This window comes from Erigeron canadensis, chromosome 8 (assembly GCF_010389155.1).
Source record: "Erigeron canadensis isolate Cc75 chromosome 8, C_canadensis_v1, whole genome shotgun sequence".
Classification (NCBI taxonomy): domain Eukaryota; kingdom Viridiplantae; phylum Streptophyta; class Magnoliopsida; order Asterales; family Asteraceae; genus Erigeron; species Erigeron canadensis.
Window position 1 is genome coordinate 20,909,479 of NC_057768.1, and position 72,089 is coordinate 20,981,567.

At 33.9% G+C, this 72,089-nt stretch overlaps 4 protein-coding genes and 1 pseudogene across 4 annotated transcripts; 4 read left to right on the top strand and 1 right to left on the bottom strand.

Moving 5' to 3' along the window:
* The first annotated feature begins 4,162 nt into the window (after window positions 1-4,162).
* On the top strand, window positions 4,163-15,723 carry LOC122579724 (LMBR1 domain-containing protein 2 homolog). Its single transcript, XM_043751948.1, has 14 exons — window positions 4,163-4,570; window positions 6,691-6,767; window positions 6,938-7,096; window positions 7,359-7,572; window positions 7,656-7,742; window positions 7,817-7,956; window positions 9,320-9,400; window positions 10,483-10,547; window positions 10,635-10,810; window positions 10,948-11,078; window positions 11,172-11,259; window positions 11,351-11,564; window positions 11,654-11,760; window positions 14,952-15,723. The coding sequence occupies exons 1-14, from the start codon at window positions 4,394-4,396 to the stop codon at window positions 15,396-15,398; spliced, it is 2,163 nt and encodes a 720-aa protein (XP_043607883.1). The 5' UTR covers window positions 4,163-4,393; the 3' UTR covers window positions 15,399-15,723.
* Window positions 15,724-21,656: 5,933 nt separating this feature from the next.
* Window positions 21,657-22,256, top strand: LOC122610407. The gene has a single exon (XM_043783400.1). The coding sequence runs from the start codon at window positions 21,657-21,659 to the stop codon at window positions 22,254-22,256; it is 600 nt and encodes a 199-aa protein (XP_043639335.1).
* A 22,451-nt stretch (window positions 22,257-44,707) lies between these two features.
* LOC122579073 (homeobox-leucine zipper protein ATHB-16-like) lies at window positions 44,708-47,919 on the top strand. The gene is made up of 3 exons (XM_043751165.1): window positions 44,708-45,213; window positions 46,177-46,550; window positions 47,287-47,919. The coding sequence occupies exons 1-3, from the start codon at window positions 45,165-45,167 to the stop codon at window positions 47,674-47,676; spliced, it is 813 nt and encodes a 270-aa protein (XP_043607100.1). The 5' UTR covers window positions 44,708-45,164; the 3' UTR covers window positions 47,677-47,919.
* A 2,602-nt stretch (window positions 47,920-50,521) lies between these two features.
* Window positions 50,522-55,789, bottom strand: LOC122580257 (dicarboxylate transporter 2.1, chloroplastic-like). The gene is made up of 4 exons (XM_043752537.1): window positions 55,025-55,789; window positions 51,972-52,285; window positions 51,417-51,865; window positions 50,522-50,767 (listed from the first exon to the last, which is right to left on the bottom strand). The coding sequence occupies exons 1-4, from the start codon at window positions 55,670-55,672 to the stop codon at window positions 50,652-50,654; spliced, it is 1,527 nt and encodes a 508-aa protein (XP_043608472.1). The 5' UTR covers window positions 55,673-55,789; the 3' UTR covers window positions 50,522-50,651.
* Window positions 55,790-64,741: 8,952 nt separating this feature from the next.
* Window positions 64,742-72,089, top strand: part of LOC122610408 — a 9,010-nt pseudogene continuing 1,662 nt past the window's right edge.

The following is a 72,089-nucleotide window of genomic DNA, read 5'->3' on the forward strand; positions in this document are numbered from 1 at the left end:
CTGGACACATACCCAGCGCTGCTGGTGCTCACCAGCGAACGCTCTCCAGACTACAAGCGCCGCTCGAAGCTTCACCAGCGGCCGCTCGAAGTATCACCAGCGCCGCTAGCCCATTAGCCAGCGCCGCTGGCAGGCCCACCAACGCCGCTGGTCGGCCCAGATCAGTAACCGACTTAAACACCTATTTAAGTCAAACTAACCCTCAAAACCCTAGGAGAAAGCCGATTCAGCAACCCTAGCCGCCCAGGAATAACCCTAGATCGAAATTGCAGATTCCAAGAAGGTTTTGGAGCATCTAAACACCTTCCGATCTTCACTCTTGGTCTAGATCTTTCATCTTTATTTACTCTTTGTCTTTGAACTATGTCTTTTATATTCTCAGACTTTGTTATTCCTTTAATAATGCTAGGCTAGTAGGCTGAATACTTGTTTGGATCAATGTGATCATGTAGACGCTTATTGTTTTACTGTGTTTGTTTAGATTCTGTTGGAGTGTGCTTTACTGTTGATCATAGATCCATGTTTATTAGTAATTCATGTTGCTATTGGTTTTATATCTGAACATATTAGTTTAATTCTAATGGTTGTTTATGATCATGCACTAGGACTAATATGCTAGGACAGAAAACAACTAGTCGGTCTATAACTAGAAGTAAAAAGTGATTCACTTGTAACCGAGGGATCCAGAACCATAGTAACTAAGATGAATTGAACATGAAGCTTAACAATACCAGACGCGATCCTTTGACTTGGAAACGAGCACTGTGGTCACCGGAGGGAATTATATCTGGTCATGGCTTAAGAGCCAGGTAATTAAAAGATGAATTAGTAACACAAACTTTAGGTCATAATGCTTAAAACAATGAATCTAGCGAGAATTTGTTTTAATGGGTAGTGTGAGTCTAGCGACAGCACTACTAACTAGGTAAAGCGAATCTAACGAGAATCTGAATCGTGATTAAGTTTCCAACAGACTAACAAACCAGTAAGATAGTATTTGGTCATACCATGAGATCGGAGATGCCAAACAAGTATTTAAATTTAATTACTGATATTCATCCTTTCAAAACTATTTTCAGAGTAGCCTTTTGCTGCAAAGCATTTGGTTATATTTTCTTATTTAATTGCTAAAAATTAGTTTATTAGGGGTTAGTGACAAACCCCCAAACAAACTAGAATTACACGTACTACTAGATTAGGTAACGCAACGCGTCCCTGCGAACGATCCTGTAATTTACCACTAGGCTATACTCAACTGACCGGGTTCGCTGCTCGTTAAAGTGTGTTAGTTTAGATAGTTAGTTGTACAACATAAATTTTAAAGACTAGGAAATAAATAAAAAACATACACCCATCAGTTATGTAAATTTAATCAAGTTTATGATTTACATAATTTATTTATTAATTTATATATCTTTTAATTACCATTTAAATTCCTTATATCATAAAAATACTTAGAAATCACCATCTAATGCTTTGATCAAAAATACCAGGCCTTTTAGGCAACTTTTATCAAGGTAATTTCATATCAATTCACCCTCTCTTGTGTATAGCTCAATTTGAAGACTTTAAGATTAAAAATCGTTTACCGAAATAGTGATTTTAGCCTCATTTATTAAGCTATTAAGGTACTTCAAAATGAATTTTCATTATTATTTCAATATCCACAGTAAGTCCGTCATATTTTGGTGGTTCAAGTCGTGATATCGGTGGTGGTGTGATATGTGCAATTTTGTGCTTTCGGTTAGTGATTATTTGACCCGAAAAGATGATTTTTGAGCTTTTTAGTGCCATGAACCATACAAGTTGAGTTTCTATAATATTATATCACTTTTTCAAAGTAACTTTGTGATATTTTGAAGATCATTTGAATATGGTGCATGTGTGTGCTTAAAATGCATTTTTGCATGTTTTCGGTTTATGATTTCTAGCTCATTTTAACATATTTTGATCCAAGCTTTATATCCTTATTATTTTATGAATTTTTCCAGAATATTATGGTCCCTTTAAATGTATTTTCACTTAGAACAAGCCTATAATTATCTCACAATACAACAAAAGATCCAACCTTCTTAATTTCTAGCATGCATGTAATCATCTCATCATTTTAACAACAAATCTTTATCCATCTTTAATCCAACAACATAAAAACATATTTTTATGAAAAACTTCAGAAATATATTCATCAAAATATATAAAAATATAGTCATATTTCAAAGGAAAACTCACTTTACAAGCTATTTAATCTATATCAACACTTTTGGGTCTTAAGCTAGTTGAATCCTTGGATTTTCTTCATAGATTCGACATGCATGAGCATGGAAAGAAAGATCCTATCAACTTTGCCCTCATCAAGTGTATATTTGAAAGAAAACATGAAGAAAACATGTACTTTTGATAAAACCTTTGAATATAAACAACAACAAGATTAATCTAGTAAAGAGATGAAGTTGTATACCTTTGAAGAACACGTTTTTTTTATGATGAAAATATGCAGATTTTCGTAGCCTTTCTTGCTCCAAATAACCCTTATTCTAACCTCAAATTTTTTTTTTCCCCATAAAAGTGGAGTATATAAGTGTATGTATGTATAGGTTATGTATATATATTTGTAATGGTAATTGTATTTATAAGTGTAATATATGTATAAGTATAACTAATTGTTAGTTTCCAAGAGTATGCATATATGTACATGTGTCGTGTATGTATATATATGTATATATATTTTTGGTGTTTTAATTTGTTACATGGCTCATTGGTTGTAATTTGTATTTATTTTAGGCACATAAACATATACTTATTATTATTTAAACACTTCCATGTACATATTAGTTTATAATATATTTTGAGATGGAAATTTTTATTCCCATGTCATATTTACTTAAATTGGCTTGGTGGCTAGTTTGTTGGACAATTATAAGGATTATGATTGTTATCTCAACTTATGAGACTTGCTTTATTATCCATAACTTGATTAACCGTTAATAAAATTTTTGTTCAATTGTATTTCATTGAATTGAATTTAGAACTAATCAATAGCTTTAGATTGCTAGTTTAGGGGCATTATCTACTAGCTTCAAGTATAACTATGGCTTGCGGGATCATAGACAACATAACTAGCACATATATAATACTTAAAAAGTAGGGTTGTTACATTAGGGTATAGAGAAGACAGATATTAATGTTTAATGTGTCTGCTTTGATGAAAGATATTTGTATTTATTGGGAGAGGAAAGGCTAAAGGGGTGAGAAAGGACAAAAACGTAAAATCACATGTCCCAAAAATCTTGTAAACTTTCAACATGGGTGAATAATTTTTAATAAGGAGTATAGATAAGTTGAAAATCTTCTAACCTTTTAAAAAGTTTTTTCCAAACTAAAGAGAAAGAAAAAGTTTTTTCAATTAAGAAAGATTGCTTATCTATAAATTGAAGTTAATGAATCTTATCTTAATATATACTATAAGACAGTTGAACTAATGACTTATTAATTAATCACATCACTCAATTTCATCAAATTGACTTTTGATGATGTCATCATTTAGATAAGCTACAAATTAAAAATCTTGATGATCATTATCCAAATATATTATTATATTGATATTTATATTAATTTGTAGAAAAAGTCTCATTAATTTACACTTTTTTGTTTTCCATCAATAATTTACACTTTTTAGCCCTGAATACTTAATCTATATATATTTTTAGCCATCAACTTGAGAGAATTCTTTAAAATTTGCAATCATTTAATCAATTAAAAAAAGTTTAACATATGAAATATTGTCTACAAAAATTTATTTCAAAACTTAATGACTTATTAACAAATATTAGATTAGATTTTTATAAATTATAAATATTAATATTTAGTTTAATATTTAATATAAACATAAATTAAACTCTAGATACATATCTCAAACATAACATCATCATTTTAAACACAATAGAAATTTCAAATCAAGAGTCCTAATTGTTATCAAAGAATATAGAAACAATTCTAACTGTAATCAAATTATTATAGGACATGTGATTAAAAATAAACTTATGCGTGTTTTGGATCCGCATTGAATGTCAACTACATAATCATGTTTTATATTTTAATTCTTAAATATTTTTCATAAAAAAAAAAAAAGCCTTCAAAGACTTTGTTACTACCATTACAAATGCTTTTTTAATGAATTATTCATTAGCAGAACACACGAGATTTGGAGAATTTTTATATCCGTAATCATCATACTTATCTGGAAATTTCAAAAAGAGAGACTTGGAAAAGGTCCAAAATCTGTCACCGGTAGTCGGCAAACATTGTTTAATTGACTCCAGACCCACCACCATTACTCACTCAATTCGCCGATCATACTAATAGTTTCAGTAAGAATAATAAGAAACGAAGAGTAATGTGGGGATGGTGGTGGTTCTATCTAATTTCGTTTCCGTTGGCTTTGGGGATGGTTATGTTTACCCTCAACTATTTTGCTAGCCCTCATGTGAGTCGCTATGTCTTATTCACCGTTGGCTACACTTGGTTTTCTTCCATCTCCATCATCATTCTTGTTCCCGCTGATATCTCTTCTGTAATCTCTCCTCCCAGAGCTCTTTAATTTTTTCATTTTATATTTATATATATATATATGTATCAACTTAATAATTGTTTATCTTTATGCAAATGATGATGAGTATGTTTATATTGAAGCTTGATTTCTGCCAAAATCATGAAATTACTCTTGTTGGGTCGAATTGTTGTTTTTGTGTCAATTGAAATCCTTACTTTACACATAATTCCCCCCCCCCCCCCCCCCCAAGGCTACATAGAGGCACATTTAGTCCGGTATCTCGTATTGTTTATGTTTGGTAAAAGCCGTTGGAGCTATAGACTTTTTTTTTTTTTTTTTGGGGCTTTCTGGAGCGGGTTTTTTTATAGGGATAACTGCAGAAAATAGAAAGCATCTTTAGACCAATTCATGATATTAGCAGTGACCTTTAAAAGTTATTATTTTAGCAATGACCTTTCATTTATTGACGTAAATAGCAACATTTGACATGTGTCTCTGATGACGTGGAAAATTTTAATGACGTGGCAACTTTTTACAGACGTGGATTTTATTATTTATCTATTATTCTTATTTTTGTTATCGGTTCCCCCAAAATAAAAACTCCTAAATCGTAACATTGACATAGGTTTATAGAATTCATAAAACCGAAAATCGATTAATTAAATCATAAGGTAGATGGATGATGTCTTGTTACAAACTATTACATGGTCAGAATTTTTGGGGGAAAGGTGAATGGAATTTACAGAAGCATCACCTCCCTGCAAATCATAATCAAAAGAAACGCAAAATTACATGGGGAAGAAAACAAATTAAGGACCCATTGTGATTTATACGGTAGTAACTAGTAAACTAGCAATACCCTTAATGGAGGTGGTGGCTTGAATGTTTGTAGACAATCAGTAGTCTTCAAATCCCAAACCTATATAAAACAAATCACATTAATCAAAAGAATTAGTCATGACATATTCAACACATTTACAGATGAACGACACTGGGAATCATACTATATCTCTATGAGGCCGAATGAAACGGGTCAAATATTGTATTTTAATGTACAAAATCTCTTAATCATTATTATATTTAAATAGAAAAAAAAAATATAACCATCAGAACCCTCAATTGCTTCCCTATCGCCCGTAATCAATTTTGGGTTTTATGAACTCTGTAAACCCTAAATGTGTGTCACTGTTACGATGTGGGAGTTTTTATTTTGGGGGAAACTGACCTGGCAACGAAAATAAGAATAATAGATAAATAAGAAAATACACATCAATAAAATTTTGCCACGTCATCAAAGACACGTGTCAAATGTTGCTATTTACGCCAATAAATGAAAGGTCATTGCTAATAACTAAAACTTTTAAAGGTCACTGCTAATATTGTGAATTGGTCTAAAGGTGCTTTCTATTTTCTGCAGTTCTCCCTTTTTTATACCAATAACTAAACAAGGCGTTTTTTTCGCTACATTCTTGAGAAACTCTGCTAAACACACTCATGATATTTAGTAAGGATTCAGAGGTTGTTTAGTCTACTTTCATATTGTTAATGTTGTTTCAGAAGCATATATCATCCAAGTATATACACTACTAGAGGATGAGGTTTATAAAATCCGTTCTTTTAAAGTATTCATCGAAATTGGGATTTAAAATACATGCTTTAAGATTCTTTGACGTCCATTTTGAAGATCATCAATTAACAAACTACATATTATTATTTATAAATAAAAATCAATTAACTAGTTAACCATTAATGGAGAGGTTTCGTTTTTTCTCCGAGTAAGGGCTTTTTGTTGCCTTAAGTAGACTTGTAAAATTTTTCTTTCTTGTTTGTCTTAAGTAAGGGCTTTTTGTTGCCTTCAGTTGTGTACATGAGTAAGGGCTTTTTGTTGCCTTAAGTAGACTTGGTACATGAGGAGAAGGGAGCATTACCTTATGAAACCAGCCTTCAGTTGATAAATTGAGAAAGAGAAACAGGAGAGGTCAATTACTGTATTACAGCATGTGTACATGAGTAAATGAGTACTTGTTCACCGCGTGATAAAGAATTGCACTACAATATATGTCTAATGAACTTATTTGTTGCATTACCATTCTGTTGGTATTTTTCATTCCTTTTGTTTCCGCCTTGTTTTGTATTTACAGGCGATTACTGGTCATGACAATGGAGCTATTTCTTTCTTCTGGAGCTGGTCATATTGGAGTACTTTCTTGCTTACTTGGTAGGTCAGGCTACATGCTGTTTCATTTAATGTTGTTCTTTCAGATCATTTCGAACTAATCAAAATTACTATCTTCAAATTTCAGTCGATATTATATATGTGATAACTGTATTGGATAATAATGTCCTTAAAGAATGATGTCGTGTATATACATATTTTTCTATGAGCAGGCTAGTTGTTCCCTTGATACAGGGGTATGAAGATTCTGGAGATTTTACTGTAAGAGAGAGACTAAAGACTAGCATCCATGTGAACTTAGTATTCTATCTAATCTTGGGATTTATTGGGCTCGTTGGACTCATTTTGCTTATAATGATGCGCAAAGATTGGTTTGTTTCTGTTCTGGCAGATCTTTTTTCTGCTTCAGAATATTTATTTATGTTTCTCAATACATCAAGTGCATTAAATGTATTGAGATATTCATAACTAATTCCTTGTTGGACCATCAACACATCTCTCTAAAAATAACCTAGTGAAAATTACCAGAAAATGTCACAAGCATGTGTATTTTTCATTATTTCTAATATCCTCAATAGGCACAAATACAAGTTTTTTTTTCTCACCATGATTTGTTTAATACTTTATTTACAGGAGCGGAGGTTTACTGGGTTTAGCCATGGCATGCTCAAATACTTTTGGACTTGTTACTGGCGTGTTTCTTCTTGGTTTTGGTTTGAGTGAGATTCCAAAAACCATTTGGAGGAATGCTGATTGGACTACTCGCCAGAAGGTTCTTTCGCATAAAGTTGCCAAAATGGCTATGAAGCTTGACGAGGCTCATCAACAGTTGTCGAATGCCATAGTTGTAAGTACTTCTGAAGTTATCTTTTTCCTATTTTAGTTTGCTCACTCGTGGTTTCTGGTCATTCACATTTTTAAATGATTTAGGTAGCACAAGCAACATCCAAACAAATGTCCAGACGTGACCCATTTAAGCCCTACATGGATGTTATTGATAACATGATTAATCAATTGGTATTCTCTACTTCTTGTGTTACTGTCATCATCTACATGTTCTTTTTTATATGGTTTTCATTCTCTACTTCCAGTTACATGAAGATCCATCCTTCAAACCACAAGGAGGCCGTGTTGGACAAAATGATATGGATTATGATGCAGACGAAAAATCCATGGCAACATTGAGGCGTCATTTAAGGGGAGTGCGTGATGAATATTATAGATCTAAAAGGTAGGCCACGATATTGAAATATGTTAGTCGTGACTTCAATTAATTCTGCTATTAAAATTCATACTATCATTGCGGTTTGCTTAAAAATATATTGTGACCATTTTTTTTAATTATCTAATTGCATGGAGGTCATAATACATATTTGCGGGAGTTGCTACCATGGATATCTTGATGCGAAATAGATTGCCCAATATCCAGTTATTGCGTTTACTTTACACAAAATACTAACGACTATTTGCGCACCAAAAACTTACACAAAATATACCATGTCATGTAGAAGAAGCTAGTGAAGTGTTGCCAATAAACTATCCTCAAATGTTTAGGTTTTGCAGATATAAAAATAGTTATCTTCCAATATCAGCAGAAATGATCTAGAATGATCTAGTTTTATACTTTTGGAGGTCGTTCATGTTTTATTATGTATATATGATTGCAAAAACCCAAATCCTACCATGTGCAAGACATCACCAAAAATAGCAAATCTGCTTGTTTTTTTGATCCACCTGCCACTGTGCAAGCCTACTTACGTACACGGATTTTTAGCAATGAATGTTATCAAAAGAGGATAAGTTTATATTATTTTTCATACTTCATTGCAAGAAGACCGTGAAACTAATTTTTTTTTTACGTAGAGTAAGATTAGTACCCACTCACCTTTTGGTAAATTCTTCTCAGGGATGTCTGCATATTGCTCCAACCAACGTGAACATGCCTTAACTTGGTAGGGTGTAACTGTTGTAGTTTATGCATTTGGCGTGGTTCATGGGTTTTTGAATGGTATTTGGTAATTTGAATGACATCTGGTTCTTTTTACTTAAATGCGTTTTTTGTCTCGGGCCCATGCTTTTTTTGCGTCTGCCTAGGTCACATTCCAGGTCTTTGCGCATTGAGTGCACCCTACGTCTTTAACAACTATATATTATAATATGGTAGCTAACAATACTAAGCATTCTAATCCTCATATTGTTCAATTTTCTAATAAGTCTGAAGAAGTATAGATGAAATCTATGCGAAGTTGTTCCAATCTTACATGCTTGAATACTTGTTAATTAGGTTGACTTATTTTAAAGTATCCTACTCTCTTCTTTTTTTTTTTTTTTTTTTTTTGTTAATTGTGTGCTCCTTTACCCCTACTTGTCTGGAACGAAGGGGTGTCGACCTCACCATCATACCTATGCCTTCAAATTTTTGGTGAATCCTTCATTGCTTAAAAAGCTCTTTCTATTAAATTTTTAGGTGTCTTGTACATGAGTTTTATATCATCGAGGAATATACAACTGTATTGCAGAATAGTGCATGACATTACAAATTTCTTTGTTGATCTGACAAGGAAGTACTTGCATTTTTTCTGTTTTTTTTTCAGCCAGTATTTGACGTATGTCATTGAAGCCCTCAAATTAGAAGACACAATAAAGAGTTATGAACGGCGCTATGAGACTGGGTGGTACATTTTGATTTTACATGTTGTTTTCTCTTTTCTCTTTCAAGTTTTTATGGTGCCTTGTAGGGTAGATAGTTGCCCGATTTATTTACATTCATGTTGCAACTCATATGACTGCCTTTTCGGTAGATAGAAACTAATATTATAACAATCGTAAGTAAAACTTGAACATAAACGGATATATTTATTAAATTTCAGTCATATTAGGTCTTAATGAAAAGTTCATGATCATATATTAACCGTTATCATCTTATTCTTTTTTCTATTAATCTTAGATGTAATAAAGTTATATTTTAAAATGTACATCTAATACACAAACATTAGAGATGCTCTTACATGATATAAAAAAGTATTTACGAAAATCATTGCGTGTTCTTCGTACATAGGGACCTAAGCGGTTCATGCACCTAACCTTTTAGATCTCCAATTATCATTATTTTTCATATACATATATGTATATATGTGTGTGTGTGTGTGTGTGTGTGTAGATTTATTTACTTCAATTTCATAACTAGATAAAAATTATACTTGAACATAGAACTTAGCTCATACATTGCTTCATCCATAGACAAAGCTTTTTAAATTATGAGGATATATCGATTTCTTTAATATTACATTTTGCTACATTCTTATTCTTCTTTTAAAGATAATATATATTCTTGAATATTAGTTTTTCTCTGCAAATAGTTATCATTGAATAAAATACGTAAGTATCTCTTGGATATCTGTGCAGTTTTATAACTTTATATACTCTTGATCTGAATAAAATTTACCTACACATTTTGAAATATATGAGTAATTATATTACAAAAGAACTAGACAAAGATAAGTGCATAATCACTTCCAAGATTGAATCAGTGCTTCTATAAGAATAGATGCAAGCCTTTTGTCGCATGGAATGCTATTTGGTAAGCTAATGGCCTTTGGAATATCCTCTTATTGTCCTTAACTGGAAGGTCTTTCTTATGCATGAATGGTTTTAATCTTTCTTTAATCTGTATATTATACATTAAGATAAATCTACTTCTGTTGCTTGTTATATTATGAATGTGACATCGTGGTGATACTTTTAAATATTGTTGCAGGAAGTTTGTTTCAAGCTTCAGAAGTGAAAGGAGTGGCACTTTAGGAAGCTATCTTGATACATTAGGTGTTTTGTGTTATAAATTAAACTAGGATATCCCAACTCCCAAGGTTAAATGCCATGTAAAATTTTTCATGATTGGTAATCTTGTAGAATTAACATGGCGATGCGTTGTGCGGGGGCAGCTTCAGAAACTCTTTGCTGTCCTTCTTGGTTGCATGTCAGCAGCTATTCTTTTGGCAGAGGCAACTCTCTTGCCCAGTGGTGTTGATTTATCTCTTTTCTCGATTTTGATAAACTCAGTAAGAACCGAAGACATGCTTGTGCAGGTAAATTCTGGTTGTGTATTGGTATATATCTTTTCTATTTTTGATGCTAAAATCTTTAATTACATTATCACTAGCAGTTTATCTATGCATAATACTTAGTGGTGTTTGGTTCTTAGTGGCTACTCTCTGGAATATAGGTTATTGCATTTGTTCCACTGCTCTACATGTGCATTTGCACATACTACTCACTATTCCAAGTTGGTATGCTGACATTCTACTCATTTACACCAAGACAGACTAGTTCTGTGAGCTTGCTTATGATATGCTCGTAAGGTTTACATTCCTCTGTTTTATTTATGTATATTCTTGTATTGCAACGATCTAATAGTAAGTAGAACATATTTTTAAAAATCTTCTTCAGGATGGTTGCACGCTATGCACCTCCCGTTTCCTTCAACTTCCTTAATCTTATTAGTCTTGATGGTGTGAAAATGACTGTCTTTGAAAAGGTATACACTATTGTTTGAAATTTTAGCATTTGGATATTAATACCTTATCATTATGATTTAACAATCTTGTGTTGTATTTTGTATAATGCAGCGGATGGGAAATATTGACGATGCCGTTCCTTTCTTTGGGAAAGGATTCAACAAACTATATCCACTTATCATGGTCGTATATACTATCCTAGTTGCAAGTGGTTTCTTTCACAAGATAATCAGTGTCATTGGGAAGTGGAAAAGGATTGCGCTGCAAAATGAAGAAGATGATCTTGATGGTATTGATCCAACAGGATTAATTATCCTGAGAAAGGGTAATGGTGACTCATGATTTTTTTTTGTAGTACTGTATACAATTTGGTCTTATTTGTATGACATTTAGTTTTTATTTTGGATTAAATAGAACGTGCTTGGCTTGAACAAGGACACAATATTGGCGAAGAAGTCATTGCTTTGGCAAGAAACTTTAATGATACAGACATGGACATAGAGTCTGGAAACAGTAACATGGTATGTGATTTCTTCTTGTTTTTGCATTACATATTTGTAGTGCCTATAGGGATAGTGTAGGTACCAATACTGTACCGTACCGCATGGTACTGATACTGCAAAAGGACCAAACGAAAATACCATACCGAACTAAAGGTACAGTTACCGGTTTGGTACCAGTTTTCGGTATTCATACTGTGTAGTACCAAATTCCTGGAAAGAAGCAAATAAAATAAACTAATTCTAGGTCTGGCAAGGCTGCTGGCATGTAGATCCGTGCTTGCAGCCATGCTATTCTGTGAATATTATCGTTTTCGAATACATGCATACATACATATATGTATATATATATATGTGCGCATGAAACCATGTGCAAACGTCTTGAAAACATATAAGAAAACTTACTCTGTTTGGTGATGATGATGAATCCATAATAATTATATAAGAAAACTTACTCTGTTTGGTGATGATGATGAATCCATAATAATTACAATATACTTGGATTATAATCAAAGGGTGTGAGTATGTCTTTTTGATGTTTGATTGTTTGAAGTTTTGTGTTTTTTTTTCCCATTTAACTTATCGGTACTAGCATTGGGAGGGAGCGGGGGGGATATACTCTAATCAGACTGTCCATCGTTTGTTTGTAATATCAGACTACATGTTCAGTTCGTTATATTAAATTTTGGTTTAGGTTGGACTATATATATCTAGACTGTTAACTATCGTGTTTCATACTTCATGTGGTTTGATGTATCAGGGCAGAATTCCAGCAATATTTGACAAAAGAAACAGATTGTAACAAAGATTACAGATAACACGAATAAAACCAACCGAAGTCGGCTGTTAATAATGATACTCTGGGTTCGAGCTCTAGTGATTCCTAAACTGGATTAAAGTTTCTGCCACTCCTAATAGTTCAAAGAACCGACTTCTATCTCACATCCTAAACAAATGGCACCCAGGCCTCTTTAAAGACAATATTATTAACCTAACTTGACTCCAAAGTAATTACCAATTGTAATTAAATAACTATCGACTGTTGTAACTTGACACTCAACAACTCTTGACTTCTTAGGCAGCAGATCCATATCATTATTCCTTCCTTGAAAACACTTTTAGTTGACCCTTGACTTCTTAGCCAGCAGATCCATATCATTATTCCTGCCTCCAAAAACACCTTGTCCTCAAGGTGCTGTTTTGATAAGTTGCCTCGAGTAATTCCAGGATCCTATGGGTAGTCATCCTCATAATAAACTTCTCTTCCGACGCCTTTGCAACAAAACTTCTCTAGTGACTCTCATTTCTGATTCTTAAACACATCTATTGAACCATGTTTCTGTTTCGGAGTTCTTAGTTTGCATTGCTTTTTTCAGAGATAACCACCCCCAAAGCATTTTATCAGAAAACTTTACTACAATATCATATTTGTTTTGCTTTAGAACAAGGCTTCAATGAACATATCCACAGTTTTCACTGATATCCACCACCACCGATTTAACAACCACTTTGGTTTTTTCTTCGGTCTCATTGCTACTTTCTTCGGGGTCTGATTTTGTTGAGTTTGTATCTTCAGCGTCTTTCCATGTCTCCAATATTAGCACTAAAAGCAATTTTGTTCTGTTCCTTTTTAATAATAAACTCCAAATCTTTTATAAAAAAAAGTAGGATCAAAAAGACAGAAAGAAACTTGCAAGCCATTAGAATCAATTTTTAAAGCCAATATTTCACCTTAGAGCAACTATATTGATGCCTAACAACAAATATTTCCCTGATTTTCGGTTTCAATCCACAGATGAATAGATATATAGCGTAGATTTCAGAAATTTGTTCCAGATTTTTATCCTGTTCGTTTAAGCTTTGAAACGAATCGCGATATTCTTTAACAGTACCTTCTTGGCTAATATCCATAATCTTCTCCAAAGCAAATTCCGCGTTGGCTGCTGATTTTTTCCGGATGAATAGTAATGATGAACAGTGATGAACAGTGCCTTATTTAAAATAAATAAATAAATAAAGTTTAAACACTACCACAGGTTGCAAGAAAGACGGTTCTGATGCCAATTGATGTGTATTTGAGTTCCAGTCACTCCTAATAGGTTCAAATAACCGACTTATAACTCATATCCTAAACAAATGGCACACATGCCTTATTTAAAGATACTATTATTAACTAACTTGACTCCAAAGTAATTACCAATAATAATTAAATAACTATTGTAACTTGACTCTTAACTACCCTTGACTTCTTAGCCTGCAGGCCCATATCATTGTTCTTCTTGTTCATGACCAACCACAGTATGTTTTCTGTTTCTGATAACTATAAGTCCAAAACGCATAATTTGTTGGATATCTTGCTTTCATTTATTTATCTATTGCAAATACTTTATTCCAAATGGTGGTTTAATAACCTGTTTACTTATGAATGTGTTGATTCAACTTTTGTTTTATATGTAAATTATAATGGGACAGACATGTCGAAAGTCAGCCAAAGTGTATTAAGCAGGAATATAGTTTAAATACTGTACTATTTGTAAATTGTAATCATGTTTGGCACACTTACTTATACTATACTAGTCATATGCCCGCGCAATGCGGCAGTACAATGGCGGCGGCGGCGGTGGTGACGGGTGGTGGTGGCGGCTATAGCGGCGGTGGCGGTAGAGGTGTGGTTATAGTGTAAAAGTAATTGATGTAAAGGGGTAGTTTAGTTATTTTAAGGGTTGCGAGATTCATGTTGTAAATAAATTCATTAAGGGTAATATAGGTATATTAGGCGGAGATATTTAAATTAGTGAATAAAAGAGATGGGTAATTTAGGTTGATCAATTTCTTTTTTGAGAAAATGGGAGGAGATCAAATGCTTTATAATGTAGTATAGATATAGATAAATATAGATATAGATAATACCAATCAAACAGTCTAAGTTCAACGCAACCCAACCCGAACCATACAAAAGTTACTCTGTCTGGGTAGAATCTGTTTTGAAACGTTACCCACCTGTCCTGTCACCCGTTTTTCAAACTCCAGTTCTGTATTTCGTCAGTTTTCTTAGGCACAGAATCACAAATGTAGATAGAGTTTAGGTTTATTAATGCCAAGAGATCCAGAGGTTGTGAAGTTGTCGGTACAGCTTGTTAATCGTGAACACTTACATATTCTATTATTCTCATTGCCTGATTTAAGTAGACAAATTGTAATGTATTTTTCAGGGGAGAGATGCTATTAAAATGAAGCCAACAACAAGAAGCCTGTTAAATGAAAATAGCAAAGAAAGCTCATCTAGGCACCAAAGAGATGAGATACGTAGATATATTGGGACCAGAGAAGCCATCAGCAGCAAATATGCTGCCATCAGGGTCCAACAATCTAGGCAAATTTTAAATACAAAGTCTGTAGACAACTTAGCCTCTGCTAAAGTCTCCTTGCTTGATTCTGACAGCTCTTGGTCAGCTACCACTTCAGGATCACCATCTTCCAAAATTTCAACAACATGGTCATCGATGAAATCTAGGCTTCATAGTTTGAAGGAAAACATCCAAGGCAAAAAGTACACTTCGTTGGATCAAGTTGATCATTCTTCTGATTCACTGGATGAGATCTTCCACAAACTGAAACGACCTGCATTGGAGCATGGAGATGAAGATGAATTTGATTAGGATTTTGGGTAAGATATGATACCGACATGACTCTTTTTTATGGAGCATGAAATATCGGTCTTACACTTGCAGAAATTGGAGACCAAAGACCAATCAGTTATAGTAAAAATGTACAGTTCTTATTCATGCTTTCCATGGTTTAGTATACACTTTATATCCTAGTGTAAAATTTTCAGGGTGAAAAATCACATCATTTTCATGTGATATTCACTCTGTAGCAAACTCAAGATATTTCCTGTTTCATGATTGTAGTAGTAGCAGTCAATTTGTTGTTTTCGAGGTTATTCTAGTTGAACTATATAGCGATTCTTTGATTTCTCGGTGATTATTATTGAAATATGGTTACAAACATACATCCTTACTGTTGTTGTCGTGAACATTGTGGTACAATCAATTAAAATACAAACCGAGAGAATGAAACATATTAAGCAGATAAAGTTGTATTTATAAGGTAGTGCTAATACTGCTAAAGTGCTAAATGACCAGATCCGTCTTAATCCGGAAAAAAGGTTTTTGTAACTAACGTATGACTTTCTTAAACCAATATTATACCATATGCGTTTACAAGAAAGTATTGTTCAGTCAAAATTTGTGAACACTAACTGTATCTATCCGTTATTCCAATAATCCGAGTATATACAAACTTATGTTGTAGCACACACTCAAAGAAAAAAACACATTCCATTTTGGATTGCACAAACAGCTGATTTGGCTTGTACTATTAGAAAGTTACTAGTAATGGAAATGTTATGAAACGAATATGTCATATGGATCTTGGCTTGTTACAAGTCATATGGAGTCGAAGCGTACACCATTTGTTTAAACATTGCGAGGGGACAGTTAACATGTTTCTATGTGTCAAGTTATACGGGGAGTTTATCTTCAAAGACAAGTATATGGTTAGTATAAGTGATCTGTGCACCATCAGATTTTGACTGTATACCACTAAACATCTTATATAGCATTGTACTGTACAACACTCTAAAGCATATTTGGTGGTGTACAGTCAAAAACAGCTGGTGTATAGATCATCTTCCTTAGTTTATATATCCATAAAAGCCTAAGGCTATCTCTAACCATGCTTTTAAACACCATTTTTACTTTAATTTAAAGTTTTAGGCTGCATTCTTGAGTTTTTTTTCCAAAGGAAAAGAAAGGGAAAAATAAGAAAAATCACCTTTTTGCATTCTTGAGTTTTTTTTCCAAAAGAAAAGAAAGTGAAGGGGAGGAAAAATCAAGGTTTTTTCCCCCCAAAAGTTTTATGGCCATTTTGGCCTGATTTGGAAGGAAACTCGTGGAAGTGGTGGTTGCAGGTGGTAGTTGCAGGTTTCCGGTGGTCGTTGCAGGCGGTGGTTGCAGGTTTCGGTGGTTGTTTCAGGTGGTGGTTGCGTGGAAGGGGTGGTTGCAGGTGGTGGTGCAGGTGGAAAGGGTGGTTTCCGGCGGTGGTTGCAGATTTCCGGCGATTGTTCTGATTATTTTTCTTTCACTTTCCTTTCAAACTCAAGAATGACTTTTATAAATCTAATCTTCTATCATTTCTTCCCCTATCCAATCTTCCCCTTTATTTTCTTTTAAAAAAACTCAAGAATACATTCTTAAAGATCAAATCTTGTTCTAGGCATATTTTCATATATATAGAGACAATATCCTCCATTTTTGAAGTATCAGTTATTCATTCCATCATCCACTTGATTATTAAAATTCATAATTTATAGTCCATTTGATCATTTTCATCAAAAGTTCAAACTTATTATTAAACAAATCATTTAAAATTAGTTAATACTTAATATTTGAAATTTAATTATGATGTTGATATAAAATAAATGGGTTTGAATCATGGATTTGATCATCATTTCAAATAATGTTCTGTGAAAACTAATATTTGTTTGAAAACAAAAAACAAATCTTAAATATACTATTTGATTTTAAACATTCATTCGGAATATAGATCTACTTTCTCTCTTCTTCTTTTCTTCCTTCTCCTCCCTCCCTTCCTTCCATCCCGTTTTCCTCCACTGCCACCATCATCATTAAAGCTGCCACCACCACCACCACCACCACTATCATCTCCGACCACCACCACCAACAGACACGTACAACACATAGTCTCTCTCTCTCTTTCCTCGTTCTTCTTCGGAGGAACCATGGCAGTAAGGGCAGTGCCCGTACCGTATCAAATCACCACACTATCTCTTGGATTACGGCCCATCAAATTCAGACCATTCCCAAATGCGTCTGGATTCCAACTCTATAAATGTTTTGAGGTCAGCGACCGAGAAGGGCAAAGCCTCCCTGAACGACACAATCGTTCAATTAAGGGTTATGCCTGTTCCACATCACAATTTCTGGTAAAGGTGGTGGTGCTGTGAAGCGGTGGGCAACTATAAACATATTGTGTTTGGTTTCCGGTCACAGTGTGTTTGGTCGGGGACGATGGTAGCAGTGGTGATACGCCCGTAACACCGAAGAAAAAAGATAGCAGTAGTGGACTAGTGGTGGTGGCGGCTGATCCAAAAAATGACCCGAGACAATGGACGGTGGATCTTGAAATGGATGGCTGAAATTTGTTTTCAAATTTTTATCATCTATTTTATTTTCAAATGATCACAACTCATGGTTTAGTATAAGAAAATTGTATCATATGACAATATAGTTAAGTTAATTAATTTGTTCTGTAAGAGTATTATTTAGTATTATGAAGTTTTATTATTAATATATTATTGGAGATGTATGTTTTGTAAAAAAGAAAAAAAAAAGTATTCCATATGGGAGATCTATGCATATTTAGAAAATGGAAAACGAGAGCTAGAATAGTTAATGAGTGTGTAAATGTGTTAATAAATGTGTTAAGATCCCTAAAGTTGAAATAAAATTGATCATCTGACAATAATAACAAAAGAGCATCCTAAATTCGCTCATGAAAAATAATAACCTTTTGATGAAATCTAATTTTGATTAAAAGCTTTTGGATTAATAAGATGATGTCATGTTTGACATGAAAATTAGTCAATGTCAATATTAATCCTCATATTTTATATCATCTACAAATATACCCTTAAATTTTTAAAGAGTAATTGTAAATTAGCTTGACAACATTTAATTACTTTGGAATTCTATTAGTTACTATTTGTATGGGTAAATCTATGTAGCCCATTCTTTCTCGAAAATGTCATCCAGAACGTCCAAACTCGGTCCCGGGGGGCGTTTCGACTTCTTAAAATGCGTGCCCCTTTACTTTCATAACGCGTCCGAATTGAATGTGGAGTTTTGTTTTTTTCTGAATTTTGAACGTTTCAAATTGTTGGTTTTTTTTTTTTTTTTAAATCCTTAATTTTATACTCTGAATTTTTCTTCATTCTTTTCTTTATCTTTATACTCTCAAACAACAAATGGCTAGACCTTGGACTGAAGGTGAGCATACGAATTTAGCAAGAGCTTGGTTGTGGTAACAGAAGATCCAAATGTAGAGAATTACCAACAACAAAGAACATTTTGGAGCCGTGTAAAGGAAGTCCTTATTAATCTTGAAAATCATCCAGGCGAGCAAAGGAGCACTGAGAGTTTGATAGGTAAATGGCGGAAGATGCGCACCTCAATTCAGACGTTCGAGCACATCTATGCTCGATTGAACAACGGAGAAAACGAGATGCCACTCGATGCTGCTTTAACCGAGTATCGTGTTATGCATCCTGATTTTATCTACATCACGGAGTGGGGATTGCTACGAACAAGTCCAAGATTTATGATGTGATTAATGTTTTAGTTCTTAATCTATGTTCCAGTTATTTATCTATGTTATTCGTTTTTTATGTATGTTTTATTTTATGTTTTAGTCTTATTATTATAAATGTTTTACTTATTTTATTTAATATATGTATGTTTTACTTATTTTATTTAATATATCACACAAAATTAAACACATCACATAAAACATTACATTTTTTTTCAAAACATTACATTTAGTTTAAACACATCACATGAAATTAAAATAGTACATAATACTTAACACAAGAACATTAAATAAAAATTAAACACTAATACGTAATAACCACTTAACACCAACCATAAAGGGAATCGGTCGATGAAATGTCATTGTCACCATCATTACAGCGCTGGTATTCATAGTGATAATGCTCCTCTTCCAATTGAAAATCGTTGACGTATTTTTCACTAGGGTCGATCTCGTATCCTTCAGGTCTCCCGTCATCGTGAATTCGGTTCTGACCTGGAGCACATGGCCTAAGTTGTCTGCTTTTGATTTGAGCCATGGTAGAATCCCATACCTCGTTCAATTCTTCATCAGTGAAGTCGTCTGTTGATTGCAAGTTTAGGCGGGTCGTCTGTTGATTGCAAGTTTAGGCGGGTTGAAAATTCCGCCGTCAGGATGAATTCAAGATGTCGTGGATGCAATCCTTGAGGTTCGACTCGGGGCTGAATAGGTGGCTGAATGGGTGACTGAATGGGCATACGACTTGCTTCGCCTCGTGCTCTTCCTTGCCCAGTTTACCCTCGTGTTCTACCTGGCCCGATTTGCCCTCGTGCTCTTCCTTGCTCAGTTTGCCCTCGTGTTCTGCCTTGCCCGGTTTGCCCTCGTGCTCTGCCTCGTCCTCTACCTCGTGGGTTGAGGTTGTCTGATATGACCGGTTGGTTCATTGCGTGCTCTTCCTCGCCCAAAGTTCATTGTTAAAGGTGTGTGTGTGTAATCGGGATTTTTTAAAAATTTTTGTTGTGTTTTTGGAATGAGAAAGTGAGAGTATTTATAGGTAGTAAAGTAGAAATTTGAAAACTAGTCGTTACTATTTCAAAGTATATATTTATTTAGATTATTTAGAAATAAGAATTAAAAAAGGGGGGGGGGGATGCCATTGGAGTGAATGCCCTACTCTAAGAGAATGCCCCCTAATCATGGGAATGCCCAACATGATTAGTAAGTGCCATGTGTTAGCTAAAGAATGGAGGAGGGACATTCCATGGATGCTCTACTCCTCTTAGTCTTACTTGTTATTTAAAGTTTCGGTTAGTTGTTTCGATGATATTTGAATGTTGCAAAGTGGGTTTTTAATAAAATATTGTATGTCTTTCAAATTCGCTATACACTATAACAATTCGTTTAAAGTTATTTACATTATTATGTATTAATCGCTTTTATAGATAGATGATGAATGTGTGACAACATCACTTTGTGGACATTTGCGACATAGTTGAAATCATCATCTCATTTGTAGTTAAAAACTGTATATTTTTCATGAATATAAATCTAATCTAATTTTTGGTGTTGAAAGATATATTTTGACTATTCAAGTTATTTTTTTCAAGAGAGGCTTGTTTTATATATATATATATATATATATATAAAATAAGGATAAGGATTTTTTAAAGTTGCAATAACTTTATAGGTAAAGATAGAAAACCTTTAACTCTTGGATTGAAATCAAAAGTTAAGATTCAAAAATCAAATTTAAAAATCTTTAACTCAAAGGGTTTAAATCCCTCCAACTTTACCTACCAAGTTATTATAACTTTAGATGATCTTTATCCAAAAAATAATCAACTAAGTTTATTTAGATATTATCAATTATCAATGAAACAAGTATAAACAACAAAATAGTTTTATATAATAAAACTTAATTGTGAACTTTATGTTTTAAGATCCATCATAACTTTTAATATACTTTTTAATATGTTATACGCGTATTACGCGGGTTAACAATCTATTAGATTATATATAGGAGTCAAGATTAAAAAAATCATATTTGAATTTTAATCCTTGATTTTAATCTAAGGGGGGAGGGAGCCGAAGGATAGATGGCGGCGAGCTTCGGCTGCAACGGACGCGAGATGGCGGCGAGCTGGGTGGGGCGAGCTCTGAACTCGCTGCGAGTTGGAGAAGATAGGGACCAATGGTGTAACTTTCCAAACGGTCATGTGACCGTAAGGAGGACGAATGGTGTAAATCTGGACGCTCCAAGGACTAAAAGTGACAAGTCTGGAATTTTTTTTTTTTTTTGAATATCTATATATATGGTCGAATGTATACTACCAAAAACACAACCAAACTCCAATTTACCCTATATTTCTCAATTCAAACACAAATATTAACATATTTTCATCATATGGATCCATTATTTTCATCATCTTCATCATCATCGTCGTCCGAAGAGATTTCTTCGGCTTCGGAATTTTCAATTCCTTTGTCGTTTCTGAATTTATCCACGAGTAGTAGCCTACCTTTTTTGCAAAGAGTTCTTGACGCGGTTGATGACGACTCAACAAGTTCAACAGGAAACTCGCGCCTACATCGAGCGGTTTCGGGAAAGAGCTCACGAAACGCTTATGCATGACTACTTTGTTGAAAACCCAAAGTTTGGCCCGATTTGGTTTCGTGAAAGATTTCGAATGAGTCAAAGGTTGTTTTTAAAGATTGTTACTGATATTGAGCAACGTTTCGTTTACTTTCAAAAGCGTGTAGATCGGTCGGGGAGAAAGAGTTCAGCTGCCATACAAAAATGCACATCCGCGGTGGAACAACTCGGAACGGGCAACCCTCCGGATAACTTTGATGACAACCTTTGCATGGCACCGAGAATTTCTCGCGAAAGCCTTGATCATTTTTGCAGCGCGGTCATCGAGTTATATCGTGACAAGTACTTACGTAGGCCGACTAGTCATGATGTTGCCCGGTTGTATGAAGCGCATGAACGGAGACACAAGATTCCGGGATTGCTAGGAAGTCTTGATTGTACGCATTTTGTTTGGAGAAATTGTGCTAAAGCATTGAAGGGACAATACAAGAGAGGTGATCATCCATACCCCACGGTTACGCTTGAAGTCGTTGCTTCACAAGACTTGGGGATTTGACATGCTTTTTTTGGTCCTCCAGGGTCGCTCAACGATATCAATGTCTTGAATCAATCGAGTTTGTATACGAGGGAGTGAAATTCGACGGCTCCTGACTCGTCTTTTACCGTAAACAACCGTCGTTACAAACGGGGATACTATCTTACCGATGGAATCTATCCTAGGTGGGCGACTCATGTCAAGGCAATGCCATATCCGACTGAAACAAATGACAAGAAGTTCAAGAAAGTTCAAGAATCGGCAAGAAAGGATGTAGAGCGAGCGTTTGGTGTTTTGAAAGGAAAATGGGAGATTTTGAGTCGGCCAATGCGAGCGATGACGGTCGACAAGATTACTAACATCATGCACACGTGTATTATATTGCACAACATGATTATAAAGGATGATGGAAGGGCAATATCACTGGTTCGTATTGTGGATAGGGGAGTTCAAGTGGTTTATAACCACGATGCAGTGGATGAGATAGAAGATGAAGAAGTTCATCATCGTCTTCGATATGATCTTACAGAGCACGTTGGGAGACTAAATTTATCCCATCTCGACGACCCGACGGCTCAACCAACACCGATTGACGATTTATTTATGTAGTTTTTTTTTTCGTAATAAAATGTATGTGTTTTTATTTTATTTCATGTTTTGTATCTTTAAATCTTTAATCGCTAATTGAAATGTATGTGTTTTCTTTATATATCTGGTTAGTTATATTTAAAAGGGTTAATTATATAATGTTTATAAATGTTAAGGATAAATTATTAAAATGTGAAGAAAAGGTTGAGAGTGATGGTTGTCACTAAAAAAGGTTGGAAAAAGGTTGGAAGGTTGAAATGAGGTGAAGTAATTTGATTTGATAGTTGAAAGGAGATAGAAAGGTTGAACCTTTTAACTCCCTCCCCCTAAGGATCAAAATTTCCCTCTAACTTTATTTATAAAGTTACTTTAACTTTAGTATATCTCCATCCGTGGAAATTTGTGGATGCGTAGGTTGGAAAATATTGAAAGTAACATAAGGGGTGTTAAATGACCCGGTCTATATGCTTAGTCTGGTTGTGCTTTCGAAAAGGACCTTTCCACAAATTTCTATGTATGTGGACCCTCTATCAACTTTTACTCCGTTTCACTTGTCATTTTCTGACCCATCAATCGTACCCACCAATGAAACATGGTTCAAATACCAAAACACGAACATATGTGGAAAGTATAGTGCCAATAAATTAATTTGGTGAAGTTAAACAAGATTAATTTGGGGACTAGTTAACAAAGAAAGCATAAACTCCCGTCTCATATTAAGTATTTTAGTTTGACTTTTTAAGTATTTTTCTTTCAATTTTGAGCGTAAATATTTTCGTTTCTGTTATATTACACTTGATATAACATATATGAATTGATTGAGTTTTAAATGTATTTTTTATTGATATAACTTTCAACTAATATATGACACAAACAAAGATATTTATGGTCAAAGTCAAAAGAAAAAGACTTGACTAGTCAAAATAAGACAATTAAAATAAGGCGGAGGGAGTATACATATATATACCCTTATAAAAATTATAGGGTATGTGTTGAAAGTTTATAAAATTTGGAACATTGGATATTACCTTTTTACCCGTACCCATTATCTTTTCACACACACAAGATACTAAGTATGCTCCTTCGATCTAAATCTCTTTTGTGTTATATTACAGCCCGTCAGTAATATCCATCACAACGCTCGGATACCATGCTCAACTTATGCTGTTAAATTACTAGTAACTAAAAAGAGGTGTGGAGGTTGATAGAAAAAAACCAATATATGTTTTATTGTAATGCAAAATATTTAATGGTACTTAGCTCAAAATCTAAACACTAAACCTAATATACCAAAAATTGAGGCGTTAGATTTTTGAAGGCATAAAGCAATTGCTTAGTCACTAATAACTGTTTGAGTCGAGTATACCAATGATATTATCTCATGTGTCTGAGTCGAAACATACCAAATCAAATGAGGTGAAATTGGCATGCCAATGAAAAGAGAGGGGTATGAGCGATTGTCATGCCAAAACGCTCCCGACGTCTACTTTCAGCAGCATTATAATGCCGATTTAAGAGTTAATATCGCATGCCGATTGATTCCGAAATCAAGAGGGAAATAATGTTACATGCCAGTATTTGCCAATTGCCATGTCCCATGCCGATAGGCGGATGTAATGAACTAAAACATGGGAAGACAGATCCCAACGATTTGTGGTCGAACAATAAAATATTGTTACATTTTATATTTTTATATATTTTTCATCTTGACTAAAATAGAATAAAGAACCCAACCCATGAAAAATAAACGACCCCAACGACGAACATTTTTTTTATCCACCACCATCCTAAATGTCTGAATTTACCACTGTGCCAATATATTTGTAACCATCAAACCCTCCACCCTAAAAAACTCTAATACCATGCTCACACTTTCATCTTTGTATTGTTGTGGTAGTTTAGGTTAGGGTTCTGCTATGATATTTATACTTAGAATGTTAGATGATATATGGCACGTACATGAAGTTAATAACATCTTAGACGCATATAATGCAAGTTAAAGGACATTTAAATGAATAAGTCGTGTATTTTAAGAACCAAAACTTAAACAAAAAGGTTGCATTTAGTTATAGACAATATTTTTTTAATAATTAATTTAGACTTTTTATAAGAATGAGAATGCTTTTTCATTCATAAAGACCTTTTTGAAAATACGTCTAGTTGCAAGTTTATAACATAAAGAGTTTTCCATTTTTTGAAGTAGAAAACTTAGTAAACTAAAGAAATGAGTTTTCCAAGTGGGAGTTACAAACAATGTTTTCTGTTTTCTATGAAAATTTTGAAAAACATACATGTTAGCATATTTTTTATTTTCCCATTATTTTTTTATAAAACACAATGTTTTTTATACTTCTCATTGAAGTGCCTATATTACCTTTGCCTTTTTATGTTTCTTTTCATTCATCTATTGATTTACCATATATATCCTTGATAAAATACAAAGTAATTTACAAATTTATCTTTCTAACTCCTAAATTAATTTTTAGAATAAATAAACTACCATTTTACATCAGTAACTCACATTCGTCATCGCCGTCGACATCATCACCGGTCGCTATCGCCACTACCGTCGAATTGCGCGAAAACCCTTTTAGTTTTATTAAAAGCAGCAAATAAATATTTATAAACGAACAATTTCAAACATCCTGCGTGTATAGATATGTGTATTTGAAATTGTGATTTGTCTCGTTCCTAGAGTGCAATATGTTTGTTTCACACTCCTAAAATAGATATTTTTAAGATTTGCATTAACATATCCTTTTCTAGATAAAATATTAAAGATAATCAACATGTATTACTTTATTAGCGATATTATATATTGTTGATAGTGATTTTGGTTTCTAATTGGTAATTAAAGATTTGACTACATACCAAATCAATTTAAAGTACCAATTAATATTTTAAAATTATATAATAATGCAATGGAATAAATCGGATATACATAAATATTAAGGAAAAGTAAAAAAAAAAAAATTGGTTGTTGATTTGTGTGCAATGAAGATGACTTGATATTAGACTACTAGTCATGAGTCATGACACATCAAAGATAATGACATATTCGTCCATATTTACACCTCATAACACCCAACAAGGTTGTAAAACTCTCCCAAGTCAGCTGAGTTTTCAAAATAAAGTCCTGACTCTCCACCTCGTCAAGTCGAGTCCGAGTCACTAGTTATCCAACTTTGATGCGAACAAGAAGATGATGAAGCATAATCTTATCAACTAATCTAACGTTTAATTTTCAAGTTTGAGTTTTTATATTAATGTTTTTAAGTAATTATTTTTAAATTTGAAGTTTGGAATATATTTTTAACATTTTATTACATATAATTTCAAAAATACTTATATTTTGATATAAAATTCCAATCCGAGTTCTCTCCGAGTCGAGTCCGATTCTTCAAAAACTCCTGACTCCCCCCTTGCCGAGTCGAGTCCGAGTTACGAGTTCCTCAACCTTGGCACCCGGTATGGAGTTAGACGCCTACGACGATACCGACATGGCTTGCCACCACTGAACCACCCCAGTTCGATAGACCCTGGTTCGAAGACGGGGTATGAACCTGATTTTGGGGCTTGTTTTATTTTCTTAACTATTATTAAAGATATACCTAAATATGTTTGTATGAGTATCTTTTATTTATATATATATAATATATATATATATATATATATATATTAAAAGAGAACATTTAATTTTAAATTGAAAAAATCAAGATCTTTCATTTATTTTCAACATTTAATATCTACTATAAAATCAACTTTGATGATATCATTTTTAATAAAACAATTAGTCATATACCTTTTCAGTCTTCCAACTTTAATAAGTATGAGACGTTCGACATAGTAATGTTAAAATGATATTTAGGTTAATTCAAACTATTCATTCTCACTTTCAAAGTTTTGGCTTTTAATTCTAAATTGAAGAAATCAAGACCATCAATTAATTTTCAACATTTAATATCCACCATTAGATTAACTTTGATGACATCTTTTTTAACTAAATATCTTTTCAGTCATCTAACTTTAATAAGTATGAGACTTTCGACATAGTAATATTAAAATGATAATTAGGTTAATTCAAACTATTCATTCTCACTTCCAAATTTTATGCCCTCCATAATGTTAACCTTAATTAATTGGTAATTTTCTTATACAAACCATTAACAATAAAAGTTATCAGTATAAATGGATGATGCGCGGTGGCATTTTGGTAAATAAATCAAACTTTTCTGAAGTGATCAGCCTGGGTTCCGATCAGCTTGGGTTTGGGTCAGCTTGGGTTCTGATTAGCTTGGTCAGCTTGGGTTCTGATCAGCTTGGGTCTGGGTCAGCTTCGTTGGTCAGCATAATCAGTTTGGTCAGCTTGGGTCTGGGTCAGGTTGTGTCGAGTTGGAGTCTGTTCAGGTTTGGTCAGCTTGACACAATTTACACATAATCTACACAAATGTAGATTATGGGTTTTGGGTCAGCTTGGGTTTTGGGTTGGGTCAGCTTGAGTCAGGTTTGGGTCAGCTTGGGTTCTGATTAGCTTGGTTGGTCAGTATGATCAGTTTGGTCAGGGGTCAGGGTCTGACCCAGCTGACCCTGACCCAGACCCAGGCTGATCTAGAACCAGGCTGACAAAAGTTTGATTTATTTACAAAAATGTCACCGCGTTTTTTTTTAAATCCATATGTCACGTTCTGATTGGTTCATAAGACCCTCTCCCCCTTCTCTCCTTAAGACACCTTTTTAATTGATCTCTCTCCTATATATATATATATAGGGGTTAGATATTGTAAAATAAGTATTAAGGTAAAACAAATAAGACAAGATTTTTAGATCGTGGTTAAATTGATGCACGAAGATTCACGAAGCAATTAATGTACGATGATTTTCATGATGCACGGTGATTATTACTGAAGAAAAACCTGATGTTTTATTTGTTTTACCTTAATAGTTGTTTTATTTTATCCGAAACCTATATATATATATATATATATATATATATATTGGATACATAAGAAATATATAAACCAAACTTATAGAAAGGGATATATTTGTGTATGTGTGTGTTAGGAAGAGATATGTTGGTATAAGACAAAAAATAAAAACAACATGAACTAAACCAAATATATGAAAATATATTAGTGAGGGTTAATTACTTTTAGAATAAGAAAAGCTCAACAACCTATCACAAATAGTGACGTTTTATTTACCAATGCTTCCTTAAATCAACCTAATGCTTACAACACACCATTAATCTAAGGATGACAATGGACGAGAAAAAACCTGTTATTCGCTCGTTTGCGGATCACGAGCGGATGATGGGTATAGCTAACTATACTAAGCAAGCATATAAATACACCCAAAAATTGTTCCATTTGAGTCTACTTTGATGAAGGAGGCGTTAGGGAAATCAATAACTTCGCTATGGCTTCAATGAAGGAGATTAGATGCTTGTGGATCATAGGCACAAAAACAGCTTCTACAAAACACATACTATTCGTGTATCAAATTATTTTAAGGATACCATGGATCCTTATAAGTAAACTATTTCCCACATTGGCCCAACCTTTTAACTTTCAACTCAATTGAGATAAACACATGTTGTAATCTGTAAAATATATAATCATTTGTGACACTACATAGAAACTAAAATATCCTTGTCGGGTTAATGAGAAATAGTGTCAAACGTTATTCTCTCATTTCTATTGTAGCCTTGAAGTCTTAAAAATTATATTTATACTATGGTTGATTTATGAAAACAACTGATTAATTATGATTGTTCTTAAATTATTTATTATTGTGTCAGTTTTTATAGCCTTTAAGTATTTTTTTATATCATTGTGCTAACTTTTTATACGTATAAATATAATTTTGTATAGGTTTCCCCCGCGTAAAACGCGGGATATAATCTAGTAAATTGTAACATTCAATGGAAAAAAGTGCTATAAAAATGAATTGATTAAATTAACACTAACCTACAACACATGTATGACGTATCATGGGGACCATAGCTCGGACATGTCAGAGTCTTTGTCTCCATTTGAGCAACCAGACAAAGTTTGTTACACTACGTTCCACATCGAATAACAGTCCCTTAGTCACCGACGTCATGCTGAGGGACCAAATTCTAGATCCATCATTGGGCTCTATAAATTCCCCTCACCAATCTTATTAGAAGACCAATGAAAAACACATACAAACACCCTTTCATTACACTTGGTGGCGTGGAGCAATACTTATACTCCGCACCTATTGGGAACCGCCAGCAAGTCTAAACAATTCGTTATCACTCTCAAATACAAGATTAAACCCTATTATTTTAAGTGTAACATTACCCTTAAACAAGTGGCACCATCCGCATCATAAAAACAAAGACCTTGTAACGAAAATGAAGGAAGAGGAACCGAGGTCCCCTTTGGGCTTTGAAACCTCACGAAATTCACCACACGCTCCACCAATTGCCAGGCAGTTGGAAGAGCTCACACCACTTTTAAGGGAATTCTTCCAGCAAGTAGACATGCATAGCGTTCGAACACGTCTAGCAAACTCTGACAAAACATAAAATATAGATGAAGATATAGAGGCAGAGATACCGGTCCATAGAGCCTTCAGAAACAAATCCGGACCCCCAGAGTACACTTCGATGAAACACCAAGACGGTGTTCAGACCCTCTCATTACAGGCTACCATCAGCAAGAACCAAACTTGCCACCCATGGCGGAGGAATACGTCCGTAACAATGGGCAAACATATAACCAAAACTACCACGCATACCGCTCCCCCAACACACAACCTCCCACTCTCACCAATACTTTATACCACAACCTACTAGAGGATCAAGAAACATATATAACCCGTATTTTGCCTGGAATGATAGCAGACAATCACAAAGTGACTCCTATAGGTACAAGCAGACACAAGCCGACCACTATAGGCCGCAGTTTTGGGCAGACCCTTAAGGCTACGCACAACAACTTCCAACATGGATCCCAGGTGATGAAGACATGATAATACAGACGGAGCCAGGGCCATTCGTACAATGGATTGAAGATTATCCCCTACCAGAAGGGGGGCTCCCGAAAGGAATAGAGATGTATGATGGGAAAGATGTCCCGGACAATCATTTGAAACACTTTAATGGAATGATTTGTATGCAAAGGTAGACTGTATCGATAGCTTGTCACTTGTTTGCTCTAACGTTGAAGGATGTAGCCCGCGCTTGGCTAAACGCTCAGCCAGTCGGGAGCATAGTCAATTTTGAAGATCTGAAGCGTAAGTTCTGATCTCATTTTAGTCAGCAAAGAAAGAACAAAAAGATCCATCTGGAGGCACACATTATTAAAAGAAGAGAAAATGAAACCATTAGACAGTTTATTACTCGTTAAACCGAAGAAACAACATTGATGAAAGGCCTCAGTGAGAACCAAAAGTTTTCAGGTTTTGTTCATGGTTTACATTTCCAGCCTTTAGTCGAAATCCTCTCCATAGATTTGCTATAGGAATATACAGTTCTTATGGATACGACTTATACTTTCCTCGTGGGAAAAGCAATGGCCGGAGATCTAAACGGACTCAACTACGGAAAAGATCCAGACAGAGAAAGAAAGAATCGAAGCTTCCGTCACGAGAAGTTTCGCTCAGCTCCATTGTAACACCCCGAGCTAGGCTCAAAATGCACCGAAAAGCATGACACAACATGGAGTTACCGTAGAACGAAACTATATGAATTTAAAAGGATTCCGGTGAACCCAACAATTTAGTTATAATGTCACAAAAGCATAAGGAGCATTCAACCATCAAAAGTTTACAAAAATAACATTCAAAAGATGGCTCATGATCCTAAGCAAATCCCATCAACGGGTAATGAATCACGGATCCATGGTCAAGTCCATCATCTAGCAAAAACACATCAAGCTCTAGGATTCTTTTGATTACCTGAAAAGTGTACTAAACAATGTCAACACTAGGTTGGTGAGTTCGTAGGGAAGAATGAACAAGAACACATACCAATGTAATCCAATACATAATTAGCATCAAACATGATCTAAAATTTGCACACTTGTACTCAATGTCCCTCAACGTCCACATATCATTAACAATTGTCATCAAGTACTAAAAGTACCCGTAAAATGTCATCAAGTACATATCGTACCCGTATAATGTCATCAAGTACTAAAAGTACCCGTTTAAAATGTCATCATGCACTCCATTATGCTCATTGCACGTAACTTGATCGTCATTGTCTACACAAAATCAACACCTTGTATATATACTTTGTTCGTTACTACTTTTGAAAGGCCTTTGATGTTTATATATAGGGTCACCCACAGCCTTCCCACCACATCTCCAACCTTTCAAAGGCATTAATGTCTTCCATATATACCCAACTATCCTAAAAACATCTCAACATAGACATACAATAACCATGCAATGAAACACCTACTTGCACGTCAAAAAAATCATCACACAACATGTAAATCACAAATGTCATCAATGAACGAAGTACATTTTCAGTCCGACTCTCAAGGGAGTAAGGGAAACTACGAAAACTCACCTTTGCCTTGCAAATGTTAAGTTTAGAATGAGCTACAACTTCAATTGTTCACCAAAAGTTCCCGACCTATCAATGTATAACATAATGTCATTAATGTCATCTCTAAACCCTAGGACAAGTTAGTCTAGTTGATTCAAGTCGAGTCGCAAACCCACTAACGCTACAATGATCTTCCCGAGTAAGAACAAAACACTTTGGCTCGACATTTTTAGAAATTAAGGAAGATTCGACCCAAATGAATGTTACCACAAGAAACTAGACTCTCATACGATTCTAATGATAGGTCATATGACTCGATTGGACCTATGGTTTAAAAGTTACGATCGTTTAACGAAAAGTAAGTTTGCTGGTACAGGGAAGAGGTGCGACGCACCAAGAAGGAGGTATGACACATTTTTTGATCAAAAGTGTGGGTCAGGACATTGGTGCGGTGCACCATTGAGGAGGTGCGACGCACCTTTCCCAGACCAGCAAAACACGAACAAAACTCAACCCAAACTCAAATCTTGACCTTGGAATCGATTTAGGAGGTTCCAAGACTCATTTTGAAGCATAAATAAACATCATTAAGTATAACTAAACATGTTTCATCATTCAAATCCAATTCTTTAACACATTTACATGTCTAAACCGTTCTTGACCCATTTGAACACAAAATTGACCCAAAACCTAGTTTTTGGCTTAGAATTAGTTTTGAGAAGTTCTTGATCTTGTTTTTGCACATAATAAACTCATTTGGACATAACCTACTCAATAATTTCACTTCATAACATCATTTTCGACCGAAAATGATTTTGACCTAATTTTTAACCCTTTGAAACCCTAGTTTTGATTTTTGAAGTTAAAAAGACCAAGAGTGCTTAGATTTAGATGAAATACAAGTTTAATAACTAGAAATGATGAGTTTGAGAAAGAAAACACTTACCAAAACTTCCACAAGCAACCAAACCCAAATTTGACCTAAATGGAGCCTTTTCTTGCACTTGAAACCTTGAATTTTTGATATGATGCTAGAATGATGATGAGGATGATGATTTTGTTATGATTTCTACTTGAACACCATTAAATTTGTGAATTAAATTAGAGAGAGATTGATAGCTTGAGTGTGTGTGATTTGTAAGTAAATAAGAAAGAGAAAAAAATGGAGAAATGGATGGGGAAAAAGGGATAGGGTTGGGTTAACTTGGGTGGGTCATGGGTTGGGCACAACCCATGGGTAGGATCCATTTACATGTTACTAGTTAGCTTGAATGTCATCTAAGTGAAAAATCGATTAGCACAAATTAATGATCTCGACTAGCACATAATTCTCAACTTGAACAATAAATTGGCCCATATGAACACATTGCACTCAATTGAACCTTAAATTGCACTAGAACATATATTGATTAACTAATACTTAGTCAAAAATACACATAGTCCAAGAGTCAAGAACCACATTTGTTACATCCATTCAACCGGCCCCAAGGGCATGCATCGGGGAGTCATAACACAACAGGCAATCCTCAAAAAAATCCCCGGGACATCCTAACCACCAAAAAAGCTCCAGCAAAAGGAGGGCAGCGACATAAGGACACCACAAAGTATTGTGAATTCCACAACCGCCATGGATATGACACGAATGAATGCAAAGTTTTCAAAAACATGGTGGAAGAGGCCATGAAGTCGGGAAAGCTATCTTCAATACTTAATGGAATCAAAGAACCAAATCCAAAGCAGAACAACGGGAAAAACCCGATAATTGAAGGCCCATAACCAAAGGCAGAGCCATTAGAAGACGTAATTGCTGTAGTAATTATAGAGCAAAACTAGCCGAAAGTTGCCCCAGCAAAAAGAGAAGCGTGGAAGAATGTGGCAATCAGTTTTCCCCAGTTGAAGACGAGGAAGCTTCAGAGGCTCCAATTGTAATTGGAGCCATTATTGGGAACCACCCGGTTAAAAGAATACATCTAGATACTGGTAGTGGGTGTGAAATTATGTATGAACATTGTTTTCTAAACCGGAAGGCGGCACTTAGACGAACAAGGAAGGATAATATAAGTCCTTAGGTAGGCTTCTCAAGGGAGAGAGCTTGGTCACTCGGAGAAATAGCACTAAATGTATCTGTTGGAGAGGCTCCAAAATCTAGAACATAACTGCTGACCTTTGTCATCATTAGAGCAAAATCACTGTATAACGTAATTTTGGGAAGTCGGCTATGAGAAGAATGAGAATGGTCTCATCTCCAATACACTCAATTGTGAAGTTTCCAGCACCACATGGTATAGGCTCCGTCAAAACGGAACCGCGAGTTAAACGCCGGTGTGCCCAAGTCAGGATATGAGAAGTAGGGGAGTCATCTCGCACAGGTGAAATGGTTGAAGTAGAGATAGAAAAACTTTTTATCAATGACAAGTATCCGGAGCAACACGTACTCATCGCGAAACAACTCCCGATAGAGTATAAAAGAAGGCCGAAGGATATTTTGAAAAAGAATAAAGATGTGTTTGCATGGACACCGACAAATATGACGGGTGATGATATACCCTAGAAAGCTAAGGTGAGGCAATGAAAGCTTTGATACACAACATTATCTGAACACAAGGCCTCACATGGAGCCAATAAAGCAAAAACGTCGCAGCTTAGTCCCAGATAGAAATAAAGCCGCAAGAGAACAAGTCCAAGATCTGGTGAAAGCAAGAACTTTAAGGGAAGTCAAATATCAAAGTTGGATAGCAAACCCAATAATGGTGAAAAAGCATGACGGTGGATGGAGAATGTGTGTCGACTTTACAGATATCAACAAGGTCTGCCCTAAAGATTACTATCCTCTGCCAGAGATAGACTGGAAAGTCGAGTCTCTCGTGGGCTTTAAGCTCAAATGTTTTCTAGCCGCCTACAAAGGCTAGCACCAGATACAGATGAATCCAAATGATGAAGACAAAACAAATTTCTACACGCCCGGAGGCATTTTCTGTTACAAAAAGATGCCTTTTGGAATAAAGAACGTTGGGGCAACATTCCATCGTCTAGTCGACAAAGATTTTGGAAAACAGATCGGAAAAAATCTGGAAACTTATGTAGACGACATGGTTATAAAAAGTAGAAGTGAGGAACACATGTTTTTAGACATTGAAGAGACTTTCAAGACACTCAGAATATGAAGTCCCCACGCACCCTGAAAGAGGTACAGAGTCTCAATGGAAAGCTTGTAGCACTCTACCGCTTCCTTTCAAAGTCGGCAGATAGATCACTTCCATTTTTCAAAACCTTAAAAGGATGTTTAGAGAAACAAAATTTTAGATGGACAAGGAAGCCAAGAAAGCATTTGTAGAGTTCAAAGAATGCTTGTGTAACCTGCCTACTGTCACGACTCTGGCACCTGGAGAGACGTTGCAAATATATCTAGCTGCGTTGGAAGAAACCATTAGCGCGGTCTTGGTGACAAAAAATAAATAAGGGCAACAACCTATATACCATGTCAGCAGAATACTACAAGTACCTGAGACCCAGTACCCAGAGATAGAAAAACTGGTACTCGCCTTAATCCATGCGGTGAGAAGGCTACGAAGATATTTTCAGGCACACCTAATACAAGTGCTAACAGATAAACCGATCAAACAAGTTATAACAAAGTCGGAGGTCTCAGGAAGGCTGCCCAAGTAGGCGATTGAATTAGGAGAAATGAAATCAAATTTCGACCTAGAAGTTCGATAAAAGGCCAGGTATTAGCAGATTGTTTGGCTGAAGTACCCAAAGAAGGAGCAATAGGCAAAAGAAAGGTTGTGCCAAAATAAAAAGTAAAAGAAGAGAAGAAGGAAACATGCCCAGAATCATGGAAGCTATTCACAGATGGGGCCTCAAGTGCTGATGCATTAGGTGCTGGATTAATCTTGATCAATCCAGAAAGCCAAGAATTTACCTAAGCTTTGTGTTTCAACTTCAAAGCTTCCAACAACGTAGCTGAATACGAAGCTCTGTGAGTTGGACTAAGAATTGCCAAAGAAATGAAAGTAAAGCACATGACCTGTGTAGACTCCCAGATAGTGGTTTTCCAAGTTGATGGAACGTACGAGACAAAAGAACCAACCATGAAGAAATACTTGGAGAAAGTTAGAGAAATTAGAAGACAACTTGAAAGCTTTTAGATTGAGAACATCAACAGAAACAAGAATAAATTAGCCGATGTATTGTGCAAATTGGCATTTACTTTTTCAGCCACCTCACGAAGGAAGTTTTAGTAGAAACCCTACAGAAAAGTTCAATAGAAAAAGAAATCACACTGGCTCCAATACAAGAAGAGGGAGATACGTGGATGACTCCAATAATCGGGTACTTAACAAGTGGGATATTGCCAGCAGAAAAGGGCGAAGCAAGAAAGATAAGAATCAAAGCTCCACAATACACCCTTAGAGAAGAAGAAATGTATAGAAAATCTTACCTCAGACCACTGCTAAGGTGCGTAGGCCCACGACAGGCTTAGGAAGTCATTAGAGAAGTTCATCAAGGAGCACGTGGCGCTCATACAGGCCCAAGGATGGTTGGAGCAAAGATAACCAATATGGGATATTATTGGCTTTCAAGGCATAGCGACACACTAAGAGAAATCCAAAGTTGTGATTCACGTCAAATACATGCTAACGTCCCAAAAGCACCAAAGAGTGAACTAATTCCAGTAGCATCGGCCTGGCCTTTCAATAAATTGGGCATCGATATTGTGGGGCCTTTTCCCAAGGCTCCAGGAAAAGTCAAGTTCTTTGTAGTAATAGTTGATTGTTTTACAAAATGGGTGCAAGCCAAGTCTTTGGTACCATCACCAGCAAAAGCATAAAGAAATTTGTCTAGGAGCAAATAGTGACAAGACTTGGAATTCCCCAAGTAGAGTTCCACTAAATTTAACTCTCGAACATTTAATGGATTTAGCTAACGTCAAAAAGTATGCACGTTTGTGCTAAGCTAACATCCCCACACGCTCCGGCTAATGGACTAAAAGCTAAATTTCAAACAAGTATGCACATTGGTGCTAAGCTAACGTCTCCACACTAGGGATGTGCACGGGTCAAGAACCGGCCTGACCTGGACAGAACCGGCTTGAACCGGGAACCGAAAGTGCAAGAAAAATAGAACCGAAACCCAACCCGTTGACCCCCCTGGCGGGTCGGTTCGGGCTCGGGTTTTACCGGGTCGTGTTCGGTTTAGCCAAGTTGACCCGATTTTTTTCTCAAATGTGTTGTGGGCTGAAAATGGATGGCTAGACTATGAATCTGTGATTTGAGCAACACTTTATTGACTTGTGGAGCTATGAGATTGTGGATGTATGAGAGAAAAAATGGAGATGTGAAAGAGAAACAATTAAATAAGAATTTTAAAACTAAAATGATATAATGAAAGAAGAACAATGAGAGGAAGGATGATAAATTCGTTTTAAGAGGGGGGGAATAATAAGGTACTGACTAGTGAGGTAGGCTTTGTACATGTAGCACAAGTGTGTAGTCATATGATACAGCTGCTTACCACTTTATTTTATTTTATATATTTAAATAAATAATACTAAAATTAATATGAAAGTACTCAGAAAAATTTAAACAAAAATATAATATGTGGCAAGAAAAGGAAGTGACACGTGCTCACTTTTACTCCATGTGATGCACATAAATAAGACAAAAAGGATTAGTTAATTGATAAAAAGAAAAAAAAGTCTTCAAGAGTCATATACATATTCAAACAAATATCATTTCCTCTCTTCTTCTTTCTGGCACCATCGCCCTCTCTTCTGTTCATCCCGGCTTTTGTCCTTGGCTCTTTTTCACATCACATTTACACATCTACACACACACACACACACACACACATATAGATCCAAAAAAAGACTAGGTGGTTGTGGTGGTCTTTAATTTAGATCTCATAATGAGATGGAGAAAAAGAGATATAAAGGTGGATTTATTTGTGTATGTTTCAAATTTTCAGTTAGAATATCATAAATAAGAGATTACAAGCATATAATGTGACTATGTGAGTGCTCACGGATCTAACGGGTCAAACCGGCAATCCGCGGATTTTGACCCGGACCGACCCCGACTTTTTAAATCACTGATTTGTTGAACCATGACTCGATCCGTTGACCCCTCGGGCGGGTTGGTTCGTGATAAGATGTGAAACTGAGCTTAATTGTGATAACAATGGTGAATTTCTATGGAGTATGTGTAATGTATGTTTGAAGGAGAAGTTAGAGAAAGTAAGTAAGAGAGAGAGAATTTGATGTGGTAATTAATGAAAGGCTTATTACAAGGTTGAGTCATAAATGACTTAAGGGAGGGGTATTTATACAAGTCACTAACTTAACACTAATACCCCTTTCCAATACTAGACTTTACAATTTAACACCATTTTATAATTCTAACAATCTCCCCATTGGTGTTTAAATAAACATGATGAGCCCATTTGTATCAATAATACATAAACACACCCCGATGTGCGCGAACACATATACATAAACATGGAATAAAATAACATAAAGACAAAAGAGTCTGATACATAAATTCCATAATACAAGCTCACAATAAAACCTAATCAACACAGGGCTTGACGACCAAAAAGTCGTACACCCCCGTATTGCGAAGATGAGTAATGTCATAAATATAGTTACCGTGATAACTTGCCAACTTCAGGATGGCTTGGCCAAAAACCTCCTTGGCCTTCACATACTCAGGAGAGTGCTCAGAATGAGTAGCAGATAATACACCTTTCTTCTTGGAAGCATTCACCACATCATCAATCAAACTAACCGCCTATGGCCCCGTGGCAAGAATCTCACACACATGAGGGATGACCTTATTCACAAGACCCTTTACCTCCCCCCCGGAGTTCAACATTTTCAAGATCCTTCTGCAAGATTTCGTCATGTCGCTTTCCCAACCCTGTGCGAAGAGCCTTCACTTGAACGTCCTGCTATGTCAGTCGCTTTTCCAGATCAGCGATTCGGTCAAGCAAACTTCCAACAACAAGTTGAGATTCCTTCAACATGTCTTGAGAATACTCGTACTCCTAACACAAACCATGGACCAAGAGATTCTTCTGTTCAACCATATCTTTGGAAAGCAACTCCTCTTCCATAAATCTGCGAGTGGTAGTACCAGAAAAAGAAACAGGGGGTATATCAGCAGGACCCTTTCCGTCCTTCATAGCAACATCATCCATGGGAGCAGCAGAAGACCCGATATCAGCAAATTTCCTCTTGGATGACATACTTTCACCAGTATGAAGATCTGAATAAAGCCACAATACGTAAAGGAAAAAGACGAATATAAAGGGAACATTATATGATGGCGGTATTAAACAAAGAAAAAGAAAGAAAGATGACTCACAAAAAGTAGACGAGGACAGTTGCAAAAAAATAAATGCAAAAATAAAGAGACGGCAAGGCGCTTTTTATAGACACCGAGCAAAAAAAAATCCTAACTGTTGATAACACGCCTCGAGATACGCGTACTGACACAAGAGACTTTTTGGATTCCAGAAATTGCAGCACACCCCTTCAGGAGTTAGTAAATTGGCAGTAATAGTGCAAGATAATGCTTATGTAACATCCTAAACTTTTCTATCATTGCTTTGACTTTGACCGTTAGTTGACTTTGACATCGTTAGTTGCTTAAATGCTTAAGTAATTAACTATTGATGTTTGAATGATAAATGTAATACTTGAGCTAGTTACTAATGGTCATAAGATGTTATTATAGTTGTCGGATAGTAATTAAGGTGCTCCATCGGTCGTTTGAGTTCCCGGTTCGTTAGTTTGAGCCTTAACGGTCGTTAGATTTAAGTCATTGTGCAAAGAGGGGGACGGTTTTGATAGGGTTTAGGAAGCCCTAATCCTTCATTATCTTCAGAAGTATGTGTGTTTTTCTTGGTGTGAGCCTCCATAACCTCCATAGCTTGGTTTTCATGGATTTCGGGTTGAATCGGAGTGATTAAACGCTTGTAGATCGAATTTATAATCATCTATAAGGTAAGGATGGTAATCCCTACTGATTTTTGGTTATATTCATCTATTCAATTCTTTCATATATGGTCTTGATGAATTGAATACGTTTTATTGATAGAATCGGTGATTTCAAGTCGTTCGGTAATCCTTATTTCGATCAATTGAGGTTTAGTGATTTCCTACAGGTATGAACGTGATATTGATGATGTTTTGATAATATTATGTATTTCATATGAGTTTCACATCTGGTCTTGAGGTTTGATTTGGATTCGATTGCCTTTGTGAGTCGATTTAGGTCATTCGGGTGTCAAATCGATTGAAAAATGAGTATAATGAATCCATGAATCAATTGATGATTTCATAATGATAAGTAAGTCTTAATTTGAAGTGTATGAACTGTAGAGGTCGTGGTGGCTTGACATGGATGTTTGATGGTGGAAATTGTTTGCAAAACAAAGGGTTTATTAGGTCTGAAAATTCAGTCATACTGCAAAAACCATATCTTCTTTATATGAACGAATTAGGAGATGAACTTTACATTTATAAAAACCTCTATGTGTCCCCTAAATTCTATATGAGCAAAATTTTCTGTGATTTTGCCCAAAGACATGCGAAAAATGTCAATTTCTAAAAATGGTCAGGTTTCGGATGAATTCTGCAGACTTGTCTTGCAAACGTCATAAATAATTCATTAGAGAACTTCAAGAGTCAAACTTTATATTTCTGGAAAGGTCTTTGAATTCCCTACATTTCATAAGAACTAAGTTTTGACTCATTTAGTAGAGGCGGCTCAACCAAATAGGGGGCCTGAAGCGAACTTTTATTACGGGGCCTTTCATATTAATAAAATTGTTAAAAAGAAGGGTAATGTAGGGAACCTTAGCCCCGATACCACAATTGAATTATATAATAATATTGATATGATAAGATATTATGTTAATAAAATGATATGATGGTATAATGAAATTGATGATATGATGACGCATTACCATGATGATATGACGAAATGATTATGAAACGATATGATAAAGCGTTGCTCTTATTTTAAGATGAAATGATGCTAATATAACATGATGATACGATGTAATTATGTTATAATGATATGATGATATGAGTGACATGTTGATACGGATTTTTATGATTTGACGATGTGATGTTAATATGTGATGATGATATGTTGATGCTTATATGTTTTATGATTAATTGCATAGCTTGAACACCTAGTCACTAGACTTCTATAGGTTTGCCATGACATATACACGATTAAGGGCCCTAAAGTAAATAAAGATGTATGTGATTGGTTTAGGTGAAAGTGTAGCCTAAGCTAATATAAAGTAAAGAAAAAATACACGTGATTAGTTTAGGTGAAAGTGTAGCCTAAGCTAATATAATAAAGAAGTCTCGAGCATATGTAAAGTCTTGTGTTAAGCTTAACCCATACTAGTTCTTCGGAGCTAGTGTGTACGTGGTCACGTAGTGATGGAATCTAGATACCTCCCCGTGGCATAGTTATGTTTGAGTGTATCCGGGTGGAGTAACTAACCACCACACGGGCAAAGGTTAAATGGTATACTCAGTTGGATCGACTTTGTCTTTCCTTAAAGACATTGATGTACAACCGTAAGGTTTGTCCGTCTAGTCGGGTGTGACTTATGTTACACATACAAAGATGTATATGTTATATGTGAAGCGTGACTTATGTCACAACTACAAAGATGTTCAGATGTTATATGTGAGATGCAAAGATGACTAGGCACATTTAGGATGACGCATCCTATATGAAAGGTGTGTAATGCAAGATGTAATATGATATATGTGATGACTTCTGATGATATGTGCCTTAAAGACGAAATATGACTTTTCTATAATGTTTTAAATGGACAAATGTTATATAAACTTTGTGTTATCTTACTTAGCTAATTTGTTAGCTAACACTTGCTTTTTTAAAAATGTGTTGTGCCCTCAGGTCCAACAATAGTGAGCGGGTAGATGTGAGAAAATGTGAGGCATGGGTAGATAATCTTGAAGCTGCTTGTAGCTTACCCATAGTGGCTACTCGCATTATACGTTGATTTATGTTTAGATATTTATCACTTGTACTTACTATAATGTCGGTTGTTTAATGTTGGGCAACCGATGGATTTCCATTTAAACTTGTTTTAATGATATGGCTAGTAACACCATTTAATTAATAAACCAAACAGATTTTGCTGGTTTGGACTTTTAAAGTTTAATTCCGCTCTCTTTTAGCGCCGTTTGGCGAAAGTTTTTAGAAATCCATATTTTTAAATGACGGATGTTACAGCTTATATAGCAAAAACCATCCCCTTAGACTAAGGTCTTGATGACATACCATTCCAGCGGTACGCAAAACCTGTCACATGATGAAGTAGTAACAGATTGCGATACGAAAGTCCGTCCGTAACGAAGGCTCCCGTAGAAGATAAAAGTGATAAGAATTGTTCCTCTATGAAGTCGGGATTTGTTTTTATCGTAAAAGACCGATAACTTTGGAAATAATACTCCTGGCCTTTAACCAAGGAAACCCTAAAAAGCTTAGCTTGTTTTCCAAGACAATATCCTTCTATAAAAAGGAGACCGAAAGACCTAAAAGGCATGCATTCAAATACGCATTCAACCAATACCATACTCATCAAATCGTGTTCTTAACACAATCAACGCAATCCTAAATACGATCAATCAGATCTACAACTCATTTAATAGCACGATCATAATCGGCTAACACTCATACATATTTGATTGGCGTGAAGTGGCACGGACTCTGCCTTCGGGGAATCGCCAACAAATAACCAAAAACACCCATCATCCCCGTTCTAAACCTAACCTCTCGGTTTGGTGTACAATCAATCTGGGTGAGGATTTTGAACGTTAAACGCTGTTAGTTTACATATATATATATATATATATATATATTTTTCATCCTCCTATTTACACACATATGCATACATATACACATACACAAACACATACACACTTTCATCAAAATGGTTTCATCTTCAAACAACTAGGGGTGTTAAAAAATGAAGGGAAAACCGAAAAACCGGACCAAACCGCGTGATCTGAAATAGAAAAAACCGACAACGAAAAAAGCTGAAACCCGAAAAAACCGAAAACAAAAAAACCAATATATAACGGTTCGGTTACGGTTTCTAATATTCATTACCTGCGGTTAACTGAACCGAATTTTGATATATGCTTACATATAATCATACATAATTACATATGTATATTTACACATTATATATTATATGAATACATCATTTACACTTCTATTTAACTGCTTTCCTATATTTGCTGTCCAAAGTTCTAACAATTTTACTAATTTTCTTTCACAACCTATGATTAGCTTTGGATATATTAAGTAATTTTCTTATATATATAACATGTATTTAACAAAATTTGTTAACTTCGGTTCAAATATTTATCAAAAATATTAGTAATATCATATATAGGACATTTTAAGTAAATCATGATACTCTTGAATAAAAACTCGCATTGTATAAATATAACATTAGAAAAAAGTATTTTAAAATGAAATTTTTTTTCTTCAAGAAGCTGCGGGAAGAAAGATTTCCCATAGATGTAATTTATATTAATTTATAAAACAAAATATTAATGTAGTTAAATGGCTATTTTATATAGAAAAGTTAATTAATTACAATGTATATTGACTATTATAATTGAAAACTTGAACTTTATATTAGTATGAATTTAATAAATGGTTAATCAAAAACCAAACCGAAATTAACCGACTTTTTAGGGTAACCGATTTGCGGGTAACCAAATTAATGGTTCAAAAAATCTAGCTAACCAAACTGAACCCAATCCGAGAAAACGGTTCAAAATTTCTAGCTAACCGAAATGAACCGAACCGTTTACAGCCCTACAAATAACCATAGGCCATCAATTACGCTTTTCGATTGAAAGGATGGGATGCAGAGACACATTTATGAGGACAACGACACTCGTGAGGAGATATGAGTCGTGATCAGGAAATTATCGGCGTAGAAGGAGGCCTTGTTGCAGAAAATACAAGAAATTCAAGCAATGAGGCGGAAAAGTTTGAACCTCGAAATTCTGTATGTGACGTATCTGCAAGACAAGATTTTCAATCTAAACAATATAGTTGACAGTCTGAATGATGCTCACTTCGACTTGGGATATGCCATTTGTTACTCCGAGCAATAGCAAGGACATATCGCACTAGAGAAGACAGTCGACGAGGTGAAACATCCACCATGCTAATCCATGTGATTTCAATGCCCACGACTGTTTCATTAAGCTTTAGAATTTGTAATGTTTTATTTCACTTAAGTATTTATTTACATTTTAGAAATATGTCGTATTTTAGGATTATTTAAGTATTTGTTTAGTATGTTTTATGTAATGTTTAAGTTTTAATATAATTTTATGCTTTAAATAAAATTAAAATAATATAGTGAGTAGTGAGTGATTGAATGAGTGGTGGCCGGTGGGATACCATGTAAAATTATGGAACGAAAGATAAGTGAGCGGTGAATGAGGTGACATAAGAGATTGGTTGAAAGTGAGAGGTGGAAATGTGGTTGTTGAAAGTGAGAGATGGAAATGTAGTGAAGTGTGAGATGCCTACGCTCTTAATAAAATATTAAATTGGTTTAAGGTTATACATATACATAATTAAGTTTGAAATTTAGAGTATGATGTTAATATTTTTAAACAATTATGTTTTAAGTACGAAGTTAATTACATATAATAAAATAGTAATTTTTCTATATTAAAATCCAATATGACTTCGACTCGATTTTTAAAATTTTTTGACTCATTTATCACCGATATGATTCTAAGTAACGAAGACTAAGATTGTAAAGATGTTTGATTTTACGTAAGTGTTTTGCTAAACGCAACCTTTAGGCTGTAGTTAAGGTGCATTAAATAGTTGTACAATTATCATAAAATTTACAGGGGTGAATTTGATACGAAAGGTAAAAAAAAAATTATACACATTATGTGGGGTGAGTATTCCCTCAAGTTAAGAAGTATCTTGAGGGGTAAAGTTGGAAGGTTATTAACTTTTAGATAAAAATTAGTGGTCAAGATTCAGTGATCATTTTGAATCTTGACCATTGATTTTAAATCAATGATCGAGATCATCCAACTTATTATTCAAATTACCTCTAACTTGAGAGAATCTCAACCCCATTATGTTCAGGATGCAGCCCTATTTTAGGGCTGCGTTTAAGATTTATTTTACTTGATACGTAGACCTAACCCTGGTCACAATGTAACTAGACGAATGGGCAATTGTTTGAGTTTATTTAAAGAAAAGGGAAAGTAAAGAAATCCAGCTGGTCTAGCTAAAAACCAAAATTTTCTCATTTGTCCATACCCATCAATCCACCATCTTTCTTTCACTCTCTCTCTCACTCATGTTTTCCTTTTTAAAGCAGAACAACAACAGTTGATGGAATGGACCACAACACAAACACAACCTTCTTTCTTGATCTTGACAACTATAATGTTTAAAAAAAAATCTTATATATATATTGTACTTTGATCTATAATAATAACATTTATTAGATAAAGATTTATCACTATTACCAGTGTAGTTAGTTAGTAACAAAATAAAAATGGTGGAGAAGAAGAAAAAACAGAGAGAAATGGTCACTGCCATTCTTAGTCACCTATGGAAATTCTTGTCTTACAACTAAACAAAAAACATTTTTAGTCAAACTTGTGGTTCTGGTGTTGTTTGTGGTTTTGGCTGTAATATATAACTCTTGAATATTTCTTACCCATTTACTGTTGTCATATATTATCTCTTCAGTGTTCTGTCATGAAAAGACATGGTAGCTCAGATTCCATGAATCTCATGTGCCATATAGGTAAGCAATTATATCCATGATTTATATATTATGTATATATATATGTGTGTGTGTGTGTGTGTTTTTATGTGAATTTTGAAGTAGCTGGGATAAACACACACAATCTTTTTCATTTGTCATATGAGTCAAAATATATTTATTTTACATCATAAAAAACCTTTACACATTTAAATTTGTCTACACTGTTTGTGGGTAGCCAGGAATTTATGTCTCAAAAGAAAGATTTATGTTTTGTTGGTGGGTCGATTAATTGTAGACTAAGCTAATATATAGTTTCATAGACATTGTTGTTGTTGGTGGTCAACCTTCGCCTTTATGTGTGGTTGCGGAGTTAGGATTTCGAGTCTAGAGTGGCCAAATAGTTTTCATGATACCAACAAACTTAAAATTGAACTAGAATTTTAAGTTACACGGGTTGCCAATTCCTTTCAACTAAATAACATAAAAATAATACTCGTATTAGAAGTATAGGGCGCGTTTGGTTGTAGAAAATGTTTTCTAGTTTTTCATCTCTACTTTTCTAGAAAATGAAATGGGTTTTTATTTCCTAAAAAACAAATAAAAATTTTAAAAACGCGTTCTAATTAGAAAACTAAAAAACATGTTAGAGATGTGAGGGAAGGGGAAGAATGAAATGAAAAATGGAAAACAAGAAAAAGATGTTTTCAAAATTATCTATGGAAAAATAGAAAACATTGTTTTTGTTTTCTTGGAAAACATTCTTAGAAAATTTTGATTAGAACGCGCTTTCTGTTTTTCATGTTTTCTTGGAAAACAAGGGGTGTTTTCCGCAACCAAACGCCCCATAAAGTTTGTTGTCATGGCAAGGCCACCACATAGCTCCGCCACTGTCTATGTGGCTACTGTCTCTCTGCCGTATATACAACTACACAAGTACTATTTAATTATATATATATAGGAAGGAAATAAGTAAGAAGTAATTTAGATTTTATTATGTGTTAGATGAAAGCAATAGTAGTCCTGTGGGATACACAAGAGAGTTTCATCAGTCAATGTTAATGGACGAAGGTGATGATGAGTGTGTGGGGGGAGGCCAGATCATCTCTGAGAAAAAACGACGATTAAGTGTTGAGCAAGTAAAAGCATTGGAGAAAAACTTTGAGATGGACAACAAATTGGAACCAGACAGGAAAGTGAAACTTGCTCAAGAGCTGAGTCTACAACCCCGACAAGTAGCTGTTTGGTTCCAGAACCGGCGTGCTCGTTGGAAGACGAAGCAACTCGAAAGAGATTATGGACTTCTACAAGCGAAGTTTGATTCACTTAAACAAGACTATGACACTGTCAAACACGAGAATGAATCTCTAAATGAACAAGTACGTATCTGCCCACTAGCAATATGTGCACTCTATGTCGCTTTTATTATCTGATAATTGTGTTTGCATTTGATAGGAATTAACAATTTAATTAGTAAAGGGTTCTCTGGAATTATGACAGTTGTAAAAATGTTGGTTGTGTTGAGAGATTTGTATAAGAGTGGAGGATGGAGAGAAAAATAATTGAAAGAAAACTTGAGTAAAAACCGGTGATATTATGCGGACGTGAAAGTGGTTTTTATTGGCGCCCACCTGTGCGGTGTGCAGGGAGACTTGGGGGCGATGGCCACTCAAGAGGCTTACTGCCTCATTCCCCATAGTATAGCACTGTAGTGTTTATCTTTGCAGGGAGTCTAAAACACCTTAAAGCCTTAAAGGAATATATGAGAATAGGCCTTTGGTGGTCAGGCCTTTGTTTTTTACAAGAGGTCTTAGATCAAAACCATCCCCTGCCCTGGTTAGGGAAATCGTTTAGACACACATTTGACTACTACATGTCATCTGAAAGTAAAAATAAACAAGCTTTTAAAGTTTTAGCTATAACATTTTTTATCTGTGAGTCGTGTGTCCTTTATACATTAAATGACCTTAAATCTTTACCTTTAAAACTTTTATTTATGAGAGACCTATGTAAAACTGATGTTTAACAATAGTTAGAGATAATTTGATCAAAACTGCTTATATGACGTTGTCAGTATTGACTCAAATAAGCACTAAAAGCTGTTCATAAGTGTAGATTAAGGAGCTTAGATCCAAGCTATACGGTGAAGACGAAGAAAGCAACAATCCTGTGAGGAAGGAAGAAAGTCAAGACAAATCAAAATACCCGGAAATGTATGACAACATGGTTGCAACCACATATTTCAAAGACGGGTCATCAGACAGTGATTCCAGCGCTATTTTGAACGAAGACAACAACATGACAGCCATTGCAGACGGTCACCAGATAAACGAATCAAAAGACATAACGGGTGATGATCAAAATGCTTACGAGCCTCAGTTTGTTAAGATTGAAGAACATAACTTCTTTAGTGGAGATGAATCTTGCAACTTCTTTTCGGATGATCAAGCTCCTACATTGCAATGGTATTGTCAGGATCAATGGAACTTAACCAAGGAAAACTAAAGTTAACTCTAGTTCCTGGTTATTTAATCTCATATCACCAATGGAAACAATTTCAAATAAATGTAAATTGAAAATAATAATGAAATTGGTGGCATATGAGGGATGTATTAATTAAATAGAAGCTAAGTGAAGTATTTTTGCATGAGTTTATGTTCTCTTGAAAAAGAGAAAAACTTCAACTTGAATGGACCAAACATCCTGTAATATTGGATAGTAATCAAGTCAATGCTTCTACTATGGTCAGTAATTTGGGTCTGAATAATTTTTTCTGACTAAAACTCATGAGTGGATTTTAATTTAAAACTCATGGGAGTGAATAAAGATACCACAATTGTTGATAAATGGATATCACTATCACTATCGTTTATATACTTTGTCTCCTTTATAAATTAATCATGTTCTTTAAACATAATTGTGGTTTGATTCATTTCGAAAAATCTCTTTGTAAGTCTTTCATTTGCAATATAAGACCTCTTTCAAGTCTAAGCGGGTCTAATCTATGGATGAATGCATCAAGTTACTCCAATTCATTAGAATTGCATAGGTTAGAAAATAACCTTCAACTATAAACTAATTTTTATGATATTACAATTACTTTTGAGTCTACTTTTGTGATTAAAAGGAAAGTGATCTTTTGTTTTGGATGTGTGAAGAATCTAACATAGCATTAAAGCAAGAAATGATATGCATGAGTGGGGGGTAGGCTAGCTAGAGTAGACTGCCTTTATCTTTCAATTGCTTTTGTGTTTCATGAGTGTTTGATTAAAGAAAAAGGAAGGAGAATCTTATAATCGAAGAAAAAGTATTCTTTTATTGATTTATATTTATATGTTAACACTGGTATATAGAGAACAAACTCCTTTTACGTGAAAGAAAAAGTAAGAAGCATACAAATAGAGGGAAAATGATGTGCAAAAGTCGTACAAAAGATATGGATTTGAAAAACCTTTTAGAATAAATATCTTGTTGGTTGTCTTGAGAAAAATCAAAGACAACCAACGTACATTACAATTGAACGCTCAATGAAATCAAATTTCACTGAAATCTTTGAAACAAACAGCCATTAACTTTCTCTTGTAGTCAGTGAATATAAAATCCTCTCAATACTAACAACTAGAATAGATCACTTTGTACGTTGATGCAGGTATCCATTTCATTTTTAATGTCAATACTATAAGTTATAACCATACTGTTGTATATATGTTTGATCTAAAGGTTGAAAATAATCTTCATAGCATATAAATAAAAAAGTAAAATCATAGTTTAACCTCAACCAATTATAACTGAAAGTCAACATCAAAGTCACACAAATATAAATATCTACTCAAAAGGTTGATATATCAAATATATATGTTCATTTTTTTCAACAAAATGGAAGACAAAAGACATTAAAATTAAAATTAATCGCAATATAATACGAGTAAGTTGTAAGGGAAATATTTCTATAGATTTTTTTCAAAAGAACAAAGCAAAAAAAAAAAAAAAACACGTTTAAAGGCGACGTCACAACTATACTATCATAGACATGTTTGATCTAAAAGTTTCAAAAACCACGAACATAAAAACAAACACATACCCAAAATCTAAAGATTAAAAATTAGCCACGTGTCACAATCAATAAAAGTAACATCTCAAGTGTGGGTGATGACATGTGGCAAATAATGAAAGGGCATGACAATATCTATAGTCACGCTCTTTAGTATACACTACTAATAAGAAATTCTTTTGCTCGTACCCTAGAAGACATCAATTATATTTTATGTTTTGTACCAATAAAATTAAATGATAATAAGATTTTTGGTTAGATAATAATTGATATATTTGCACCCTTATGTGTATCTAGGGCACTAGTCAAAAAGTTCCGAATAACAAATGAACTTTTTCTCAACATTTTCAAAATGAACTAATAATAATACTGAATAAAGATGCAAAAGTAATATGAATAGATATTCAACTTATTATCGACTGGTTTCACATTCATTATGAAAAGGGTAAAGAAGATATGAGGTAGAATTTGAACCCATAACTATCACTTCTCGTATTATCGTTTAAATAAGACACAGAGAAATTAAAGCCAATATATTGGTACCACGCCAGTGGAAATGGAACACAAACCATTATGCCTCAAAAAGCTACACCCAAATCAATAAACTTTTATAAAGGTGGTTTAATATTTAATTGAACACGACCCTTTAACAAATTGTAACATTTTTCAATTGATCAAAAGTATGATTAGCCTCCATTAGGAATCAAACCACCATACAAAAATCAATATTAGACTTGATATCACATTTCTGGATTTTTGGAGAAACATAAAGCTGTTATTTTTTTTCACAATAAAAAGGTTGAAGCATAAGTGTGCTCAAAATAGGTGACGGGTTGATACTTGTAGAGTTGTAGACATGTGTTCAATGCCCTTGGAAAGGGTTAGTAGTGTCAAATGACAATGGAATCAGAGTTTATTTGTTCACTTAATATTGTTTCCCAAAAAGTAGAGCTAACAATTTTTATTTTGAACAGTTGAATTATATTAAGAACTACGACAAGATATCCGCGTAAAAGTTGCATCAAAAGAGTAGGACTACAATGCCATAACGGCCAAAAAAAAAAAAAACTATTTCTGCAGGGATTAGACAAGCAGAAAAAGAATGTTACGATGAAGTAGAGTACATCGAAAATTAAAGTATAAAAAAGATGCTACAATGAATTTGAATACATAACAGTAAGTAATTCGTACTACAATTGTTCTAATTGAAAATTAGTTTGTTTGCCCTATAAGATCAAATGTGTTAACTACACTTGGTTGGAAAACTCCTTAAAACTGTGCAAACTATGATTCTAAGAGTAAACGTGAACTATTCAATAGATTGGAATAAATGGGTTATCATGTATTGTACATTAGATTCGAGTACTATAAGCATTCTCCGATATATACTTCTCAAATATTTATAATAGTTATACTCTAACAGTCTCACTTAATAGAGTCCCCAAATTTTCCACCATGGAGCTCCAGTTAGCCCCCATATTGTGATGTTAATTATAGCCATGATAATCCCCAGCTTAAAAACATCCGAAAGTTTTACATAACCAGCTGCAATGTCACAAGAAAACAATTTGAATAAGATCATATAATATTATAAATTTTATAATCATAGATAGATTTGGTAATTTGCATAAGTGGAATTTATCAATGCGCATATCTGAGTTCTGTTTTATCTCTAATGGGTCAAAAATGAGGGAAATTTCACGCTGTCAAATGCATATCACACTGAGGTTCAAATGTGATCCTCACACCATTGTTAATGTGATGGTTGTTGCAGCCTCACCGTAGAAAGACCTCTCCGATTTGTAATAGTTTTTTTTTTTATATATATATTTTTAATTATGAAATACTAGTAGTTCATTTCACCACAAAGTAAAAACTATTCTATTTTGTGACATTGATGTGACATGCTTTTCAATATGTCTATGTGACCAAACTGAGTGCTAGCTAAAAAATGGTTCAAATGCGAGGAATTATCTCAAAAGGTTTTAAAAAATGATTAATAAAAAATTCTTCCACAGTTTTATTCATATTTTGCACCTTGGTTCTTTCAGAAAATGCTTTAGAAAATGGGCATCAAAGCATTTACTAGTAAAACCTAAAATGGCCTAGAACTTTTTGACTAACACTAAAATAAACCAGTTCATTTAGCACCTTTATTATACATTAGAAGGAAAATAATAACAGATGAACTTACCTCCATAATAAACAGCAGATTGACCACTACTGTAATGTGTCAGTGCACCATTAAGATTTGTGTTGTATGCCAAAGCCAGGGCAGAAAGAGTTCCGGGGACCTTAGCCGTTAAGTGCATAGAAAGGAATGCAGAATATAAAGCACCAACATGAGCTGTTTGGCCAGCGAATAAATAATGAATGAAGAAATAAGCGGCTTGCAGAATAAGAAGCTCGACTTGCCATCCTACTGAAAAAGATTTGAGAAAATCAGCTACACATCTAGACAACCATGGTACTACGCCTAATTCTGTGAGTTGTGATGCCATTCCTATTAGCACCGCAAACCAAACCAAGGTATCCCATGCTGACTTTTCACTTAAGCAATCGTCCCAAGTTAGTACTCCAAGTATCAACAAGATTGATAACCCGAGCATTGCTGCAATGACACTTGAAATATCGAGACTCTCTCTGCATACACAAATCAACTTGTCATAAAATTTTATAAAAATCAAACCAAGAGGTTTTAATAACTTTGATATTCCAAGTACAACAAATGAGTTAAAATTCTACTTACCCAGCAACCCATAATGCAACGGTGATAAGCATGGTTCCCATCATAATCCATTCATCCCTTTTGACCCGACCCATCTCCTCAAGCCTATTTGTAGCCAAGATTGGAGCATCTGGAGTGTGCTTGGTTTCAGGAGGGAAGATCTTGTAAATGATTAATGGGGTTAACATGAGAGTAATGAGTGCTGGTACGCAGGAACCTTTAAACCAAGTGATCCATGGACTTTTGATATGCACCCCTAAACTGTCTGCTAATTTGATACACAACATGTTCTGAGCCGCGCCCGTCAAAAATAGAGCGCTAGAGCTGCTAGATGACTGTCAGATAACAAGTTTTAGAACATTTCATAAATTATTACAAGGTCTCTACTACTATACAAACTACAAAGCATTTGAGCAAATTTACTTACACAAGTGTAGATAAGTCTGTAGTCTCTACTACTATAAAAACCATTTGGGCTATTGGCGAGTTGGCGTAATAGTTGAAAAGCTTAGGACGCGTTTAGTTATGGAAAATGTAATCTAGTTTTCCATCTCTAATTTTATGGAAAATGGGAGTTTTTAATTTCTAAAAAATTAACAAAAATTTTAAAAACGTGTTCAAAACTAGAAAATGTTATTTCCGTTTTTCATATTAGAAAACATATTCTAATATACTTGGTTAAGTGGGGATGAGGGGTGACGGGGGCGGGGGCGGGGCAAGGGTGATGGGGAGTTAGTATAATTTGAGTTTTCTAAAATTTAAAATATATAAAATTAAAAGTGGAAAACAATAAAAAAAATGTTTTCTAATTTTTTATTGAAAAATGGAAAACAACGGTTTTTGATTTTCTTGGAAAACTTATTTAAAATATTATGATTTGGTCATGTTTTCTATTTGTCTTGTTTTCAATGGGAAAGAAAATAAAAATGTTTTAATTTTTGGATTTAAACAAATTTATAAAAATGTTTTAAAAACCATCTACTCCACTGACCAAATGACCAAACAGGCACAATAGAAAATAGTCATATACTATGGTTTGGGACTTTGGGCCACACTATGTACTCCCACAAAGAAAATATATGGGCTTAATATAATCTATCTCTATTTTAAACTTGTCTTGGGCTTAATAGTCAACTAGGTGCTCGATAGTCAATTGCATAAATCGGTTGGAATCTTAAATTAAAATCCAAATGAAATCGTTTTGACATACATCTTAGTAAAGACATAATAACGATTTCAGACTCTCATACACTTTATTTTGCTTTCCTGAAAAGGTATTAGTGAATTAAAAAATAATTGATAAATGTGGTTAATTTGATAGACATATTAACATGTATCATAAAATTCCTGGTTGGAAAAGTAAAATTACAAGATTGAATATAAACAGTTGTACCAAAAAAATCATGTACCATATATTTTAGTTAGATACATCATGAATAATTAGTGAGTCATGCATCCGATCAATAATTCATAATTAGTGGATTTCTATGAAAAGAAACATTCCTAATTGTTTGTTTTGTGATGGCAACATTGACACTGATGTCACGTCATGCGCAGGTGTTTAATGGATACCCTGTTTTGTTTAAGAAAAAATTAGAAATGCCTACACGTCGTTGCAAGTTTTTTCAGTGATGTTACATGGTTATTTTATTTGTTTTAGTTTTTATTTGTAAAAGTATTTGTATATTAGTCAAATATATACATTGAATAAAATATAAAACTTATTCTGATTAATTGTTTTAGACCATGGAAAATTGTTATAAATTCAATGAAAACAAGTATATTGAACTAAAGGAAACAATTCATATACTAATGAAACTAAACCACCTGTAAATATGCATATGCATAATCTTTATATCAAATCTATCATACAGACTAGTGTTACCAATAACCATATACTAACATAACATACCATTTATTTTTATTTGCATTCATATTAACTTTAATTTCATATATATTGTTACATACCAACATAAATAACAGTAATTTAAGTTATACGGACCGAAAAAAATTAGTAACATATTTATAAAAAATAATAACGAAGTTATTAAAAACTAAAATGAAACAATACATTTAAAAGAAAAAAAACATGTTGGCATTGTTTGTCAACTTATCTTTTATCTTATGGCTTTTTGTAATTCTTATCTTGACAAAGTGTTTGTCAATTATGTTCAATAATTTGTCCCGCAAGTGTCTTTGACTCTTTGGATGTTTGTATCCAAATTGCTTATTTTTAATTTGTGGAAGTCACTCTCTCAATGGTTGTGGATAAGAGGAAACACAAACACACAAATTTATTCTATATAAAGTATCACATCTCAATATCAAATGCTAAATAAAACAAGAATCTTTTTATTTTTAATAACTTGATTTAATAAGTTTTTTTTTTGTTTTTAAGTAAAAGAAAAAAGAAGTGGTAATACTTAAGGCGTGCATGACCCTCTATAGTAATTCAACGCTCCAAACTCACTAACAAGTACACGTAGACAGGGATAAAAAGAGTGCTTCTGTAATAAAAAGTATAGAATAACAAACCTCTTTATATAAATCAGTGAAATATTTATTTGAATACTAATTTTTTTTTTAAAATTAGAAAACTGGCCAAAATACATTGTGATGTGAATTTAATACAATGTGTTTTTATAAAACACAATTTGTTTTTATTGTGTAACTTGTGTTAAGTTTTAAATCACAGTGTATTTTTGATAACGTTGTAAATCGGAAAATTGTTGTGTTAAGTTCATATCACAGTGTGTTTTGGCAGTTTTCTAATTTTCACGAAAATTTTAGTTTTCAAATGATTAAAACCCATATAAATTAATATATCTAATTTATTTTTAAAGTGTTACGAAAATTATATATAATGGATGTACGTTCATACACTCAATGGTTTACAAGTTGATGATGTGATCAGTGCGTTGACGCAATATTAGCGGTAATGGTATAGGTATATAATGATCAACAACAATGTATCTATACATTCTACAGAATTATTAGTTCTTTATATTTTTACCTACCATTATATATATATGCATGTTTATAAAAACTGACCCAAGAGTATATACTGTATATACCTGTAACTGAGACTGAATAAGAAATGCACCAAGTCTCCGGGCTGACCCATCTTTAGGCCTACTTTCACCGGCAATCGCCAACGAATTAATAATGGGCAAAAAGATCCCACCAGCCCTGGCTGTAGTACTTGGCATTGCTGGCGAAATCACAGCTTCACAGATAGCCAATCCATAAGCCAAGCCCAAAGTACTCTTCCCTAACCATTTCACAAAATACATTGCCAATCTATCACCTAGCCCGGTTTTCACGAACCCTCTACTAAAGAAAAATGATACCACAATCAACCATATCACTTCATTTGTAAAGGCAGCAAAAGCCGATTTAACGGGCAGTGTTTTTGTCACAACGGAAATTGTTAAACATACAAAGGCCCATGAACCAACGGGTAATGGGCCGAGGATTAGACCGGTAATTGTTGTCAAAAAGATAGCGAATAGGCGCCATGCTTGCTTTGAGACCTCTGATGGTCTAGGGATGGCAAAACACACGACTAGTCCTATCACGAGTGAGACTGCTAGAGGTAATGGTTTTGCGCCATGGAAATTTGGAAAACGTATTGACCGACGACGAGCCTGTCTCGTCGTCGTTGTCGTCGGGATGTTGATAATGGTCGGGCTGTTAGTACCAACTGGAGGATTTGTCGACATCGGTTATGAATCGTTGTTGAGATTTTTAAAAAGAATGAAATGTGTATATAGATCGATGTATATATGTGTATATCTTTTACAAAATATATGAATTGATGTTGAGAATTTTAGTAAGAAACTAAGAACGAAATGTGTATATATAGATGTATATATGGTGTGCGTTACACTCACTTTATGGCCATAACAAACACTATGTTATAATTTGGGGTGAATACTAATTTATTGGGTAACAGTTGGCTAAAGATTCGGTCTAATGTACTAATGTAGTAATGTAACCACTTACTTTTAATTACAAAATATAGGCATCTTTTACTAATTAAGGCCTTAAGGGTGTATGTTTTCCTTTTTGGATTTTGAATCTTTTGATTCACAAGATTACAAATTTCATGTCAAGTCCACGAAACATTAGATCCAATAAATCGGATTGAAATATCGTTGGTTGGTTCCAATTTTATTGAAAAAATTTTGTAAGTTGTCAAAAATATGTAACATATAGAAAAAATTGATTATATTATGACATTGTGTATTTGTGAATGATCTAAAATAAGTTTTGAAATGGTGTACTTAAATTTGACAGTGTGCCTTAACTAACGGAATAAAAACTGTGTCTAACATGTTATATGATTAATGAATTTTGATTACATGAAGAAAATGTATAGTATGTAAACAATTATGATAATATTATTTAAGTATTTATTATTTTTTTATCTGTTAATGTAAATTGGTTAACTGCACCTCATTACCAGTTTTCTAAATGCACCAACAAGTAATAAAAACGATTCCCTTTAGCACCCGTCTAGCCTCTTTTCCATGCCTAGCTGTTTTGTGGATATAGAAGAGATCACATACAAATAAAAAAAAACAACGGTGGAACCAGTAGCGGATCCAAAGATTTAAGTGAGAGGGGGCAAAAAAAAATTTTACTTGGCCATGATCATTATAGTCTAACCAATTACCATACTTCCCAAACCACTCCACACAAAAACGTCTTTTCTTATTCTCTATAATTCTCATTGGAAATGTATGACCACATGGTTGACATGGTCCACTAACCCAATATTTTCTTCTTTTTTCATATCTTTGATTAGGATGATAATCCAAAATATGTATGCTAGCAATGGGATCCCATGGAAGATTATACAAATCAACTAATTTAGGCATTGTAGGTGTAGAAATTTTTGGTTTTTCTATGTTACTAGCCATATTATTAAATGAAGATTTTACACCACTACCGTCACTTGACGATGGTTCTTTTCTTTTGAGATACTTTTTATGATTCCTAACAAATAAATAAAAAACAAGTATGTGACTAATATATAATTAAACAATAACTCACAAGCAACATATTACATTATTACATTACTAGTTAATCCCTAACTCCTAATAATGAACTTTATAACAAATTAGAAAAAAATAAAAAAGTTAGGTTTTATAAACTAACCCTTATCTTTAATGTTGTAGTGAAGAAGAGGATTAAGAAATTATGTCTTAGGCTCTTGGCATGTGAATTGAAAATTGTCTCTTACATGTGGGAATCGGATGATTGAATTGTGAAATTGACTAATGAAATATTAAGGATTGATAAATGTATACTTAATTGTGAAATCGACATGATTAATGAATGTGTGTCAAGAATTAAGAATGGGTTTATCTAATATTTGTATGGGCTAAATTAAAAAAAATAATATTTAATTCGGCTTGGTTTTTGAGAGTGGGCCTGTGCCCCCTGGTTGTACACTTCCTCCACCACTGGGTGGAACTTTACACCACAATCCTACCCTCTGCCAAACTCTCGATGCCACTTCGCATTCATACATCAAATGTTCGATCGATTTCTCATCCTGCTCACACATTCCACATGTTCCTAAACCAAACTGATAGTTTCTTGATTTCAAAGCCATAAGAGTTGAAATCCTGTTCATCCCGACTCTCCATATAAACAAATTGCACTTCCTCGACACCCATTTGCACAAAGTAAACACTTGTCTATAGCTGAAGTCTTTGTTACTAATGATGAAATACGGATATGATTTTTCACAAGATTAGAACTCTTGGTTTCTTATGGTATATAACTAGAGGTAACGAGGGTTCGATTACATGGAACTGTTGGTGTAATTTTGACTTGATGTAACTTTGTGTGTATAGTTTGCTTTACCACCATTTGGTGTGTAATGTTATTGTAACCTTCAAAAAAAAAAAAAAAAAAAATCGTAACGTAAATTACATGTCCATACATAACCCAGGTTGATACACCAAATTTGAAGTAGTTAAATATCACATATATATATATATGTGTGTGTGTGTGGGGGGGGGGGGGGGGGGTGGGGGGGAAGGGAATATAAGGTTGTCCGGCACCTAAGCTTAGGTGTGGAACCCCTCACATACTAATATTTTATTATTTCTTGTTTAATAAATAAATGCATGAGCCCCCATGATTTTTATGGATTAAAAAAACAATATGTGAGTGTTCCACATCTAAGCTTAGATACCCGACAGCCTTATATTCCCATCCCCCCGTGATTTTAAAGGTTATTTTGAGAACCCTTAAAAAAGCAGGAATCTTTAGGAACTTTTTTCCATCAATATTTAGAAGGGTAATATTTTACTTTTATATTTGGTTGTTCATGCACATGTGATCATCTATATGACTATTTACGCACATGTGATCAACAACCATTAGGAACCTTTTTCCATCAAAATGCACATGTGATCACCAATATAATTGTTCATGTACATGTAATCACCAATATGGTTTGTTCACGCACATGGGATTACCAACTAACTTTATCAAACATTGTTTACAAAATTCTAGCATACATGTACTCATAGCATCGTTCATGCACATGTGATCACCAATGTAAATGTTCATGTACATGTAATCACTAATATGGTTTGTCCACGCATATGTGATCACCAACTAATTTTATTAAACATTGTTTACAAAATTTTAGCATACATGTGCTCATAGCATCGTTCATGCCATGAACACTAACTAATCACTAACCAATCTCATATAATATTCATTCATAATATACTTACATACATATGCTCATAAGCTTAGATAAAAAATTTGATCATAAAACACATATGTACATTACCTATTTTGTATAGGTACATCAACTAATCCCATCAAATGTTCATTATATATTTATGTAACAAACCGGGATGATGCATATATCCACATATGCACAAATATTATATCTTGTACATTTAACATCGCAATACCTAGTAAAATATAAATTAAACCAACATAACAAAACTAATTTATAGAATTTTACATCGATCAATAAACAAACTCAAAAAAACTCTAAAATCTATATGGACCACAAACCAAAATGTCTAAAGCCCATATGTGAAAACAATAAGAGCACATTGGATTTGTGGTTATCCAGGCTCCTCTTCACCTTTTGCAAACACTATGACACAAATAAATGTCGTCGGAAATAGATCCACCGAATAAAAATAGAGATCTCGCAGTCCCTATTTGATTATTTCCCTGCCCCTACCCCTTCGATCTTGTACGAAAATAATACTCCTTTTTTTGGGATCCTTTTCCTTTTCCCATTTTTTCAACCATTTTTGGAACTAGTGGGTTGCGAAATGGTGGTCGTTGTTGGTCTCCGAAGGGGATGGTAGTTGTGAGATAAAACCGTGAATTTCTAATAATATAAGATTGATTTTGTAGCAGTGATGCAAAGATGATTATTTATTCAATCTGTTCATTGTGGAATAGGATTTGTTGTGTAGGGCTAGAGAGAGAAAAAGAAGACGAATAAGTGTGTTTGGTGGTGGTGTCAGAACAATATGGAGAGATTAGAATTTCTTGACAAACCTTTTCCAAGAGGTTTAATCAAAGGGTAATGATCAATCCTCCTAAAGTATTAGCCTAAAAATCTTCTTAATTAATAGGATTGTGACATGTGGAAAGTCAGGGGGTGAGATTATGAAAGATAATTAGTGGATTCCATGTGTTAACAAGTGGATATATTAGGAGGATTTTTAGGAGGATTTATCATTTTCCTTAATCCAATCTACTAAAATAACCTATAAAGTCTGTAACAGAATACCAAAGTATAATGTACACAAATAGTTGTAGATGGGGTGAATACAACTTTACGAAATGGTGTACTTAAATTTGACAGTGTGCCTTAATTAACGGAACAAAAACTGTGTCTAACATGTTATTATTAATGAATTTTGATTATATGAAGAAAATGTGTAGTATGTAAACAACTATGATAATGTTTATTTTAAGTATTTAACATTTTTTTAACTGTTAACTGTTAACGTAAATTGGTAAACTGCACCTCATTATCAGTTTTCTAAATGCACCAACAAGTAATAAAAACGATTCCCTATAGCACCCGTCTAGCCTCTTTTCCATGCCTAGCTGTTTTGTGGATATAGAAGAGATCACATACAGAGAAAAAAAAAACAACGGTGGAACCAGTGGTGGATCCAGAGATTTAAGTGAGAGGGGGCAAAAAAAAAAATTTTTACTTGGCCATGAACACTATATTCTAACCAATTACCATACTTCCCAAACCACTCCACAAAAGCGTCTTTTCTTATTCCCTATAATTGTCATTGGAAATGTATGACCACGTGGTTGACATGGTCCACTAACCCAATATTTTCTTCTTTTTTCATATCTTTGATTAGGATGATAATCCAAAATATGTATGCTAGCAATGGGATCCCATGGAAGATTATACAAATCAACTAATTTAGGCATTGTAGGTGTAGAAATTTTTGGTGGTTTTTCTATGTTACTAGCCATATTATTAAATGAAGATTTTACACCACTACCGTCACTTGACGATGGTTCTTTTCTTTTGAGATACTTTTTATGATTCCTAACAAATAAATAAAAAACAAGTATATGACTAATATATAATTAAACAATAACTCACAAGCAACATATTACATTATTACATTACTAGTTAATCCCTAACTCCTAATAATGAACTTTATAACAAATTAGGAAAAAATAAAAAAGTTAGGTTTTATAAACTAACCCTTATCTTTAATGTTGTAGTGAAGAAGGGGATTAAGAAATTATGTCTTAGGCTCTTGGCATGTGAATTGAAAATTGTCTCTTACATGTGGGAATCGGATGATTGAATTGTGAAATTGACTAATGAAATATTAAGGATTGATAAATGTATAATTAATTGTGAAATCGACATGATTAATGAATGTGTGTCAAGAATTAAGAATGGGTTTATCTAATATTTGTATGGGCTAAATTAAAAAAAATAATATTTAATTCGGCTTGGTTTTTGAGAGTGGGCCTGTTCCCCCTGGTTGTACACTTCCTCCACCACTGGGTGGAACTTTACACCACAATCCTACCCTCTGCCAAACTCTCGATGCCACTTCGCATTCATACATCAAATGTTCGGTCGATTTCTCATCCTGCTCACACATTCCACATGTTCCTAAACCAAACTGATAGTTTCTTGATTTCAAAGCCATAAGAGTTGAAATCCTGTTCATTCCGACTCTCCATATAAACAAATTGCACTTCCTCGACACCCATTTGCACAAAGTAAACACTTGTCTATTGTTGAAGTCTTTGTCACTAATGATGAAATACGGATATGATTTTTCACAAGATTAGGACTCTTGGTTTCTTATGGTATAGAACTAGAGGTAACGAGGGTTCGATTACATGGAACTGTTGGTGTAATTTTGACTTGATGTAACCTTGTATGTATAGTTTGCCTTACCACTACTTGGTGTGTAATGTTATTGTGAATAACAGTAACCATAAAAAAAAAAAAAATTCTTAACGTAAATTACATGTCCATACATGGCTCATGTATACGTTTTCTTTTTTAGATAGCGCGCGTTTAACCCAGGTTGATACACCAAAATTGAAGTAGTTAAATATCATATATATATATATATATATATATATACACAAAATTTTAAATAGTAAGAATCCTAGCATTTTAAATAGTTTTTCAATTTAAAGCTATTTTTAAAAATTGCCACATAGGTCTTTATCCTATGTGGCATCTTTATATTTTTTTGACAATATGTAAATCCAGTAGGTTATACTATCTAAATATATTTATTTAAATAAAAATAAAATCTTTATATACACAAAATTTTAACAAAGCAAAAGTGAAAGATCAAATCCTACATTATGATAGAAACCGTAAGAATTGAAAATCTATATATAAAATTAGAAAATATTTAGTTTTCAAAATATTTTTATCGTATTCTTTTATCCACTATAACCAATAACCAATAGTATGTATCATATTGTGATTTAGTTTTTTTTTTCTTTTATCATTTTCTTGGTAGTGCTTTACGTTTTTGAAGCATTAGTTTGTTCTTTGTAATCTAATTGTAATTTTAATGTAGTGATTTACGTTTTTAAAGCATTAGTTTGTTCTTTGTAATCTAATTGTAAGTTGAATTTGGTTTCTAACTATATTTAAAGCTTTTCGCTTTTTATGAATTTTATTATTCGATGAAGTAAGTTTCATGAAACTATTTCATTTGAATGAGTGTGATGAAATTCTAATAAATCACCTATCACTTTGCAAAAAATAACATATCGTTATGATTTTACATTACATTTACATTTTAACTTAATTTTATGTTAATTGGTATTACATGAAGTATAATATATGATAGAGTATTTAATATGAATATTTGATAATGTTTGACGACAAGTTTTAAATCTTAATGCAGACATTCCTCCCTCACATGCTTTTGCAACAGATTCTTACTAAGACCGGTTATCCTCATATTTTTTTTGAAAATGCAAAGATTTTCATAAATATTAAGAGATAAATTTTAGATTTATCTATTTCAATAAATATAAAGATTTCTATTTAACGATAATATAGATTTATATGTACATGGTTAAATAATTTATAGTTGTTAAAAATTACAATATTATAAATATCCATATAGCTAAACAACTTTTTAAAATAGCCGCACATTGTATGGGTAAAAGACATATATATATATACACACACACACACACACAACAGTAGTTAACCAAACGATTTTAAAGACTTTTCAACTCAAAACTAACTTATAATATTGCCACATAGGATAAAGTCCTATGTGATATTTCCATACTTTTTTACAATACTTTATCTTATATTTATATAAAATAAAAATAAATAAATTATAAAAAATATGTAAAAGACATTATAATATATATATATATTTTTTACATCTTGAAAATATGCACCAAATCTTTTAATCCTTTAATTTGATAAACCGTGTGATAGCATCTTGAAGAAATGTACCAAATCTTCTAATTTCATAAGTAATATCCTATACTAAATTAAAAACATAAATGTGATCAAGATTAAGAAAAAGGTCACACAAATATATTTTAGTTTTTTTTAGTTCTGTTAGACTCAATATCTAATGAAAAGACAGCATGAAATATAAATCACAAACATTTTTCCACCAATTTGTTGTTTAGCCTTTTCGTAATCTTCTTCTTTGATTGCATAATTGCGTATTGAAAGCAAAAACATTAGATAACCGCGCATCGCGCGGGGTAAAATACCTAGTGTATATATATATAAATATATATATATAGAGGGAAAGGTTATTTTTTGAGAACCCTTAAAAAAGCAGGAACCTTTAGGAACTTTTTTCCATCAATATTTAGAAGGGTAATATTTTACTTTTATATTTGGTTGTTCATACACATGTGATCATCTATATGACTATTTACGCACATGTGATCAACAACCATTAGGAACCTTTTTCCATCAAAATGCACATGTGATCACCAATATAATTGTTCATGTACATGTAATCACCAATATGGTTTGTTCACGAACATGTGATCACCAACTAATTTTATCAAACATTGTTTACAAAATTCTAGCATACAGGTACTCATAGCATCGTTCATGCACATGTGATCACCAATATAAATGTTCATGTACATGTAATCACCAATATGGTTTGTCCACGCACATGTGATCACTAACTAATTTTATCAAACATTGTTTACAAAATTCTAGCATACATGTGCTCATAGTATCGTTCATGCACATGTGATCACTAACTAGTCTGTAACATCCCAAACTTTTTGTGTTTGACTTGTTGACTTCTGTTAGTTAGCGTTAGATTATTAAGTTTATGTGCCCTATATGGGATTATGTGGTTAAATGCTTATGTGTTTAATATGATATGATTAATGCAAGTTAAATGAAAGTAATTAAAGTAAATTATGAAAGTCAAGTGCTTGGTAAGTCATAAAGTATTCCCGATAGAAAGAAAAGCCTTAGATGTGAAGTTTTAAAGTTGAAGGACCTGATTGTCATGCTTTGGAAAGTGTGTACAACAACTTTAGGCCTATTACGTGACCTAATGTTCCTGATAATCAGATTTTAATCTTCATAAGACTCCCCCTCAAAACCCTAATCACTCTTCTCTCAATTCTTGTGGTTTCGTGACGATGCGGTAGTGTTTTTCAATAGATTTCGATCCTATAATCTTTCCTACATGTAATACATCATTCTTTGATCATATGGTAAGTCTTTTTGATGATTTTCATCCATTCATTCTGGCCATAAGGGTTGGGATTGAAGATTCATGATGTTTTAATCAATTAATAACATTTTTTGATGATTAAGCGATCATAGATTTGATGTAGTTGAATTTCGGATCAATTGGTGGCATCAAGTCATCAATTGAACCTTAAACAAGGTCAATTTTAAGTGTATAAGTCGTAGGATTAACCTTGGGTGTGTTTGGATTCGTTTGGAAGTGAAAAACATGCAAAATTGAACAAACCCGCAGGTGGTCATGTCGTGACAAAGAAGGTCATGTCGCATCTGAATTACAGAAGTGACAAAAGCTGGGTTTTGGTTAGAGGTCATGTCGTGACCATGATAGTCATGTCGCATCACGAGTCCAGAGTACGAACTACTCAGTTATTTTGAAAAGTCATAACTTTCAAACCATAAATCCATTTTTGATGAGTAAGCTATCCACGAAATTGTGTGAGAGTCTATTTTCCATTGGTATTGTCCTTTAAAGATGGATTAAATTTAAAGTGATCGGATGAATGAAATAATGGGTGAAGGTCAAGTTGTAAGCATCTAAGCTTGGTTTTGATCATAAGTAAGTAGGTGCTTAGTTTGTTAATAATCGTTTAATGGTTATAGGTAGACAGGAATACTTGTCAAGCACGGTAAACCTATATGTGATTGTTGTGCACTCCATTGAGGTAAGATAACATCTTTTGTCACCTGATGGTACAACAAAATACGATTTTCATAAGTAAACATCCCAAATGGACATGTATATATGCTTATACGTTCATGGGTGATTATGGGAGGCTACTATGGGATATGATACTTACCATTTAAGATGTATAACATGCTTATGCAGGTTGCAAAGGTATGAGGTAAGTATATACGCGCCAAATGATGAGATGATTATGTTATGTGACTATGAAATGATGAAATGATTATGTTATATGTTTGTATGCATGGCTTGAACAGCTAGTCACTAGACTTATGATTAGGATTGCCATGTCACGTGCACGTTTAAGGGCCCTAAAGTAAAGAAAGAAGTATGTGATTAGTTTAAGTGAAAGTATAGCCTAATCTAATATAAAGTTAAGAAGTCTCGAGCAAAAGTAAAGTCTTAAGGTTAAGCTTAACCCATGCTAGTTCCTCGGAGCTAGGGCGCATGTGGTCACGTGGTATGGGAATCATGATACCTCCCGTGGCATAGTTATGTTTGATTATTCCGGGTGGAGTAACTAACCACTATTGTGTAGAGGCATAAACGGTTTATTCAATTAGAAATGACTTTGTCTTTCCTTAACGACGCTGATAGACCACCTTTTGGTTTACCTATCATGTCGGGTGTGAGGACTCCATGTATGGTCTACGACCGGCTACACACAACCCCACATCTCTATGTAAGTGGCGTAAGTCACTTAGCCTACGTCTTGGCAAAGAAATAAAGAAAGAAAGATAAAGAAAGAAAGTGTAGGCACATTTTATGATATGATGGACCTAAAGTTATGTTATGTTGTTATGTATGTATGTGATATTAACTTAAAACGCAGATTTTGCTAATATACTATGAAATGGCAAATGTTTTCAAATATGTGTTATCTTACTTAGCTAATTTTATTAGCTAACACTTGTTCTTTGAGAATGTTGTGCCTTCAGGATATTCGAGATTGAGCCAGGCGAAAGTTAGCTTGGTGAGACTTGGGTAGATAGAATAAAGAAGCTTAGCAAAGACATCTAATGCTTAGACTTCCTTATAGCCTTATGTTTTTGGCTATTTTGATTATGTTTAAGACTTGTAATAATGGGCATTTATATTGGTGTCATACTTAGATTTACTTTTAATGTTTTGATGATGCTTAATAGTAACACCGATTTTAAAGGTTCCATTCGTTACGGATGGGGCAGATTACAAAAGTGATCATTTCCCGCTTATTTTAAATGCCGTTTGACAAAGTTTTTAAAAATCCAAGTTTTTAAACGACGGGTATTACATAATCTCGTATAATAGTCATTCATAATATACTTGCATACGTATGCTCATAAACTTAAATAAAAATTTGATCATGAAACACATATGTACATTACCTATTTTGTATAGGTACATTTAGGGGCGTTCATAAGGTGGTCCAAACCGAGAAAACCAGAAAACCGACCCGGTGTTGGACCGAAACTGAATGGGACCGAATATATTGGTCCGGTCCTCGGTCCTATATATGATTGTATTTTGGTTTTCGGTCCGGTTCGGGTGTAAACCGTGAAGACACGTGTTTGGACCGAAGAACCGAGAAAAAGCATACAAGTTTAACTAAACTTGGAGTGAGATTCTAATTTTATGTATTATGAGTATCATACAATATATACATTCTCTGTAATTAGCCTAAACAATCATATAGTCATCGATGACTAATCATTGTATTATTATCTAACTTTCATGATTCTTATATAGTAGTACTATTATTTTTCAAATTTCTAGTTTCTAAGAACCTTAGCAGTTGCGTGCTATCATCATAGAGTCAGATTACAGTTTGTAACTATTTAAGTATATATTTTGATAGATTCATAGAAATTACAATCACATTATTATATTATAACAGAAACATAGTTAATAAGGTGTATGCATATGCCATGCTACCATAGTTGTAATCTGCTATTACACTTAAAAGCTTGCATATTTTTCCAGAAGATAATATGAGCTTTAATAAAAAAATTGAGCTATTAATTATTCAAATGAATTTGAAGCTCACAAATGACCTAGAAATTGCACAACAAGCGTGATTTTTGTGTGTAATATGTTAACGATATCCAATATTTACAATACATTTTTGGTCTCGGTCCAACCATGAAAACCCGAGAACCGACAACAAAACGAACATGAACCAAACCGACTTACTTGGTCTGGTCTTCGGTTCTACATCTTGTACATTTTTGGTTTTCGGTCTGGTCCTCTAAACTACCGGTTCGACCCGGTTCTTGGACCGTGAACAGCCCTAGGTACACTAACTAATCCCATCAAATGTTCATTATATAATTATGTAACAAACCGGGATGATGCATATATCCACATATGCACAAATATTATATCTTGTACATTTAACATCGCAATACCTAGTAAAATATAAATTACTAATTTATAGAATTGTACATCGATCAATAAACAAACTCAAAAAAACTCTAAAATCTATATGGACCACAAACCAAAATGTCTAAAGCCCATATGTGAAAACAATAAGAGCACATTGGATTTGTGGTTATCCAGGCTCCTCTTCACCTTTTGCAAACACTATGACACAAATAAATGTCGTCGGAAATAGATCCACCGAATAAAATTAGAGATCTCGCAGTCCCTATCTGATTATTGCCCTGCCCCTACCCCTTTGATCTTGTACGAAAATAATACTCCTTTTTTTGGGATCCTTTTCCTTTTCCCATTTTTTCAACCATTTTTGGAACTAGTGGGTTGCGAAATGGTGGTCGTTGTTGGTCTTCAAAGGGGATGGTAGTTGTGAGATAAAACCGTGAATTTCTCATAATATAAGATTGATTTTGTAGCAGTGATGCAAAAATGATTATTTATTCAATCTGTTCATTGTGGAATAGGATTTGTTGTGTAGGGCTAGAGAGAGAAAAAGAAGATGAATAAGAAGTGTGTTTGGTGGTGGTGTCAGAACAATATGGAAAGATTAGAATTTCTTGACAAACTATTTCCAAGAGGTTTAATCTAATTTACTAAAATAACCTATAAAGTCTCAAAGGTGTAACAGAATACCAAAGTACAATGTACACAAATAGTTGTAGATGGGGTGAATACAACTTTTCGAAATGGTGTACTTAAATTTGATAGTGTGCCTTAATTAACGGAACAAAAACTGTGAAGTCCCTCACTCGATGGTTTAACCCACAAGTGTAGAATACAACAAGTCAAGTAATCACTAGATAGGACTAGTATGAAACGTCAAGTAAGCACTAGATTGGACTAGTATTACGATAAATATAAAATGCAAGAATATATATAACGTAATACGTACTTAAGCAATATAAAGATAAGCAAGTAAAGTAAATGGTGAGACACTATGTAATTTTCAAATGTATTTTATTTATTGATGTTATATAAAGTACAAGGTTGTTGCGGAACAAGATATTACAAAGTAAGTATCTAAACAACCTATGAATTACAAGTGATCTAATTTTGCTAAATAAACTCCTTGATCGAAATACTTAAAGCTGTGAATTATAACTGTTTAGATTGAGAGTATTTGAGCAAAGGCACCAAATTGCAAAAATATGTAATTTGGACGAGGAAGTGACTTGGTATTTATAGGCAAAAAAAATAAATATAATATTCTTTTTGCCGTACAAATATGGTTACATATATTTAAGGAAATTACTTTAATTCCTTAAATGCATTGATTAAAGTACAAGAATAAAGTCACATGATAGTGACTTGTCTTCTAATTAACCAACCACCTTTACATGCATGTAAGGCTTTTAACAAAGGACAAATAGATTGTCCGGGTAAAGGCATGTAAAGGCATAAAGTCAATTCCTCATAATCAGTGTTCAGACTTGTAAGGTCTAGAACACTGATAAGGACTCCAGTCAGGAGATCTGGTAAGTCTTCCAGTGAGCTCCGCTATTTGTCAGACTTCTTTCTTCAGACTTCAGTCTTCGACTTCAGTGAGAATGTTCTTCAGTAGAAAGATCTTGACTGGAGTGAAGTCCAGTGAACAAATCTGGTGGAATCCAGATTCCTGTAGAAGTAAGTTGTTCACTGGTCTTCACATAATTTCTGGACAAATCTTCAGAGGGCTCCAGTAGTCACGTCTGGAGCGAGTCCAGTAAATCTGGACCTAACAAAAACTGTATCTAACATGTTATTATTAATGAATTTTGATTATATGAAGAAAATGTATAGTATGTAAACAACTATGATAATGTTTATTTGAAGTATTTAACATTTTTTTTAACTGTTAACTGTTAACGTAAATTGGTAAACTGCACCTCATTACCAGTTTTCTAAATGCACCAGCAAGTAATAAAAACGATTCCCTTTAGCACCCGTCTAGCCTCTTTTCCATGCCTTGCTGTTTTGTGGATATAGAAGAGATCACATACAGAGAAAAAAAACAACGGTGGAACCAGTGGCGGATCCAGAGATTTAAGTGAGCGGGGGCAAAAAAAAATTTTTACTTGGCCATGAACACTATACTCTAACAAATTACCATACTTCCCAAACCACTCCACAAAAACGTCTTTTCTTATTCCCTATAATTGTCATTGGGAATGTATGACCACGTGGTTGACATGGTCCACTAACCCAATATTTTCTTCTTTTTTTCATATCTTTGATTAGGATGATAATCCAAAATATGTATGCTAGCAATGGGATCCCATGGAAGATTATACAAATCAACTAATTTAGGCATTGTAGGTATAGAAATTTTTGGTGGTCTTTCTATGTTACTAACCATATTATTATATGAAGATTTTACACCACTACCGTCACTTGACGATGGTTCTTTTCTTTTGAGATACTTTTTGTGATTCCTAACAAATAAATAAAAAACAAGTATATGACTAATATATAATTAAACAATAACTCACAAGCAACATATTACATTATTACATTACTAGTTAATCCCTAACTCCTAATAATGAACTTTATAACAAATTAGGAAAAATAAAAAAGTTAGGTTTTATAAACTAACCCTTATCTTTAATGTTGTAGTGAAGAAGGGGATTAAGAAATTATGTCTTAGGCTCTTGGCATGTGAATTGAAAATTGTCTCTTACATGTGGGAATCGGATGATTGAATTGTGAAATTGACTAATGAAATATTAAGGATTGATAAATGTATACTTAATTGTGAAATCGACATGATTAATGAATGTGTGTCAAGAATTAAGAATGGGTTTATCTAATATTTGTATGGGCTAAATTAAAAAAAATAATATTTAATTCGGCTTGGTTTTTGAGAGTGGGCCTGTTCCCCCTGGTTGTACACTTCCTCCACCACTGGGTGGAACTTTACACCACAATCCTACCCTCTGCCAAACTCTCGATGCCACTTCGCATTCATACATCAAATGTTCGATCGATTTGTCATCCTGCTCACACATTCCACATGTTCCTAAACCAAACTGATAGTTTCTTGATTTCAAAGTCATGTCACTATGTCACCCATGTGTACATATGGGCTAAAGCCCAAGCCATTACAAGCCTGGAACATATAACGCCTCTAAAGTTTGGTCCAGTTTGAAAATCCTATAAAGGCCTTAATGAGTTATAATTATGTTATACATGCCAGCCCAGGTTAGCCCAAGCATAGGCCGGATCAGGTTAAACTTTAGCCCAAAATCTGGAACCTAAGTCCGAGATAAATGATTAACTTAAAACGTTAATGTATTTATTTTTAAAAATTTGAGATATATAAATATAATCTTATTAAAAGTATTAAGTAACTGCTCAGTGCCGCCTTCTGCGGGTTTTGAGCCCCAATACCCCGACGGTATATGGGGTAAGATGTAGGCAGACCTTGACCTAAGTAGAGAGGTTGCTTCTAGTTTCTACCTAAATGATAGAAAAGGCCCTCCAACCTTAAAAATATTAAATGCAGATATGTAAATTAGTAAATAATAAGCGAGTAATTTGGGATTATTAACTTTGTGATTGAAAAAAAAATAAATAAATGCTTTATAATGTAGTACTTCCTATTATAGTTCAGCTTTGGAAAGGAAATTTGAAGAAATTTGACAATAAAGTCCTCCAGTCACGTTTGAGTCCTGGGGCAGAGTTTTATTCCAATTAAATGTTGTGCCTTCAGACGGTTTAATTGGGAGTTTCTCCTAGGTATTGAGGGTTAGAGGTTCTAGCGCGGACCCAGTTAAGAAAATTTAAGCTAGATCCCCTGTTGCGAGCAAATGATCCATACCTTAAAAAAAATAAATTATAATGTAGTATTGTAGTATAGCATTAAGTTTTAAGTTGTAGGTGTTGAAGGTCATTCCACATAACAAAATTTTAAAATATAACAACCATTCTATCTGCCGAAATTTGTTAGCATCATTTTTCAGTCAGGCAAATAATGAAAATTTGTTCTTTATGGTCTTGACAATGGTAAATCGTGAGAAAATGGTTATTAGGTATGATGATATAAAAATAATCGAGTTTACATTGGAAAATAACCTTCTGAAAGAGGCTTTAATTGCATTGAAATAAAGAGTTTTAATTGTATATTTATATGATGATTGGAAGACTTCATTCCTCATATTGAAACGAAACCCTTTTAATTTTGGGTTGCTGCATCTTCTTTATTATAGTCCTGTTGTGTTTGCCATAACCAAGGCGGGTCATAATTTATAACCAAATGTCTAATAACCTAAGATACTTTTATGATAATCTTTGACATAGTTATTTATGAAAAGGTTTAGAGTGTTGTACTAAAATCGACCTGCCCCACTCATTTTGCAACCTTAGTTCAAAGGCTACTTCAACAAATATAAATGGTTGATGGTGAATTTTCAAAAATGTTTTGCACTATTGTTTTTGTCAGAAATAGTAATAAGGAATGGGTTTGAACTAACAAGGATTAATTAGGAATTGAGGCATGATTTTATATATATTGCTAAGAATTGGATATTTGCAGGTTTGACTTTTTTTAGTCAATGGAAAGGAATTGTTTTTTTGGTAATAAAAGATAAAGATATGCTGCACGGGTTGACAATTTTTGCAAAGGTTGGAGTAGTATGCTCAAAATGGGCAGATAAAGGACTTTTTATTTGGAAAATGGTATTAGTGATGGATTGGATTTGTGTTTTGGGGATCAAGGTTTAACTTTGATAAGTCAATGCTTAATGTATGAACTTTATTATTTACTTTATGTATGAACTGTATT

Bases quoted from the DNA above. Each gene is read 5' to 3' on its own strand.
- LOC122610407 (XM_043783400.1), top strand. From the start codon at position 21,657: ATGACGACTCAACAAGTTCAACAGGAAACTCGCGCCTACATCGAGCGG.
- LOC122579073 (XM_043751165.1), top strand. From the start codon at position 45,165: ATGAAAAGACATGGTAGCTCAGATTCCATGAATCTCATGTGCCATATA. The intron at 45,214-46,176 runs GTAAGCAATTAT...ATTATGTGTTAG, and splicing joins GAATCTCATGTGCCATATAG to ATGAAAGCAATAGTAGTCCT. The intron at 46,551-47,286 runs GTACGTATCTGC...TCATAAGTGTAG, and splicing joins ATGAATCTCTAAATGAACAA to ATTAAGGAGCTTAGATCCAA.
- LOC122579724 (XM_043751948.1), top strand. From the start codon at position 4,394: ATGTGGGGATGGTGGTGGTTCTATCTAATTTCGTTTCCGTTGGCTTTG. The intron at 11,260-11,350 runs GTATACACTATT...TGTATAATGCAG, and splicing joins AAATGACTGTCTTTGAAAAG to CGGATGGGAAATATTGACGA. The intron at 11,565-11,653 runs GTAATGGTGACT...TGGATTAAATAG, and splicing joins ATTAATTATCCTGAGAAAGG to AACGTGCTTGGCTTGAACAA.
- LOC122580257 (XM_043752537.1), bottom strand. From the start codon at position 55,672: ATGTCGACAAATCCTCCAGTTGGTACTAACAGCCCGACCATTATCAAC. The intron at 52,286-55,024 runs GTATATACAGTA...GTTATCTGACAG, and splicing joins TTATTCAGTCTCAGTTACAG to TCATCTAGCAGCTCTAGCGC. The intron at 51,866-51,971 runs GTAAGTAGAATT...TTGTGTATGCAG, and splicing joins GTTGCATTATGGGTTGCTGG to AGAGAGTCTCGATATTTCAA.